At 45.2% G+C, this 68,909-nt stretch overlaps 1 long non-coding RNA gene across 1 annotated transcript; it reads left to right on the top strand.

Annotated features, from left to right (window-relative positions):
* The first annotated feature begins 49,534 nt into the window (after positions 1–49,534).
* On the top strand, positions 49,535–59,002 carry LOC146064921 (uncharacterized). Its single transcript, XR_014471869.1, has 3 exons — positions 49,535–49,995; positions 54,214–54,472; positions 57,004–59,002. It is a non-coding gene; the product is annotated as an uncharacterized LOC146064921 (long non-coding RNA).
* The last annotated feature ends 9,907 nt before the right edge of the window (positions 59,003–68,909 follow it).

Consider the following 68,909-nt stretch of genomic DNA (forward strand, 5'->3'; position numbering starts at 1 on the left):
GCTCGTCCCTGGTATACCCAGAACCAGATTAAGGGCCTAATGGGCCTGGAGCTGAAAATATTCCATGAGCTATTATGAAAAGTGGAGAAGATGATGCCAGTGCCATGTAGGCATGTAACACCCATACACTCTGAGGGCAATATTCAATCTGTAATTTTGACTGTCACAACATCCTTGAGCCATTTCGCTCAGCTCTCTAGAAACTTGACATCCAGAATTCAATATTCCGTCTGTCGAGTGTCAGTAAATGGGTGTGAAAACATCCGTGAATTGTAAAAATATGGAATGAATTTGACAATCCGCTGCCGTTTATGACAAAACTGAACCAAATTGTTTTAAAGTCGGATCTGTTTTTCAGTGTTTTATCAGAATCTGCCTTCTGTCGCATAGAATAGGTGGCGGCCACTATTTCCCCTGTTGAAAATAGAGTCCGTCATTGAATATCCCCCTTAGCCTGTAAATATATAAAAGTACAAAAATTGCAGAAATGTATAAAATAGGATTGAAGTATTATATGATTTATGGGCAACCATGTGGCCAGCTGGTGTCTGTATGGTGATCATGGAGCCATAATGATGGGCCTTTTTATTTGGAGGCCTGGAGCTGAAGATCCATCCGCCCCATTGTTAATCTGGCCCTGGGTATACCACAAATTTATCAGACCACAAAAGTGGGTATTTAATGGTATAAACGTTGCCTGATAATGTGCAAATTTATCTCCTCAAACCAAGAAATTGCAGGTAATGCAACTCATGCATCTATTACATCCACTTTTTCTTCTTCAAAATGTTCTTATTATGCATCTCATTACCTACTGGGTCTCTTATGTTAGGACCACACGTAAATCTAGGCGCATATTACACATTTGTAGTCGATTTCTGAAGGTCAGATTTTGTCACTCATAAGCAGAACAGCATTTGTGGGAACATTTTGCAACTTGAAGGCTATTCTAAAAACATGCTATTTGCTGCTTCCATCTGCATTCATTAAGATCCTGAACAACTATAATTTTGTACGATGGAACCATATCACGAAAAAATGCCACGATATGGATGATATATATTAAAAACCAATTGAAAATAAAATGTATTCCCGGAACATTTAGATGATGTATTAAAACGTTTTATAGCATTTACCATGCCATTCATGTTAACCTTTAAATTCTGGATGCTTTTTTGGACTCACCCCGCACCTTACATTGTTAATACGGAACTTATTATTTGTTGAAATACTCCGTCAGCATACTGTAGTTCAACACTGGATTTACGAAGACTCGGGTTTCTGAAGTCGATAAAAATCACACCTTAATCACAGCACAATAAAGCAAATAAATAGAACTGCCTGTGAGTGGTAGGTTTACCCAAATAACTGCACAGGTCAGTATTTATATGTATTTTGTGTATTTTTAATAAAAAAAAAATGCTGCATTTTTAGAAACAAAATCGCATACTGCTAATTGTTACTTGTGCTCTGTTTTAGTTCTGTTGCTGTTATGTTTATTTGTGTACCCTGTACTGTTCTAATGTGTGCTATATGTACGACGCTGCGAACCACTTGTGGCACCTTATAAATAAAACATTTAATTATAATTATAATAATAATGCTCTCCTCCCCTCCACCCCAAGAAAAAAAAATGCATAACATGCCCGGATCCACTAAGCCCAGTCTGGTACTTGAAAAAAGGGGGAAAACTGATTTTTTTTTCAGTAATCTGTGGATTGTGTAATGCAGTGGTTTCTAACTTTTTTGAATTACGGCACCCTTTGTTAAAAATAGAGGTACAGTAAAGGAGGCACCACTAAATCTGCCAAATTTGTGCCCTGTAAGAAAACTCAACTATGGAGTAAATTTACTAAAGCTTCTAAAAATGAAGAGGTGATGTTGCCCATAAAACCAATCAGATTCTGATTATCATTTTCTGGGATGCATTATAAAATTATAGAGAGAATCTGATTGGTTGATATGGGCAACATAACCTCTTCATTTTTAGAACAAACTGTGTGCTCACATTTCCCTGAGGAGAGTCTATTAGTCCATGGTAGATATGTGTTATTCTGACATTGCTGATGCTGTTCTAGAAGAAAAGCCTCCTTCCACCATTTGTACATCCTCTCCAAATGTAGGGATGAGCAGTACAATTAAAGATGGTGATTATGAAGTGTGTGGGGCATGACCACAGCGGTGTGGGTGTGCGGTGGTAGGAGTGCAAGCTCCCCAGCAGACATCCATGATACCTGTGACCATGGCTGTTCCATCTTCTGACACCCAGAACTGAACTGAGTGCTTCGGGGAGCAGACTAGCATGCTGGGAACACCAGCCGCAAGCATGAGGGGGAAGCCACAAGGCTTAGCTGCCTACAGGAGGCAGGGCAGCCACACAGAGACTCCAGCCAAATATAGTGAGCGATTGCTGGTGGATGCGGCAGCTGGAAGCTAAAGGAGGCCAGAGCATCAAGCAACATATGAAGGTGCAGTGACGTGCTGGACAAATCAGCTATAAGAAAGGAAGCTGGAGGGGGTTTGAACCATACTTCCAGAAACTGGTGCAGTATATTCAATGTTTATTCATTCTATTGAAGTAAATGTACGTGCGGTGCTAATGAGCTATTGTTATATAGCTGGAAGTCTGTAACCAGTGTTTTACATCGTACATAAGTCCTGTTGGTATATAATCTCTGTTATATCGGTCCATGTACCAGATAAAATGTACCCCACATTAAGGATAAGGGGAAAGAAAGTTAAAAAGGAGAAGGATCTGGTCATTGTACAATACTTGTCTGCTAAAAGGTATGTCTGTGATCATTTTCTATTGACTGTGTGAACTCTTCATATCAAGGGTTGACCGGCTATAGACTATAGCCTATGGGACTTAAAAACTGATATGTGCTTTAAATGGCTGTTATACAAGGCCCTCTCCACCTTAAACCGGCCCTGAAAACAACATATACCTGGTCCAAAAAGGATCAGAGATTTTCACTGCCTTTAGGCTTCAACAGAGATATATGATACCCACTTGTCGGTACTTGATTCGATTGTGTTTTCCTGTAGCGAACTCTATATAAGCAGAGTGGGAAAAGACCAGTTTTTCCCCTGTGAGGTTCAGGCTTAACATAATTCTACAGGCAGAAGATAATAGTTCTCCTAAATATATATAATACAGCAGTCCACATTTTATCTCTTTAAAATCACTCTTTAGGAAAATCAATAGTATCCTATCTTCCTTTATCTGGAATAATGCACGGGCAAAGATTCAGCTTAATGTTTTTATGTGGGAAAGGGGAGAAGGAGGCCTAGGTCTGCCGGATTTCAGAGGATATTATATTTCAACTCAACTGGCTCAAATAAGGACCTGGGTGGTTGAGGACCAGGACAGTGAAATAATTGCAGCCATTGTGGGTTTAACCACTCCAGATATCAATCTACTACATAGAATTTTACAGGGACATACATCAGCTCGAGATCCCCCCTTGGTTATGCAGGCTATAAAATATGGCAAGAAGCCAATAAAATCATGAAATATAAGCTTATAGATCTGGACCATCCAATCGAGGACCAATAAATGTTAGGGGAGCTAAGGGAAATACAGTTGAGGGTGTTCGGGAGGCCATATTATGTTACCAATTTCAGCCAGCTATATACTATAGGAGGGCTCAAGACATTCTCACAATTGAAAGAGGAGTTCATCCTGCCTTATATATTTTCCACTTTTTGCAGTCAAGAAGTGCTCTTGAGGTACAATTTTCTAGCTTCACCCCATTGTTTGGCGAGTCCCCGATTAAAGCGATATTAAAAATGGGAGATAAGTGAAAACTAGTTTCCAGGATATATAAAAGTATTAGAAAGGTTAAATTCAGAGAGATAATCTCTTGAAATTGAAGGGGAAGTGGGAGGAAGATGATGGGACACTTTGGATAGAGGAATGGCAGGCAACTATGTGTCAGTCTCAAAGGCCACCAATATGTTTTGAATATAGCAAGTGCAATTATTTATCTTCCATAGAGCATATCTATCAATGACTAGGATGTTTCTTTTTGCTGGAATGACCTCTGCTATATGTCCCACGTGTAGAAACAATCCCGGTACTTTTTTGCACTTGCTTTGGGGTTAAGAGTAGTGGCTGAATTCTGGGGAAAAAATTAGATAATAGTAGAAACAGGGATACATAGAGAAATACTCACCTTAAAATGCTGCATTCTGAGCATAGTGGGAGATAGAAGAATAGAAACAGATTCAAAATTATATATTTTTAGTTTGTGTTCATTGGCGAAGGTTATAGTGGCAAGAACATGGAAGTCAAAAACAGGACCTGATGTCCATTGCTGGAAATCCCTAGTTAACTACACAGTTGAACAAGAAAAATATGTTCACATATGTAGAAACACTATAATTAAATATGAAAAAATTTGGCACTGCTGGAAAGCTTCTATAAATTAAAATGATTAGCACAATATAGTATAGATGCACTTCACATTTTTGCGTTCTATATTTTATTATGCGTACTGTTTCTTCTTTTTTTTTTTCTCTTTAATTTTTTTTCTTTTATTCTCTTTATTTTTTCAAGGGATAAGCAATAAATTGAAACAAATTACTTAACCTTTGTTTAGTAATTAAACTTCTAAATTGTATACTCAACACAATCCAATGGCCCAATGGCTAAATATATGCATTTTATGCATAACAAGAGGACACGGGGGAACCGTCACAGTGAACTTGCTCTATGTGTATAATTGTATTGTATACCGGCTGAGATGTCATAAATCCGCAGACCTGTTTACACCATACTATGCAGAAAAGTTGATCCCAGATCGGATCTGTCTTGTTTTGTACTGTTTAAAAGAAAAACACAACAAAGACTAATAACTGAAGAAAGTGAAAGCTGTGTATGTGTAAAAAGTGACATGGGATAAAAACAACACAAAACAAAACAGAATGCATAAAAGGTGATGAGTGAGAAGAAAGAAGAGAACTATATGGGAATTATCAATCTGACCAGGTCCTAATTATATCATAATTATAAATTATTAAATAATATTAAATATATGAATTATGAGGTTTCTAGTGCACCCTTATATCACATTATAAGTCAGTGAATTTCACTATCCTATAGAAACATGTAGTTAAATTATTCTAACTCATTCAAGATCATTAGTGTCACATGTTATTATTTGTGTACAAATATTGTTATATTACAGTAATTGATGTTATTATTTATATACAGTACATAGCCAAGAATGGTCAGGTGAAGTCAACCAATAAAAAATAGAAGGTTATTATGATATAATAGATATTGAGGATGTATGTTTAGAAGTGCAACAGGATGAGTGGGATTTTTGTTTGCTGATAAGGATATTAATGACAAGGATAATGAGGATGTTGTTTGTGTCAGTCAGCCATCAGTGGCAGCAGTACTTGTCTATCATAACAAATGATAATAATTTCTAAAATAACATCAAGCAGTCCAGTATCAGCTACCAGCATTTTGGACAAGCCCCTACAATCTCCACCACCAATATGCTCATCAATGACCTTATGGTCTTTTTCTCATCTAATTTCCTGTGGAACAGGTACAACCTTTCATCTAGGTCTCATACATTTTTATTTCAAATAATCAATCAATCAACAGTCATTTTTGTATCCTGACTTTTTTTCTCCTAAATTGATGCTAAATAGATGTCAATATAGTTCAAGTCTCAATTATAAATTCTTTCAATAATCTATTCAATCAATCTATCATTATTTTACGTGCCTTTCACTATACAGTATACTCCACCTCTCCATTTCAATGTATTTTCTTCAGGTCTCTAAGCTAGTTCTTGAATAATGAAAACCTTTTTGTTTGTTTTTCTATGGGGGTCACATTGTTTATAAAACTGCACTATAAACTGCCATGCCTTTGGGCATCCTACTTTGATCTAAATGTTATTATTTACATGGATTATAGCCCAAAACACTAACAATATAATATATAATAATACAATATAAATATATTTATGGGGCACCCTAGTCTTTAAATTACAATAATGGAAAATACTATTTTCAGTGCCTATCTAAACTCATTTGGGGGGTCTATTACGTTTGGCAGTTGATGAAACTACCAAATAAAGTTCTTGTAGATCCTATTGGTACTGGACAGATACCTCAAATTACAACTAAACATGGGAAGACAGGTAGAGCTAGATGATGAAAAGAAAATGTTAAACACACAATATACTAAATTTTTGTATCATTTTAGCATAATTGTAGAAAAAATCAATGATAACTTAAAGATAATGAAAATAACTAGGTAAATATGTAAAGTGAGTATTGTAATGTGAGTAATAATGGATGGAGGAGGGAGTTTTTTTGTTGGGGGACAAATTCAATTAAAAGGTCATTATATCAAGGGGGCAATCCAGTAGGGACAAGAATGAGTTGAAAATAATAGGTCATCTTAAGTACTCCATCTCCTTCTAGTCCACATACGTATGGAGTCTAGAGAATGCAAAGTTCTAAAGCAGGTGGTTAGACCAGGAGTAATGGGAATGATTATGATACAGTAGCTCTGAAGTTCAGAGAGAGCTGATGAGTCCAAGATACAGTTGGGAGTTGGAAGTGGTTGAGAGCTGGCGAAGTTTATACAGATTCTGAAAGTGTATTTTACCCATAGTTGATTTATGGGGTATTTATAGAAGAAAGCATGGACAAGTAACAGAGCATGGACATCAGATTAGTTTAACAACACCTGTTGTGGTACAAACCTTTCCAGTGTACTAGAAACTGAAGATGTTCTCTGGAATGAAGATGGATACTCTTCAGCCCCGTAAGCACTATGCAATAAAGTCAGACAATAATATCATAACAATTTCCCTTGAACTCCATGGAGCTTTGGAATTAATGATTTGGTGCATTAACACAACAATTTAAAACAATAAAAAAAAATTTGCTCTACCACTTTTTAAAAAAAATTATCTTTTACACACTGAAGGACATCGCTATCATTCATATCGTCTGCCTTTATCACATGGGAATTTAGAATGCTGAGCTGAAGCCAGTAAGCAGGATACACTTGGTATGCTGATCTAAATCCAGTGAGCAGTATATGCTTGGAATGCAGATATGCTTGGATATTGCTGCAGAGAGAAAGAGAGCAGAAATACTGGAACTTGGAAAGTACACAAGAGTCTATAGCCAATATGAAGCTGAGACAGCAATGTTGTTGATGGCAGCTTGCAGACTTTGCCAGCAGCCCTATTTCCCCCTTTGCCATTCAGTGATTGAATTATAGTATCAGGTGACCAAACCCAAGGTTACTGTCGGTGGAACATTAGTCAATTGACTGGTTGCAACATAGTGGCCCATTACCCGGAGAAGGCATGTGATAGCGGATAGTCCAAGCATAATTTTAAGGGTGCTGGAGTTAATACAGTGTAGAGCAGAATGGCAGCTGGAGGAATGGTACCAGCAGAACACCTGGAGCCGGACCAAGTTGCGGACAAAGGATGAAGAACAGTTTTTATTACTCTATACCTGTTATTTTATATAAACTAGCTGTTAAAGTGCAAATCTGTATGAATGAATCTAAAGCAATGATTTAAAAAAAAAAAAAAAAGAACCTTAAATACTGTGCGTGGAGATCAGCGAATCAGGTCCTACTGTGTATTGGTATTGTATTTGCTATCTATGTAAGCATGATCATTGGTGTTTCATTTAGGATTTTCTGGAATTATAACTGACAGTAACTAGCAACATTTATACTTTTGTATCAGGAACTTAGTACAGTAGAATTTACATTGTACAGTATCTTGTCAGCATAAGTAATAATTAGTCAGAAATGTAGTAGGTGTAAGGGGAAAATATTGGGAAGACTTTTACACACCTGGCCGAGTTGCTGTGATGGTGGCCTGCTCCAGCATCATAGCCTGAGTTAGAAGGAAAGTGCAACATCTGGTACTGTGAAACAGCTGCTGATGGTTTAGGAATAGGAAATGTGGAGCTGATAGCAGCAGGAGAATTAGGATGGATCCCAGAGCATGTGTTCTGGGTACTTGATGATTTAATAAAAAGGCAGAGTGTAAATACCAGAAAATGTCTGAGGAGATTTCTATTTTAAATTAAACACATGTTATTACTGTAAAAGGAGAGTTGTTGAATATAACACATAAGAGATGAGAAATGTTGTACTTTTCAAAACTTAAAAAAGCAACACTAGTCATAGGCAATGACCTTTTACAACAATAATGATTTATTTCCAAAATGCCTTTTCATAGCTGATTATTATCAGTGTTTTTCCCCCCACAGAGTTTAAAACAGCATTAGTATTCCGTACAAAACCAGTTCTAGCATCTAGTCAGGTTCAACAGCCCTAGCGCTAGTAGCAGATCATATGATGAAATAAGAACATTAACATCTTTCAACATTCAATGTAGACCATTTGTTAAATTAAAAAAAATACAATTAATTTAAACATTTAAACCAGAATGTTAGAATTGCAAAAAAAAAAAATGGACTGCAAAGGGCTAGATGTTGTATGAGACGGAATTACCATTGGTGCAGCAGGTGCATTGCACCGGTGCCTGTGAGGACTAAGGGGCCCACTGCTGCCACCCACTGCTGTGTGGTATATTGTGAATTTGGGTTGTAGTGGAGAAGCGGGCCGAAATTATATTTTTGCACCTGGGCGAACCACTTCCAAGTTCTACCACTGCGATGCATGCAAACTTGCTGAAAAGTAATGGATATGAAAAGCTGACCTTTAAAAATCAACCCCATAATAATCTAAAATGTATAAGAAGGGGCGTGGCTTGGCAAGAGAAGAGAGCAGCTGTGTTTTTGCTGAGCTCTGGCTGTCTCTTTGTAAAAAAAAACTTTTTCCTATCCACCTGGAAGAGTACAAACCCCACTTGACGTGCCACACCTAACCTCTTCCCCCCAGTGCGACCAGGTGAGTGCCACGGAATCGGGGAGCAGCCCCTGTAGCTCCTGCGGATTGCTACCTCCCCAACTTCTAAGGGCCGGGACCTGGAGCTGCCACCTGGATCCCCTCACTCGTCACATCACTCGCCTGCACACTGCTGAGACCCGGGCGCTACATCATGGACGCCCGCATCCGTCCTCTCCTGTCACCTCCTGCCGAGATCAGGGCTGCAGGGACTTGGCCATCCTCACTGAGTGGACGCCCGGCGGCCATCTTGCTGAGATCGTGCAGGATGCTGGCGCTGACCTGCCTCATTTGACTGGTGCCCGCTGAGCTGCCTTCGTTGAGGGGTGATCGAGGCTGTGCCTTCTGCCGGGAGGTTAGGTGAGAGGAGCTGCGGACTCTGTCCCTGCCCTCCTGTGGGCTGCTGTGGTGACCATCTTTGGGGACTGTGGCCTCCCACAGTGCTGGGGGCTGTAGCCTGAACCTCCAAAACCCAGACTATTGGACTACCCCTGAGGTCACCCTGACTGACCAACACTGTGGGGAGACCAGTATACATTTCACCTGGCAGGGGCTGGGTTCCCTGCCCAGGGATCCACAGCTGTGTACCAGGCACTCCAGTCTCCCATAGGCAACAGGGGGAAGAATTATTAATCTGTCCAGCCCAAACTATATGGCCTGGACCTGACACGTAGATTAGCTTGCCATATGATAGAGGGTCCTCCAGACTGGTGTCCCTCTTTAAGCCCTGCAGGATAATTGCAGCATTATCTGCATTGGGTCTGTGTGGTGCCTGTTTGTGTGCCAGTTTCAAATCTATGTTGTTCTCCTGCAAGATCCTGCCCTCTTCAGTTAAATTATGTAGCTGCTCGCTCTTATGGGCTCCTAACAGTCACTACCCCGCAACTTCCAATTCTATGCTGTGCTGATTACTTGTAGTTGCTTTGGAGTTTTTTCCCAATGATCCTTCTTTTTGATACAACATACTGTGCCCTCATGGGATGTATTCATTTGTTATTGCTTTTTGTCTCTGTGGCTTCCCCCGAGCTCTGTTCCTTCCCATCATGCCTATGAAAATGAATAAGGTATCCAAATCTGTTTCATAAGTGGCATTTTTAAAAACATTGCCACCCCATACTGATACTCAGGGATCCTCTGTATCTGATATGGGCTCTGACCACCCCCCTAACACGAAAGATATAGATGACAATGTGGCCTTAATGGTTGGCACCTTAAAACAACTATTTACCCAATTTAAAGAAGACATGGCAGCGGATTTCTGCAGCTTATTTCAAGCATGCCAGTGCTCTATAGATGATTTGGGAAATCATACAAACACCCTGGAGGCCAAAATGGAAGAGGTGGTTGGCTCCCACAATGGTTGACTTACATGCTACTCTGGAGGAGGAGGTGGCTGTGCTTTGGGATAAGGTAGGAGAGCTGGAGGACAGATCTCGCAGAAACAATTTTAAACTAAGAGGTGTCCCTGAGAGTGTTTCCTACAGCAGTCTCCATGACTTTGCACTGGACATTTTTAGGAAGCTCCTGCCGTCAACTTCAACTTCTGATCTTCTGCTAGACCGGATACACAGACTACCCAAACCCAGAGGAGCCCCAGAGGGAGCACCAAGAGATGTCCTAATGTGGGTACACTTCTTTCATATAAAAGAGGCTCTACTGAAAGCTGCTAGACCTGCTTCTGAGATGGCTGTGGCATTGGGCTCCTACCAGCTTTTCAGAGACTTGTCTCAGTTAACTTTACCCAAACGGCACTCCTTTTAGCCCATTACGGCCACACTCCAGAAAGCTAACATTCTGTATAGATGGGGTTTCCTACAAGGTTATTTATATCCTGTGAGGGTTCTACTATCTCTGTTTCTATGTTGGAAGAGGGCATAAAGCTGGAACTTATCCGACACTCCCTCAACTTCTTCTCCGGACCGTCGACTTCAGCGGGACTGGTCGACGGTGGAGAAATAACTCAGGCCTTGGGTCTCACCTAAAACAAAAATGGAAATGTTTTCTATTGCACAAATTAAATTGCAGCCTACCTACCTACAGGGGTTATTGTCCTGTCAACAGAATATCAATACAAAACACTAATATGGTAGGTCAGCGCTATACTGAGGGTTTGAACTGGATATGAATGGATATGTTGATCTCCTGTTCGAAGTTCCACCCGCTATTCTTCCTTCCAGATTCTCCCAAAAACATGCAAACATAAAATTAAAAGTACATATAGTGAAGTATGTCCAAACAATCGGGATAAACAAGGGTGGGATTTTCTACAGTTCTTTCTTGTAACCCGTGTATGGGTATCTTCTTTATAGGATCACTGAGTGTGCCAATATAGCAAGGTGCTTACAATGTATCTTACATTAAGGAGTTGCTACCCCCACATATAAAGGTTTATTTTGCTCTTCTGCAGGACTGTCAAAGAATCGACAATTCAGATAAATTATGCTCACTTGTATGCTTACATATATAGGCGTCTTTCCACTCTCATCAAGGTTTCTTTAAAACGGCTTCTCAGATGTGTTGAGTTAAAATCCAAAAAGTAATTTATTGACATTTAATAAAAAAACATACCATATGGTAACTGGGGCCAGATGTGACAAACAACGCCAACCAACCGAGGATAAGATGGAATACCTCAGGTAAGTGGTTGTTAAGGCTCCCAGTATCTCAAATGGATAAACAAATAACGGACACCGCACCAACACGTTTCGACCTTAGAAGTGTTTCACGTGTTTGCCTTACTGCCACTGGGCTTCATAGCTCATTGTTTCTACTATATTTCTTTCTAGTTGGGAGATATCTCCTTTCCACTATACACTTAGTTTACAGAGTGAAATATCAGTTTTTCAAAAGAGTTTATTGATCATCGCACCAATACTTTAAACATTTTTTTTCTTCTCATTCCTAGCATTTATAGTTCTTCTATTTGATATGTTATTTTATTTGCACTGTGTTTTATGCTTAGTTTCGGGGTGGGTAGCCAATACCCCCCCTTAGAATGTTGAGTGGGGTGCTTTCTTTCTGGCATCTTATTTCGGCTCTGGCTGGAGTCGCTGTTTATGTGTTTTATTGTAATCCCTTCTGTTTCTTGCCCCCCCTCCTCCATGCCTCAGCTTTGCACTTTCATAGTTTAAGGTTATGCTGTATCATTGTATCGTATTACTTCCTGGTTTAAGTAATGGTGAAAATTATATCCTTGAATGCTTGAATGTTAAAGGGTTAAATTCCCCACAGAAGCATAAATTGGCTCTAAACTCATTCCACAAGTTGAAGGCTGACATTCGCGGTTCAAGAAACTCATTTTATGAAGTTCTCCCAAGTTTTTACATAATAGATTTCCCCCAATTGATTTCCCTATTGCTATACGGCTAATGGCCCAGTAAATAAAGCAGGGGTTGCTAGATAGGTCTCGGCCCATTGCTCTCTTTCTGTTGATTCCCAACATGTAGACCCAGATGGTAGATATCTAATATTAGTTGGTAAAATGGAGGGATTTGAGTTAACGCTTGTTTCATGCTATGCCCCTATTTCTAAACAGATGCCATTTTGCAGGAAGCTCTGTGCATTGATTAGGAGACATGCCAAAGGTGCTATTATGATTCTGGGGGATTTTAATATGGTACTTGACCTGTTGGTAGACAAATCTGGGCCCATTGGGATGAGTAATACCCCTCTCCCGAACCAGTCCCGTAGCTTTCGTCACCTACCCAGTGAATATAATTTATATGATGCCTGGCAGGTTAAAAACCCATCCTTTCATCCTTCTTCTCCCATGCACACCAGTCATACTCCAGGATAGACCTTGTGCTGACTGACAAATGGACTCTAGCTTCCATTCTCAGAGTGTGTATATTGCATATGTCCTGGTCAGATCATTCTCCTATATTGGTCAAGTGGGATTTGACCTGGTTGGGGGTTATACTTTATCTCACCCTGAGGCCTATCAGGCCATACATGACTCCCTATTGGCTTATAATTCTTCTAATAATCCTGATGATACCAAGGTATTTAACTACTGGTGCTCTTTCAAAGCTGTGATTCGCAGGTCAGCTATTCAAGATTAAAAAGAGCAAGTTTGCTGGAGGCTCGCCTGGCAGAAGCAGAGGCCACGAGATTGGAAGCTGCCCATAAGGCAGGCCCATATAATAAACCTCTCTTTAGTCTCCTTCTAAAATCCTGGGAGAGGGTACATACTCTCTCCCTTAGGGAAGTTTAGAGGAATCTTTTTCCTTTAAATCAAAAAAATCAGAAAATTGAGAGGCCATCAGGCAAGAGCAAGAATTCATCATTTATACAACTCTAGTGGCACTAAAGTTTCTGACTCTTTTGCAGTTGCAAACACCTTTTTATTATTACTCTCAGCTATATAATATTAGTTTGGATGCTAACACCCCCCAGCCTCTTCCTTCTGATACTGAGCATTTTTGGAGAAGAATCTCTCTACCGTGGTACTAATTGAGCACTCATTTTTATCCAATGTCCCCCTCACTGAGTTATTTTGGTTCCCCCCACAGGCAATGCTGATTTGGGCAGGCCCAGGTGTCACTATTAGAGCCACCCTCAGAATATGGCCTTTGGTTTCTAACCTTTGTTGGAGAGGATGCGGATGTATTGGCTCTATCCTCCATATATTTTGGCAATGCCCAATGTTGCGTTCGCTGTGGGCTGGAGTATTTTCCCTCATAGGCGATGTCTTAGGGATAAGCGTGCCTGCTGATCCTGTCATAGCGTTGTTCCACCACAGTACAGGACTCCTTCAAAATGACAATTATATTCTGGGACATATTCTAGTCTCTACTAAGGCTGCTATCAGACAGCTCTGGAAATCACCCTCTATACCTGACATTCATATTGTGAATAAAGTCCATAAACATTTTCTTTTTGAAATGGCTGACTGTAAATACTCCTCCTCTGCTACTTTAATCCATATCAAATTGTTTAAATGGAGTGAGTACAGGGAAAGGCGGGGTCTTACCCTCATAGGCCATAAACAGATAGACATGTCTGTATTGCTTTCCCCTACTCGAGACGGTTCTCCGTGAATTGTTCACTCCTTTTATTTTTTTCTATTATGTGTCACAATTCTGAGGCATGCCCCATATCTTTGTGTACCTGTTCCCTCATGTTTCTGTCTGGTCGAGTTTGTCTCTTCTTGGATATCGTATTCTGTTTTCTTGATTTAATTGTAACTGTTTGTTACTGTATATTGTATTACTGTGAATTTACAAAGTAATTGTGGTATGATTTGCTGCTTGACTTTAGAGATATTTAAAAAGTATAAGAAATCATTTTGGAAATCTACATTCAGTATTGTAGGCAAAACAAAAAGTGCTACATTTTATCCTCAGGGAAGGTTGCAATGATAGGGCAGTGTAATGATTACTGAATGCACAACCAGAAAGTATGTCATACTTGGAGATATTTTTTTGTGGTGCACATAAGAAAGGTAACTAACCTAGCACCATCGTATTGCCACATTTCAAATAGGTTCAGTAAATTATTTAAAAATTCAGCACATTAAGTGTCAACACCGCCGGAATGTTGACATTGTGTTAGTTGTATGCAGGTCTGTTAGTGAAAGAAATGTTGGAGCACCCCCCCCCCCCCTCCCCCTCCTATCCCATTGTATCTATAACTAATACTTTTTTAAATCAAATACATATTGGGGCAGATGTATTAAGCCTAAACAAGAGATAAATGCAAGGGTGATAATGAGAGATAAACATCCAGCCAATCAGCTCCTTACTGACTTTTTTCAGACACAGCCTGTAACATGGCAGTTAGCAGGTGATTGGTGATTGGCTGGATGTTTATCTCTCTTTATCACCCATGCATTTATCTCTTGTTAGGGCTTAATACATCTGCCCCCATGTAATTTATGGGGATAGATACTACTTTTCCAAGCTTCATACATTTACCACAATGTACTGTATGGCTAGCTAGGCTAGAGTGTTTTTTACAGATGCAAATTTTGCAACTCTAAATCAGCTAAAAAAATATTTGAGTACAAGGAGCAGCATTTATGTGCTTTTCTGTTTTCTGAACTTCCCGGATGATGAATTTTTACCTACAACTCTAAAACATTTTTTTTAAATACCAAATACAATGCATCTGCTGTTTTCAGCAATCGCAAAACAAAAACAATAAAGATCGCTGCAAAATCTTAAAATTGATGTCTAAACTACGTAAAACAAACAAACAAACAAAAAAAATCCCAACAATGCGAATCATTTTCAATCAGGTACAGGAAACAAACCCTATCTGACAACATGACAATATGTCATGCAATCTTTGCCATAGAGACCATAAGTCAGTGTTCTTCCCTCCCCCTCCCCTGACCTCTCTTCTCTCTAGAAACTAGTGCAGACCACTTCCCAAGCCTCTCCATGACAACAGTGCTTTTTCCATTCTGTGTGTGCTCTCATTTAACTCTTACAAAAAGAACTCTGGCTGTGCCCTTGAGGAAGCTCTGAATGAAGAAGCTGCAGTTCTAACAGGGTGGGCATGCTACCGTAGGCATATGAAGTGTGTGTGTGTTTGTGTGTACAAAGGGGGAGATCACCTGCACGTTTCTGAAGTCTCAAAAGGGAAGCAATATCCATATAGATTTTTTGCTTTTGTTTAAAAACTACCCATGATATACAGTAGGGTAGTCTCTGGGGTGTATGTTTCCATATCTAAAAGATGTATATTGTATTGGAAAATACGGTCTGCTTTTTTATTAATGGAATCCGTAAACAACAATTCCTTGGCTGCCAGATATCTTTTGCTTAGAGCTCCACATTAATAAAATAGTATAAAATACCCCACACAACTAATCTTCAGAAATCTTCAGTTTAGTAGCAACAAGGACAACCGTGTCAGTGTAATGCTGTCTACACACGGTACAATCCAGCATGAGATTTTGACTACATAGTCAAAATCGCATGCAGATCGTATGCAGATCGCACAGGTTTTTTACCTTGCGATCCCGATGCGCGCTCCCATGGCAGCACAAATCGAAACCAAGATAAGACAGGGCAGCAATGACTATATAGTGCAAATCTAATGTAGATAGCATGAATTGTATGTAAAAAGTACAGAGATAGCAAAGATTGTATAGCACTGGAATCTTAAGTCGAATAGCAAGGGAATCTCACCGTGTGTACACACCATTAGTTTATGGATGTTCATGTAGAAATATTTACTGTACATTTATATAATTGTGCACTTATCTGCATATCTGCATATTTCGGTTTATAACAATTTTTAATACATATGTAACATACCATAAAGGGACCCAGCAGTTTTTGGGTTATACATTGGTTTTCATCAAACCAATCTCCAGATGGTTTGTGCCATGAGTAATATATTCTTTTAAACTACCATATATTTGCCACTTTGATTAAGAAGATATTAGACTGGATGCCCAGCATTGTGAATTCAATGTAATACTTATTACTTATGTAGCAATATTTCACCAAAGGACAGCTCTCCCAAGCTGCTCTTTGCCATGTGGGGACTTCAGATTGGATCCCTCTAAGGGGAAAGACATTAAGAAGCCCATAGGCCGATATAGTATAATGCATCCAATGCAATATATTGCACACCTCGATGAACATGCGGTAAGTGGCTGAACCTTTACAAAACTGATTTCTCTGAGATTTGGCCAAATTTTGAGCATTTCGTCATCTCGCCCATTATATCCACTCGAGTTCTTCTTTGTTTATTCTCTTGTTATAACCCCCCCCCCCTCTCCAGTTGTGTGGGACTTGTGTTATTGCTGTGAATGTCATCCCGGTGGGGTCTTCGTTGTGCATCTCCAAAAAGTGTTGTGACAGGCTGTGCTGTTCTAGTCCTATTTTTATATTCCGGATGTGTTCCTATATCCTTGTTTTTAGGGGTCTGATTGTTCTTCCAATGTATTGTTTGCCACATTGGCATGCTATCAAGTATACCACCGCCTTGGTGTGGCATGTTATTTCTTGCTTAATTTTGTATGTCTGGCCTGTGTCTGTCACTTTCTTTTCCCCTTTTCTGTCTGCTTTTCTACATGCTGTCCATGTCCCACAGTAATGAAATCCTGGTGTTCTAGTTGTTCCGTAAATTTTGCTCTGAATGATGTTTACGGGTGGTATGTGATTGTGTACCAATTGTTTTCTGAGGTTGGGTGCTTTTCGGTAGACTATTTTCGGTTTTTGTCGTCCTGTTTAAGAATGTGCCCGTGTTTATTTATTATTTGTTTAATCTGTTTGGCTGAGTCGTTGTATTGGGTTATGAAAAATGGGCCTTCGTCAGCTGTCCTGGTGTTTGCTTTTTTGTGGTTGCTGTTTATGAGTGTCGATCTATCCACTGTGAGTATTGGAAAGTCGGCTCCTGATTGGCCACTAGGCGGCCAATAGAATTATTCGGATGAGAGGCACGGAAGATGAAACATCTCTGCGCCTCTCATTCCAATAGGGTACCGGCGGCTGATGCGGTGGACTACGGCGGAGACGGAGAAGATGACGGGATCTTCGCCAGAGGACCTGGTGAGTAGGATTTCCTTCCACAGGTCCCCCGTGGATTTCTTTGGATCCAGGACCCCGGACTCTTCAGCCCTGGAGCCCCAGACCCCGGACCAGCCCCGGAACCAAGGCACCGGAACCAAGGCACCAGAACCGGACCCTGGGACCCACCGACGGGCTCAAGATAGGTAAGTATCAGTATGTATGGGCTTTGGATGTATTAAATTTTTATTTTTATTGTGTGTCTGTGTGTTTATTTGACTATTTTTATTACTGTGGAACTACAAGTGCCAGCGGGCCCTTTAATGCCCCACATGCTGGGACTTGTGGTTCTCCAAGTCCCTGCATGTGGTGCAGGCTTGCTGGGACTCATAGTTCCACAGCAATACACACTAGTTTTTCTATTTTTTACACAAGTACTGTATCAGCTCGATGCCCACCGCCCAGGGGCATCGAGGACAGCCCGGGCTTTAGCTTGGGCAGGTAAGTTCTGGAGGGGGGCGACAACTTCTTTGGGGGGGGGGGCATTCCCCCAGGTCCCCTGCCCATGCTGACCGGTCAGGGGGATGAATGCTTTGGCCAGGGGTACTTGTATAAAAAGTCTCCCCTCGGCTGTGACATTACCCTGCTGGCTGGTTGGGCCCGGTGCTGGTTCTTGAAATACGGGGGACCCCTAGTCATTTTGTCCCCCATATTTTGGGAACAAGGTCCGGCTCTTGAGCCTGGTGCTGGTTTTATAAAATCCACGGAACCCCGACTTGTTTGTTCCTGTGATTTTATGAAACCAGGACCGGCTCTTTCAGCCTGGGGCTGGTTATGCTCAGGAGGGGGGACTCCACACAGTTTTTTTCCCTTTTTTTTTTTTACACAAAATCGCATGTTTTAAAATGTGCACATTTTCATGACTAAAAATCGTCCGAAATCACACCATATCGCACTTTTTTGCCGCAAATTTGCATCTCATTACATATGTGAATTTGCAGCAAAAAATGCCTGCTTTAGTGCGATTTTTTTTGCTTACAAAAAAGTCGCACCCTATTACATTTCGCCCTCAGTTTCTCTTACCGGTATATATTTAATACGGAATTCACATGCCCCATGTGTACATACAGTAGCAGCAGGAGTGACAGACCCTTTATTTATATACAGTATTAGTTAACCTGCTCAAAGCTAATGCTTTGAAAGATAGTAGATTCAGTTTGACTTGCTGCCAAAAGATGGCAATGTAAGCCCGCTTGAAGCAAATGCTTCCAGAGCTATATATATATGAGGGGGGGGGGGGGGGGTACTGTATACTGTGAAGCGCTTCAACCCAAGGGGTTCTGCAAATAAATATCCAGACAGGTTCCTTTAGATGGAATATCTTCTTCCAACCACACACCCTACGTACAGGTGGCCACTATGTTTCTCCGCTGAGGTGTTGTTGCACCGTCTGGAGTGAATGTGTACTAAAAAAGATGAGAAGACAGCGCTCTCTAGTGTGGTAAGTGGGTTTCCACAATTTAATTCAATATATAATGTGCGTACCGTTTGAAAACTTTTGTGCTCATCAAAATAAGTGATGTTTAGATATCCTGTCCTTGTGGATTACCAGGATGCTGCCTGGATGTATCGATTTGGCCTCTCAGGGCAGGGTTTTCCCACAGGTTTTAGGAAGTGTCCAAACATCAGTGTCACGTAGTGATATAAAAGGAAAGACTCCAATTACAATTTTTAGTGGAGTTTAATAAAGTGCATAAGGTGAAAATAAAATAAATATAGCATACATAAAAAGGTAGTAGATAACAGATAGCTCTCAACGTGTATATATATATATATATATATATATATATATATATATATATATATATATATATCATATTTGATTAATTTCTTCTACAACTCATTTTAAGGCTGTATCAGCATCACCAGAGGATGTAGTTGCTGCAAAAGGGACTTGCTTGCAACTCGGCCTTACAGTAGCTGCAATGTGATTGTGAGTTTGTGGTAATGATGTCTGCTATCTTATGGTTATAGGTGCCTTAAGTCCAACTTCTACATACTGTAGCATTGAAGATAACAGTTATTTCCAGTTGCTGATACACTGTAACATGAGTGACACATTTTACGGTGATGTAGGACAAATGTTTGTTAATAATCAATCCATAAACTGTGACATATGGATAAGCAACTGTAATGAATTTATTTTCTTCCTTCCATCCTTCTTACCCTCCCTCCCTTCTTTACACAACATTATCTCCTAGTATTGAACCATGAAGCATTCCCTGGAAATTCACCTCTTCTGGATAGCTAATCAATTCCCAAAATGACCTTCTTAACCTCCCTACGCTAGTCTATGTTATTACCACAATCATCAGCGTTCACTCAAATGTATTCTCTTTCTATCCTCAAAATATCTACTGGAACCGAAACAAACATTGCTGGTTAATTGGTGCTAAGCATATTTTTCAGTTGCAATCTGGATGGACCAATCTGAAATATGTGGTACATTCCCAAATGTATTTGAATTTTACAGTAATGATCATGGTTATTTTTGACACTGTGGATTACCCCATCTGCAAATCCTCCATTCCATTGTCCTCAATTATACAAATGTTTCACTTTTCATGTGTCAAAATACTTATTCTCTGTCACTGCCTCTGCCTCTACCTCCCCTCCTTACCCGCTTCCTGTCGGTGTTCCGCAAAGACCTGTCATTGGTTCTCTTCTCCCACTGTAGTGTACATCTTATCTCAAAGTTCTAAATAGTTTTTGCCTTATTATGCTAACTGTATGCTGATGATACTTAACTTTATCTATTACCCCTGATGTCTTCCCCTGTATCACCTACCGTCTTTTGGACATCTACTCTTGAATGACAAACTCCTCATGAAACACAAGTAAAACTACACTCATTGCCTTTCTGCCTTCAGTGTCCTCTTTCCAACATTTTCTCTCCTCAATATCCCAAATCCACTCTCCAGGTGCCATGTTTTACACTCCCCTCTAAAATTCCCCTCACACTCAGTTTCATTCTCAATCCTACTGTTATCACCATCATAATATTATCAGAAGCAGTTTTTCTCACTGTGGGAAACCACTAAAACTATATCCACAGCTACAACTTTGACTACTATACCTTACTCCTATGTGGTCTACACCATCTTCATCTTCCTCTTCTTCAATCAATCCTAAAATCCACCACACCTCATTTTCCTCTGTTGCCATTCCATTCCTGCTTCTACTTGCTACCAATCCCTCTTCTGCCTCCATAGTTGATTGACAGTGCCATCTCCTGCCTACAATTGTGATTGCAATAAACTGTGATGTGATCACAGTTTAAAAGGAACATTGCGAACATTGGTCACGGTGTCCCTCTACAACTGCAGCCTGGATAAGTCTAGTCCTTGGCCTAAAAAATGGGAGTGACAAGCCCCCATTTCCAGAAATACTGGACACCCTCATTCCTCCCCGCCAAAGCCTCTGTCTGTCAATCAGGCAGAGGCATTCTTTATTATGTGCTGCAATTGCAGGGCCCATTCTGCACATATGCAAAATGGGTCTGGGGCATGCATAGGACTGCACCATTGGTGATAATGCATTGTGGATCCCATATGTGATCGAACCTAAAAAAAAGCCCCTAAGTGCATTAGTCGCAGACTATGCTTGTATTTTCTTGTACAACTAGAAACAGAGTATGGATATGAGTTGGCAGTATGTGAACTACGTTGCAGGATCCATCTGGCCATGAGTTCTACCTCCAATAAGTTTGTGCTCAGTTATAATGTCATGATTATAAAGTAATTACAAAAACCCCCAATGAGCCCAAGGCTGGTAATTGCTGGACGGGGGACCACATGCTGTTTTTTAAATTATTTATTTATCTATCTATCTATCTATTATTTACACAGGGCACCATTGCATGGATCTGACAGATCCGTTTGATGCTGGTGGCACATATGTATTTGGCTGCCAGTAATACGGCAGCCAAATATGAATGCCTAAAGCATCGGCAAATACGAATCCTGAGAATACGACAGGTTTGTAAATTTGCCATATCTCCATTCATATTGTCAGGCCATCTGATCCCATTCATACACGTTCGTTCTGTGATCGGCCATTTACGGCCGACATTAGTAAATTTACCCCCTAGATTCACGCTATAGAAGTTGTCTGCCTATAACAGCTGCAGTACTTAGTTGCCACCAAGTCTTAATCTCAGGCTAGCAGTGGCTTATACAACAGGTGATAATGGGAGTATTGGCTGGAGTAGATAAATGACAGTGTATATACAGGAATACAAGAAATTAGCCTGCAGCTGCAATGAAATAGATACATAGACAAGGCAAGAGCAGAGTTAAAGGCAGGAATACATAGACAAGGGTGGACTAATAGATAGGTGTCAGTGAGCTAAACACCAGGGCATAAAACTATAACTAGCAAGGAGGTGAAGGCCTAACTGCCTTTTAAGTTAACACACATACAGCATACTCTGAAGCATTTCTGCAGTGTTTTGTGGGAATTCAGGGAGGGGGTGGGGTTAAAATTATGCTATTTGTGGCATTTTAGCTCCACACCCTCCAAGAAGAGCAGAGAATGCTCGTATTTGACCGGTGGAGGAGGGGGATGGGGATGGGAGGGTAGTTAAGTATGACATACAGACCAATCAACAAGTCTCCTGAGAGAAAAGCCCACTGATTACTAAACAAGCTGAACCTGCAAGGAGCTAATGACAAACCGACATAATTTAATGCAGCTGCTGCAGTTATCACTGTCTCCTAGTGATGGCTGGGACTAGCATGCCCTCTGGCTCCTAATGCTGCTTCTGAGTCCCAGTCTCCTAGCTATGGCCGGGACCCAGAATCAGGATTTGAACCACAGCTGCTCATAACACCAAGGAAGGGGTGAACACATCCTTGTTCAATCCGAACACTATGAAGAACCGTTCAAGTCAAAATTACAGCTTTTTTGAAAAAACATATAGCTATTATTTGGGGGGGGGGGGGGGGGGGTTGGATATGGCATTTGCTGAAATGGAAAATGACAAACAGTATGTTGAGACGGATGTGACATATGCTGGAATGGATATGACATGTGCTGGATTGCACAGTACATATCCTCAGGTGCAATGATGGATTTGACATGTGCTGAGATGATGGATATGTCATATGTTGGGATGGATATGACGTGCGGGGATGGATATGATGTCTGCTGGGATTGATATGATGTATGCAGCAATGGATATGACATATGCTGCGATGGATATGGCATATGCTGGGATGTATATGATGTGTGCTGGGATGAATATGATGTATGCAGTGATGTATATGACCTATGCTAGATGGACATATGCTGAGATGCTATGAAGGATATGATGTGTGCTGGAATGGATATGATGTGTACTGAGATAGATATGACGTGTTCAGGATTGGACATACTGTATTGTATGCTGAGAAGTGATGATGAATATGACATATGCTGGGATGTACATAATATGACTTATGCTGGGATGTATATGACAGGGGAGGGTTGGAGGCTGCGGTGGGAGTTGGAGCCTGAGGATGACGGGGGTAGAGAGGCCACTGTGGGGGAGAGCCAGAAGAGGGGGGTGAAGCCTCTGCGGGAGTGAGAGAGGGGGTATACAGGTTGTAGGAGGGCTGATGGTGATGATGCTACAGTAATGATCAGTATCTGCTAGGTCCTCCAGCAGCTCTGTCCACATCATAGCTGCATCCTTACTTGGAGCCCCTGAGTCTCTCTGTCCATCTGTGCCCAAGGGAAAATGCAGGTTTTCTAAAGGGGGTTTCCAGATCGGATGCGGTCTGGAAGCCAGCATTCACTTTACAGACTCCAGCATCCCAGCTGCCATAAAAACACTGGCACTGGAAGAGATCATGATGCTGAAGCAGGAATATCGACAGCCCTCATCCTGAGCAGAAGAACAGATGCAGCCATTCTTATCAGCTGTGTCAGCGATATATTTGTGGTGGCTGGTGCTCCGTGTGTCCATTGATAAGATTGGGGCCCCTGAGACATTTGTGCGCCACATTCACTTGCAAGCCTCTGCGAATGGCGTGCTAAGTCCCAGCTAGATGAGTCAGACTCCATCTGTATACGAGGTGGGTTAGGGTCAGGTTAAGGTGGAAGGTAAGTTAGGTTTAGGCACTAGTGTGGGGGGGGTGGCTTTTGCTTAGACTGTGTGCTCTGGTCCTTTGGAGCCATGGCACAGGCAGGTGAAAGGCTGTTTTTCCATGTCCCGTCTGTCTGTCCATCTATGCCCCCTCTCATCTGTCCAACTATGCCCCCATATGGTACTCTGTCCATCTAACTATGTCCCCACTCCACCCATGTCCCCTGTCAATCTGTCGATCTATGCCTCTCAATCTGTCCTGTGCTGTAATCAAGTAGTGTCTCTTGCTTTCTCCTTCTGCCTCTCTTGTTCCTCTCATTCTCTCTCCATGACAGTGTCAGACACTCTCTTTTTCTCTCATTCCCTCTATTTCCTTGACAACTCTGCTTTTCTCTTCATTTCATTTACTCGATCCTCTCTTTTTCTCTCTATCTCCCTCTCCCCCCCTCTCTCTCTCCTGCTCCTAAGGTGCATTGTAGTGGTACCCCCACCTGTTTATGCCCCCACTTCTCTGTCCATCTTTCTATGCCACCTCCAATCTGTCCGTCTATGCTCCTTCTATCAGTACGTCTGTCTATGCCCAGTCCTGTCTTCCTGTCTGTCTATACCCCCTCATGTCCATCTGTCTATGCTCCCTCCACACATTTCTGCCTCCTCCCATCTTTCTGTATTTGCTCCTTCCATCCATCTATGCTCCCTCCTTTCTGTCCATCTATGCCCCCTTTCATATGTCAGTCTGTGCTCCTTCCATCAGTCCATGGTTGCCGCCTCCTATCCACCTGGCTATGTTCTTTTTGTCAGTCTGTCTCCTGTTCGACTGTCTGTCTATGCCTTCTCATGTCCATCTAATTATGCTTCTTTCATACATCTATGCCACCTATGGTTCATCCATCTATTCATCCATCTATTCCCCCTCCAGTCTGTCAATCTATGCTCCTTCCACCCATCTATGCCCCACCGGTCCATCCGTCTATGTGCTCCTTCCATCAGTCAGTCTGTCTATGCCCCCCCATCTGCCCATCTGGCTATGCGCCCACATGTCCATCAGTCTATGATCCTTCTGTCTATGCCCCTTCCCACCTGTCTGTCTATGCTGATCCATCCATGCTCTCTCCTGTCCATCCATCTATGCCCCTCATATTCATCCGTCTATGCTCCTTCTGTCAGTGTGTTTTACTATTCCCCCTCCTATCTGTCTGTCTATACTCCTTTCCGTACATCTTTGCCCCATACCATCTGTCTGTCTATGCTCCTTTCATCTATGTGTCTATGCCCACTCCTCTCTGTTCGTCTTTGCTCCCTTCCATCCATTCATCTATGCTCCTTCCATCCGCCCATGCCCCCTCTCATCTGTCATATGGTACTCTGTCCATCTATCTGTCCGCCCATGCCCCCCATCCATCTGTCTGTATAATTCTCCACCCCTTGTTCTATGCTGTAATCAAGTAGTGTATCCTGCTCTCTCCTTCTGACACTCTTTCTTGTTCCTGTATTTCATTTATCTCTCCTTGAGACTCTATCTTTCCCTTATTCCAGCTGTTTCCTTGAAAACACTCTGTATTTCTCTCTATCTCTCTTAATCGCTACTCTCTCTTTCTCTTCTGCGCCAAGGAGCATTGTAGCTATAAAGATGGGGGGGTTTAAAATGTTGCTATGGGGCAAGCAAAGTTCTAGCTACAGTATGCCCCTGTGTGCTGGAATAGATGCGATGTACGCAGCAATGTATATAATATATTCTGGGATGGGTGGGGGGAGAGGGGGTAGAGTTACCGCCTCGTGTAGGGGGCGCAAGAGATACGGGGTGCTTCGCCAAGATGCAGTGTGGGTAGGGGGTAGTCAACCTCATATAGAATACAGAGAAAAACAGGGGGGTACACTGCGCTATAAAATGGGGGGTAATAAACAATGTGTGCCAATGGAATGTAAAAGTGATGTATTTATTTAAAAAACATATATAAGAACATGGGGTTTGACATAAGGATAAAAATACAAATATAAATTCACCAGGTAGAATTAATGGAGGGGTATTGAAAATTGTCCAGTAGATACGGTACCGTATTTATGTAGCCACTGATAGGTAGGTCCGTTCCTATAGTGTCTTCTTGTAAGTAGCTGGGTCATATGGTAACCAAGTGTCCAGAGTCACCCGCGGTAGGAATAGATGTGGAGTGTTAATCTCCTCTTAGAATAGATTTCCTCCGTTCGGGTTTAATCCTGGATGAGTCCTTTGTTAGGTTCCCAATGGATATCCGTGATGTTTTAGGATAATAGACAAGGAGACTGGTCCGGATCAAGGCAATTGTAAATGGCAAAGGTCCAAAACTGGATAAGAGCACCCTCTTAGTTCACCAACGCGTTTCGCCAAGAATTGGCTTTATCAAGGTGTACATGGTGTTGTCACTGAGGGGTTTATATACCCACTGGCTTATCACAATTCCTATTGGCACATGTGCATGTAATCAATTAACTAAACATTCAAAACATATTAGTATCTATCTGAGGGGCATGAGCAGAAGAGGCTGACAGTAAATATAACACATAAATATAAAAACGAGTCTTGTAAAAGCATAAAAAGCCTAAAAAACTATCTAGTATAAACCGGATGTAGATACTGGCGTCCTATGGAACGCATGGGGTTTCCGGAAGATGCCGTGTTTCCTGTATATGGAACGCACGGCACTTCCGGATGGTTTATCATGATGCGTCATCACTACTATTGTGTATGACGCGGCGGCTTCTGGGCACGTCAGAGGGCGGAGCATCTCCTAGCTGTGGAGCGCATGGTGTTCTTGATTGCGCTCCACAGTAGCCGCAAAGATTTGTTACAGTATTCTGACCAACGATTAACCCAGGAAGTTATGCGGACGCCATCTTTGGTAAGGGAAGACGGCGTCTGTGATTGTGTAAAAGGGGTTACAATCTATCAGCTGGACAGCGCCGCTGCCATTTCATACAAATAAATAAAACAGTGCATAACAATAAACACCTTAACAGAAAGATTTTTCAAAGATATAAATAATAAATGCAAAGAGTATATTGGTAGGAGATAAATGAACTGAAAGAGGTACATATAATATAGAGAAAAGGGATGATATATGCATATAAGTGTTCATATCACAGTTTTTAAAGAATAATAACCAATTTATGTACATTTGTCAGACATATGATATTAGACAATAAAAAGTTGTGCAAGTGACTAGTGATCCTTTTTGATTTTTGACCTGTCTTATGAGAAAGGATATTCTAAAAAATGAGTTATCTTAAAAAATGATTTATCTTTAAACGGAAAGGGGGGAAGGGGGGAACCTTCCCATTTATAAAAAAGAGAGAGAGAAAAATAAATATATATAGGAATAGATATTTAGATATATACCACTGTAGTATAAGTTCTATATAGTGGCATACGTTTTCTCAAATGTTGTGTGTTGAATCATACTGAGAATATCATCATGTAGGGAACGTTTTTGGCATACTGTATGATATTTATTACATTCTAGTATACACTTGTATACATTGACCTCTAGTTCAGGGTAAGAAATCCAAACCTGTTGAGGGGGTGGGGGGGTGGGGGGGGGAGGGGAGAGGTGGGGGAGGGGGGTGGTAGGGGAAGGGTGAAAAAAAATGGAAAGAGATTGTTAAAAAAAGATGTTAATCAAGAGAAAACTTTAGTTTATGATGGTGTTAAGTTCTACTGCCTCATTGAGGCCATCTGGATATATAGTGCGAAGTCTGTACATCCAGTAGACCTCTTGTCTACAGAGTCTGCTGTAGCGATCTCCACCTCTAGGTGTTCTTGTAATGTGTTCTAGACCTATGAGGGTGAGGCCTTCTGGATTCCCAGCATGTGTCTCGAGAAAGTGTCTCGGTATGCTGTGGTTAGTGAGATGTTTGGAGATGTTACGTCGATGTTCTAGGAAGCGGATTTTAATTCACCTGGTGGTTCTCCCTACGTATCAGAGATGACAAGGGCAGGTCAGCAAATAGATGAGATAGTCTGTATTGCAATTCATGAACCCAATGGGTTGTACCGTATTGCCCTCCCCGTCTAGAAGGGTATCTGGTGACCGGACTTTTATATGTTTACAGGTTATACACCTGTTTCCCCCACAGCGGAAAAGACCATTAGGTTTGGGGCCCAGCCATGTAGGGTTGAGAGTGGTTGGGTTGGTTTTGATTTATTTTAGCATACTGGGAGCTAGTTGGTTCTTTAGAGTCTTGTTCTTTCTAAAAATAAATACTGGATCGGGGGGAAGAACATCTTTCAACAGGTAATCGGATTTTAATATGTTATAATTTTTTTAAATGATCTTTTTAATCTGGGTTGATTGTTGGTTAAATTGTGAGATATACATAGCTTGGGTATCCCAACCTGTTTTCTGAGTTTGTCCTTTTGAATAGGGGGTTAAGAGTTTGTCTCGATCTATATTCTGGGATGGAGATGACATTTGCTGAGATAGATACATTATGAACGGAATGAATATGACTTATTTAAATCTATGAATATTTTAACATACTGAAAAGCACATGATGGTACCAGCCAGTCACAGTTCTCCTAATTAAGCAGTGCGGCTGTCGAGGAGGAGGAGTATAAAATCACATTCAATTTAAATTTTAACAATGATAAATATATTGGAGCAACTAGGGCCTTAGATTTCAGAAAAGCAAACTGGAATGTTTGAGAGTGATTAAGGGATAGGAACTGGAAGGAATTGTTTAGAGGTACTGCATGGACACTACTAAAAGGTGGCACTGATACATATATTCCTAAGGTAATTAAGTGAATGAATGTCAAAAGGAATCCAATTATTATTATTATTATTATTAATAACAGTTTCTAATATAGCACACATATTCTGCAGCACTCTACAGAAAATATTTGAACATTCACTTCAGTCCCTACAAATTTGCATAGAGGTTGGGCTAAAAGGACGAGATTAGAAAATAATTATGTCATTAGCCCCCACCCCCTCTGTCGGACTTCTGGGAAGCCCCTCATTCTGCCCACTTTACTAGGAAGTGGGCAGAATGCAAGAGGGGTGCCCAATCTTCCGGGGGTGTGGGGGACTACCCCAAAAATCAGGAGTCCCCTGCAGGATCTGGGACATTAGGTAATTGTGCTTCTAACAAGTCATTTTCTGACTGTTTTTTTTGGAAAAAAATTGTTAACAATAATAAATATTGATCTCATGTCTATCTATAATCGTTGGTTTCAAGAATGCATGTTATATGTAGCACAGGAAAGCAACACAGTTTTTTTATGTATAGTTTACACAGGGAAGACACCTTCAGCTGCTAGACGACATGCATGTATTTGTTGGAGAATTAATAAGGTTCTAAGACTCATAAAAACACGGAATAAATAAAATGTAAAACTGCACTTTAAAAAAATACAAAAATATGCATAAGGTCAAAACTTGTTCCTGCTTTAAACACTATATCATGATGATTCATTAAAACAGCATGGTCTGCCAATTATTTCCCCACAGCTTGTCTGACTGCTGCTTTACAACCCAGCACTGCCTAGGCAACACCAGTCAGAGAGGATGTCAGACCAAAGCAGGATGAAATAGATGTTCAATCCTCTAGGAAGCTAGCTGAGAGACCTTTAAGACAAAGAAAAACATGTAAACATTGCCCTGCGTGAATTAAGAGAGAGGTTTATTAAATTTGAACTTCTAAAAGGTGCTTGCAAGTATTTTGTTGGTAGCAACACTGATGCTATTTCTGTGATAACTGGAGATATGCATCGGACACTTTTCGTGTTTTGTGTTTTGCTTTTGGATCTAGATCTCCCTTTGTGTTTTGGATCTGTATTGATTTTGAATTTGAATCTGTATTTTTTTTTAAAGAAATCATAACAAAAGCTGAAATCACAATTTTTTTTCTTACAGTAATATTAACCTCAATAAAATTAATTTCCGCTTATCTCTAGTCTATTCTGAACACCCCACAGTTCACTGTGTTGTTTTTAGGCCAAAAGGTTACACTGAGGTACATAAATGACTAAGCTAAGAGACATGAGTGGGTGGCATAAACCCGTGGCACATCTAGGAGTGGCACTGCAGTGGCAGACAGGATGGCAATTTTAAAAACTAAGACCCAAAGAGCACCATGCAAGGAAATGAGGTGCAAGACCCAAAGAGCACAATGCAAAAAAATGAGGTGCAAGATGGAATTGTACTTGGGCCATACACCCTTATGTTGATTAAATAGGACATACACCAGTGGTTCCCAAACTGTGTGCCGCGGCACCCTGGGGTGCCTTGGGGAACTTGCAGGGGTGCCCTGGGTTGATGGTCCAGGGCCAATTCAAGTTATTTATATCTAATATAATAGTCAAATTTTGGACAAACAGAAGTACATTTTGTCCATTACCACATAACTGATCCTAAAGATGAGATATAAACACAATTTATTTAATTTAATATTTGTTTCTGACTTTATCAATGAGAAACCTTTAGCCTAGGGGTGGCGCGAAAAAAATTCTGATGCTTTGGGGTGCCGTGAGTCAAAAAAGTTTGGGAACCCCTGACATACACACTTTAACAAACCAACCATTTCAGTGACACACCATCTAGATACAGGTTACTTTTTTCTTTGCTCTACACTGTTTTTATTATATGTGTGACAACAACTACCTTTATTCAGTTAATATTAATCCAGTGTGGATACATGTAATGTCCATGAGTGACCATTGATTTAAAATCCTACATACCATTACCTATCCCTTGGTATATGAAGCTTACTGTATGGTATAGATTGTAAGCTTGCGAGCAGGGCCCTCCTACATTTTGACTGTCTGTAAATACCCTGTTTTGTTGTATCACTGTCTGCTATTGTAAAGCGCAACGGAATATGCTGCGCTATATAAGAAACTGTTAGTAAATAAAATAAATAAATGAATATTATGAATAAATGAGGGTCACTACACAGACGAAAGACTTGGTGTCGCGATTGACCTGTAGTACAAGCATATATAGCTATAACATTATCTAAATATCTTTGCAGCGTTTTTTATTGTTCGTGACAAGGAAACTATCAGAATTAATGTAAGGTATATCTAATGAATATTATGTTTTAAAACTGTATCTGTACAATATTTTTTCACTGTAATTTAATGGTGCCCCCAAAAGACCTCCCTTGGAGGTCTTTTGAACTCAGGGGTGCACCACTGGCAGTCAGGGGTGCACCACTGGCAGTCATTTAAGCTAGCACAACATGAACAATTTTTTCTCTAATGTACGTCTATATCAGTGTCAACCAATAGTGGTGTTACATCACTAACCAGTGCGGTATGGCTCTCAAAATTCCCATTTCCCTTTTTCCCCTTTATTGTTGTAAAGAAAAGTGGTGCAAGATGGAATTGTCCTCCCACCCACCCTTATGTTGTATAAATAGGACATGCACACTTTAAGAAACCAATCATTTCAGTGACAGGGTTTGCCACATGACCGTGGCTGAAATTATTGGTTTGTTTGGGTCCCCACCAGGAAAGAAGCAATTGATCTCTCCTTGCACAAACTGGCTCTCCAGAGGCAAGATGTCCTCCTCATTCCCTGATTCCTCACCCATTTCAGTGTGTACATCCTCATCCTCACAGAGTATTAATCCGTCCCCACAGAATCCACCATTACAGATCCCTCTGTACTTTCTGGAGGCAATTGCTTGTTTTCCTGGAGGAATTTATAATTCATTTTGATGAACATCATCTACTCCACATTTTGTTGAAGTAACCTTATACACTGATCCTACACCGCTCGCTGACCAGGTTCCCCGCTGCACTGAAAACTGTTTCGAAGTACACACTGGAGGGGGGGACAACTTAGGTAATATAAAGTCAGGCCAAGGGCCGGCAAATTGCCTCTTTTTCCTGCCAGTATAGATATGGACTGTCTGACATGCCTACTTGGATGCTGTTACCGATTATAATACTCCACTATTCTTTCAATGGTGCCAGCATGCAGTGACAGTACACATGACAGTAATTGTAGGCAGCTTCTTCAGCTGGACCAAATGTCCAAACTTACTCCTGACTGCCCTGCATCACTGTCAGTGGTTCTGCTGTGAAAAATGCTGTTTTTTGCTCTAGGGACCGTTGCAGGAGTGAATGAAAGAGGAGCTGTTGCTGTGTCACATTCTGTTTAAGATGACAATTTTCTCCCCAGCAGAAAGAGAGATACAACGTAGGCTTTTATCCTAGGATCGAGCAAAAATAGGATACTAGCCAAAATGTAGTTTTCTGATTTCAACAGATTTACCACCCTTGAATCTTGGCAAAGAGAATGAATGGCTCCATCCACAAGTCCCACATACTTAGCGGATCACTCAGTTTTTTAGCTCCACCTTCACTTTCTCCAGCTGCTTCTACAAAAGCATGATGAGTGGAATGTCCTGAATCAAGCTGGCAGTGTCTGAACTGACTTTACGTGTGGCAAGTTCGAAGGGTTGGAGAACTTTGCACAACATGGTAATCATTCTCCTCTGTGCTCGAGTCAGGGGCATTCCCCCACCATTGTCATAGGTGGATGTATAGGTTCGTCCATACTCTTAAGCATATAGTGTTATCCACAGCTCTGTGCTGACTCACCCTGCTTGCAGCGCTCTCTGGTGAGCAACATGGCAGGTTCCCGTTGCCTATGCAACAGAGTATAGTTGAACATTCACATCAGTCCCTGCCCCAGTGGAGCTTACAATCTATATTCCCTTCCACATGTACATGCACACACAGGCATTTTAGGTTTAATATGTTGGGTGCCAATTAACCTACAAGTATACATTTGGGAGGAAACTGGAGTACCCAGAGGAAACAAGTACGGGGATAATATACAAACTCCACACAGTTAGGGCCATGGTGGGAATCGAACCTCTGACCTCAGTGCTATGAGGCGGTAATGCTAACCATTACACCAGCCGTACTTAATCAAGTAAAGTGGATCTGCTACCTGTCACTATTTGCACAACTATATCAGCTCCTGCAGTCTCCTGCTCCTGCAAACAAAAAGGGTGAATATACAATATCTCATCCCCTGCATCCTTCACTATGGGCAGTATTCAGTGTAGGGTCTGAGATTTTGCAGGTGGGATTCAATGTCCCATCAGCCGAGCGCCGTGATGGCCCGGTGTTGATGAGCTGCGACCTGGAGCTCAACAAATTCTGGCTGTTCCTGAAAGAACATGCCCAGCTGCTTGTAAATTTGGGCACGTTCTGCCGATATCCCTGTTCAATGCTGTCAAGGAAGACAGCATTGAATATGGCCACACTGCCATTTCCCTCGTCGGCAATGGCGGCAGGGAATGAATATCCCCCTATATATTTGCAAAGCCCTCTGCTCCAGAAAGCCTGTGAAGTGGATCAAAAATCTATTTTCACCTGCTCAGTAAATATTTCTCTATAGTCCTGTGTGTCTGCAAATAGGGAGACTTGGCCTGTAAATTATGTAGTTCCGAACACTGCCATTGTCATAATGTTTCTTTAAGACGGCTGCCAGGAACTTCCCAGCATATTCATTAAGTGTACCTTTAGTACTTCAGCTTTCCTATACCCACAGGTCAGTCTAGTCTTCTTGTTTACTGTGGGGCTGTTTGCTATTGTTATCTTTATCAGTAGTGGATGACTTGGGCAGAGGGCTGCGACCTACATGTTGGGTGCCTCAAAGTCTATATTTGGCCTCTGGTGAATACTCCCAGCATGTTAGACTCCATCCCTCTGCCTTGGGTTCAGCCAACTATCCACTACCGATTCTGACACACTTGAACTATAGTAATCTTAACATATAGAAGGGAGAAGAACACCTCGTTAGTACCTCTTGCTTCAGGTGTTGGCCGGGCAGGTTCAAGAGAGTTTTCTGGTGCTCCAGTCTTTGACATGCAGTCGTTGACGTAGAAAGTGGCCTGGAATTTTTTAAACCACTGACAGCATCTCCTGCATGCCCCTGTCATTTAAAAAAAAATTCTGCATCACCAAATTAATTTTGTGAGCAAAACATGGGACGTGCTGGAATTTGTCCAGTTGTAATGCTCAAACAATATTGATGGCATTGTCAGATATCACAAATCCCCAGAAGAGTCTAAGCAGGATAATTCATTGTGTGATGATATCCCTGAGTTTCTCTAAGAGGTTCTCAGTAGTGTGCCTGTTCTGGAAATCGATGATACAGAGGGCGGTATTCAATAAGTATACCTGCGAGGTGCAGCGAATCCTTTTTAGGATTCGCTGCACATTCGCCACGTTCCGGAGCCGGCGGGCTCCGGTATTCAACGTGTCAGGGGCTCGCTGCCCCTGACTGGCGAATATGAGCTCCTGCGGCGATTGCGGCAGGGAGCCTGAGGATGGTGCCAGGCAGAGAGATGGTAGTCTCTCTGCCTGCCCCAGAACTTTGTGGGGGGTAGGTGGGCTCCCCGGGTGCCAGGCAGCACAGGCTGCCCCCCGGGGGTGCCAGCAGGGGAGCGTATATTCACTATACCAGATCGTAACGATCGGGTGCAGTGAATATATGAATATGTAATGAGCGGCTCGGCTCCGGCGCCCCCTGCTGGCTGCTGTGTAAAAAAAAAAAATTTTTTTTTTTATTAAATATATATTCATGTGCTTACAGCACATGAATAAAAATAGCATGCCCCTCCTCAGAATAAAATTCCTGATTTTTTGACACCAAATGTAAAAAACAAAACACTTTATTTTAAAAGTTCACATTCCACTTCACCATAAAAAGATAGCGATTGCTACTCGGTGAATCATGGTGAAAAAAACCTTGAAATGTATTCGCCATGTGGTCATTGAATAGGGTGATTCACCGTTTTAGTCAGAAATTCGCCAAACAGCACAAATTCGCCATAAAAACTTGGCGAATCAGGCTCATTGAATACCGCCCAGAGTGTAGCCTGCCTAGGAATGAGTTGGCATTTGTGAGATGCTGCTACTGGTGTAGTTGTTGCTGCATAAGGCAATACATCTACCCAGCAGGCTGTCACAGTAGTGTAGTTGTCACAAGTCCATGGTTAAGAGGACAGTGGGTACAATGGCATTTTTGAGGACACTAAGGACACTTTTCTTAGTGTTCCTGTACAGTCTGGGAATCGATTGCCTAGTCAAGTAGAATCTAGATGGGTGTCATGAGCCACCGCTGTGGCTCATTATTTTGATGTCAGTTTCTGTGAGCTTTCCGTGATTCTTTTTCTGGTATGGGACTCTATGGTGGCATCCTGTGGTGAGTCTGTGTTATTGCAGCTCAATTCTGTGTGATTGTTCTGCATACTAGGCTGATTGAGCTCATTATCTGGTCTGGCAGCTCATCTAGAGGTATTATGTGCTTGAGGAGGCTTGTGCCTCTTCAGCAGTACTGATTGGTACTTGCACCTGTTATATTCAGTGCTGTCCCAGACCCTGACGCCGGTTATAGCTTTAGCTTCCAGATTCTAGTTCACAACATCCAGTAACTAGCTTCTTGCTTACTGCTTCAAGCAGTCTGGTTAGTTTGGTTCCATCTGCCGTCTTATGTTACAGGCTGGTTCCTGTTTGTTCCTGTTTCCTGCAGCAGCATTCTGGTTTCCATTGCTCCTGGATACTCCTGCCTGCTTCTGGTGTGCATTGCAGGCACTTGGATACAACAGAAAAAAGCAATGTAGATGTCACTGGATTGTTTACACTCTTATTTAAAGTTTCTGAACTTGACAATGACTTATGATGAATGCGCTGCAGATGACGTATAAGGAATAATGTTTCTAGGCTATTAACATCCTTACCCTTACTTATTATGCTCTACACAGACTACATGTGGTGAGACAGTTGTTGTCCGGATTTCGGTAGAAATAATTCCAGACTGAAGAGGTGGTATTTTTGGTCTTCTGACCATGCATGACAGTGGGCTTTTTCATCCCATGGCCAACATCTGTCTCCACCCGTGCCTTACTTAAACAAACCACATCACCATCTCAATCCTCCTAGTCAACTTTCTTGTCAGCAGCAGCTACATTAATATCCTCATCATGGTGTACCTCTACATTGACATCCTCAACGTCAATATCAGCAACTGCAGGTAAAAAAGCAGCGCCAAAAAAACGTTAAATAATGATTGGATTGTTTTCACAATAATTTTTAAGAATAAAAAACCTAAGCACTGATTAAAACAATAGTAGTATTGCACATATATTTGTCTGATATTACAGCAAGACAATGGTGGAGACAGTCTGTTCCTAGTATACCTGTGGGACCTCAAACATGGTTACTTAAATGCCTAATAAAAAATAAAGCAGTGTATTACCAGTTCTTTGTAGAGGCGTGGACCTGCTAACTGCAATTTTATGATATATGATAGATTTGTGACATCTTTGTTGAACACACAGTTGTTTCCTGTGCTTTTTAAATGTTTTGAGAGGAAGGAGGGCTTCCATCTGCAAGAGAAGCTGAATTTATTTTATTTGATTAACATATTCTGCAGCGCTTTACAGAGAATATTTGAACATTCAAATCAATCCCTGCCCCAGTGGAGCTTACAATCTATATTCAATAACACATATACACGCACACCGACATTATAAGGCTAATTTTGTTGGGAGTCAATTAGCCTACCAGTATATTTTTGGATTATGGGAGTACCAGGAGGAAACCCACGCAAGTACAGGGATAGTATACAAACTCTGCACAGTTAGAGCCATGGTGGGAATCGAACCCTTGACCTCAGTGCTGTGAGGCCGTGATGCTAACCGTTACACCATCCGTACTGCCCCTAAATCACTAGTCATAAACATAGGCCAAGGCCTTAGTAAGTAAGTAGGTACAGTAAGTATTATTTTTATAGTGCACTTTCTGCAACAGGACTCAAGGCACCTTAGCTTTTCCTTGCCACTTCATGGCACGAATGGCATATTTCTAATTTTACGTTTCTCATCAGATATTTGAAAAAAAAATTCACTATTAATTTTAGCTTCTTGGATTCTACATGGACTCTATGACATTGGGCATCGGCCTTAGCAGACGACGTGGATGGAATTGCATTGTCTATGTCATGACTAGTGAGAGCAGCTACAGCACTAGGAAGTGGTTCATGATCTTTAAATTGTGTCTCCTACTCCATTTCTATATCAACATGCATGACTGCTGCACTTATATGGCAGCACAGGGCAGCACCGCTGGGCTTATTTACAGCACCCCTAACAGCACAGGACAGCAGCACCCCTTTATTTTTTCAGGACAGGTCAGTGTCCCTTTATTTTTACAGAACACAGGGCAGAGCCCCTTTACAATAACAGCACACAGGACAGCAATTATGTATTATTATTTCTATGGTGAACACAGGACAGCGCCCCTTTATTTACGCAGCTCACCAGGCAGCGCTATTTAATTTTTTCAGGACAGGGCAGCTCCCCTTTATTTTTACAGCACACATGGCAGTGCCCCTTTACAGCAACAGCACATAGGACAGTAACCCTGTATGATTATTTCTACTGCACACACACAGGACAGCTTTATTATTACAGCACACAGGACAGCTCCCCTTGATTTTTACAGCACACAGGACATGCCCCTTTATTTTTGCAGCACTCAGGACAGCACAGGAGAACAGCAGCATCCTGTACAGCACAGCACAACACCCCTACACACAGGAGGACACGAGCAAGCTGTACAGCACAGGACACCCCAATTAGGGAGGCCAATCCCAGGATTTGGCCTAAAATCTCGGGATTTTAATCCCGGGATTGAAACTTCCCATCCCGGGATTCCGGGACTAGTACATGCAAAAATTGACTTTTTGTTTAAAGCCGGGCAGCGCTGAGCACCTTAGAATATGGCTCAGACACTGCCCGGCTGACTGCTCCTAACCTCCGGTGCTGCTGTCTGGGAGTCGACTCGGGACAGTGTGCTGAGTCTGACAGGCATGGCGGCGCCTAGGCTGCGCAGCATGACCCTTACATCTCGTAATGCTGCGCAGCCTAGCCGCTGCTATGCCTGTCAAAACAGCACACACTGTCCCAAACCAGCACAGATGCCCGCTGTTCCACCCCCAGCCTCCCGCCCACCCACTGGAGATAGACAGACCAGCTGCTGCCTGTGAGCTGTCACCACCAATGCCGCCGTAAGTGACAGGGCAGAGAGGATGGGCACGGGGACGATGTGTGGGGATGGGTGCAGGCTTAGAAGTCCTTTATAGTGACTTCTGGGGGAGGGGCACACACTGTCCCAAACCAGCACAGATGCCCGCTGTTCCACCCCCAGCCTCCCGCCCACCCACTGGAGATAGACAGACCAGCTGCTGCCTGTGAGCTGTCACCACCAATGCCGCCGTAAGTGACAGGGCAGAGAGGATGGGCACGGGGACAATGTGTGGGGATGGGTGCAGGCTTAGAAGTCCTTTATAGTGACTTCTGGGGGAAGTCACTATAAAGATCTGTGCAGGATTCTCAGTCAGATCTGTGCAGGATTCTCAGTGTTAATAAAAAAAGAAAATAAATAAATCTAAAAAAATGGAACCAGTCCTGGTCCCAGTCATAGAAATTCATGGGGACAAAAATCAGCACCAGGCCCATAGGACGGTTCTAGTTCCCAAAATACTAAATAAATAGGGGTCCCCTTTTTTTGACAACCAGCACTGGGCTCAAACAGCCAGCAGGGTAATGCCACAGCCGGGGGGGGGGGGTTTACAAGTTCCCCCAGTTAAGCATTAACCCCCTAAAGTGCCCCCATCCAGGATAACCCCCACCTGGGCTGAAGCCAGGGGCTGTCCCCAATGCCCAAGGGCAGTGGGCATCGGGGACAACCCAGGGCTTCAGCCTTGTTGGGGGTTACCCAGGAAGGGGGACCCCCAATAAAGGGGTCCCCCCACCAGGATAATCCCACCAAGTCATGTAGGATGTATGTCACTTTTGCTTGACCATTGAACTGTGGGGTAATGTCCTTTATTTTTTTATTCTGTATTAACATCTCTCTATGGGCCTTATTTTGGTTCACTCTTTCTGACAAAATACTTCTTAGATGGACAAAACCATGTGCACTGCAGGGGGCAGATGTAACATGTGCAGAGAGAATTAGATTTGGGTGAGTAATTTTGTTTCTGTGCAGGGAAAATACTGGCTGCTTTATTTTTACACTTCAATATAGATCTCACTTTGAAATAAAATCCCACCCAAATCTAACTCTCTCTGCACATTTTGCATATGCTCCCCTGCAGTGCACATGGTTTTGTCCATCTAAGAAGGATTGTGTCAGAAAGAGTGAACCAAAATAAGGCCCTATATGCCCCTGTAAGGGACCGAACAATTGGGTATAGGAACTACTATTTTGTGATTGGCTACCAGGGTTAGACTTGCCCACAGGGGTACAGGGGACATCCTGGTGAGTGCTGGAGCTGACTGAGAGGGGCTCCATCTGTATTATTACTGAATTTTCCTCACCTTAGCCTTATAGTACTATACTACTGATTTGCCTTCTGGATATGAGACCCACCTGCCTCTGACCATTGCTTATTCTATTGAATCTATTTTGGTCCTCCCTTCTTTTTAAGTAATGGAATCTAATATTTATTGCATTCCACTACAGAATAATCTGTCTTAAATATGGAGTCTACAGGAAGAAATCTGTTACATTGAAACAACAAATAAATACATTAGGAAGTTTGGGACTGGACAACACAATGTGTTAACTCTTTAGCCCTAAAGCATTTAATGTGTAGACGATGGAATAGGGAGGGGAGCACCCTGGTCCACCCTCCCAAACATTTCAGAGGCACCAGTGAATATACTGGGTTGCATAGCACCGTTCAAGGGTCCTAAAGGGTTACCACAGCAGTGTCATTGCAGAGATTTTAAGCTGCTCCCCCACCCGCTACCGACAGCTCATATTCGCCCTCCTTCAGAGTCCTTTGCTCTCAGGTCTAGTTCCTACAGCATGAGACTAATTACAGTGTCACCTCTAAATTCATATGTTCCTCCTACCCCCTTCCCTCTCAGTCCCCACTTCGGACATTTTTTCTTTTCTTTGGACCCAAATCTCCCCAACCCACCATGTCACTCTACTCATGGCACCCTCCAGTCCTCCCCTCCACCCCTGGCACATGTTACTGTTATTTTAAGGGCATATTTATCACACACATTTTGTCAGTTTACTCTTAAAATGTAAGTAACTACTGCACTGTCCCTGCTTCCAACAGCAATAGCAATGGTGACAACCATAGTAGCCTATGGTCTACTAAATGCATAATTTAAACGGAGCATGCCCTATTTAATCCCTGCAATACAAAGTAAAAGAATTGCTGATACAAACACTTTCATTTAAATTTTAAAGCCCCACTATTACAGGTCTAGTGCCTCACCTGAACCCATGCAAACTCTTAGCATTAATGAAAAACAGTTATAATGTTTTAGTTTTGTATTTTGTTGCCCAATAAAGACCAATCAGATAATGTATTCATGACTTATTTATTTCTTTTTTTCCAAGGAGCCTAGTAAATTAAATTCCATCTTACAATCACTAACTCATCTGGCTTATGGGAAAAAAAGCCCTCTGCTTCAGCAATCCCAAATTTTGTCTCCCAATTCCACTTTCGTCACCCTCTCCATGCTTTACACGGGTGTTACAAGAGTCAAATATCATGGAAATTACCTTTGGACAGGATAAGCACATTCATTTAAAATTTTCCAGGCTCCTGCATATACGGAGAAAATAGATGGCTTTCCTTTGTGTTCTGGGCTAGTAATCCCAATTTTTACTGTGACTGCTGTCACAAAACCATCAAGACACATGCGCAGTATGACTGAGATGACTGTACAACAATAATCGTTAAATTGTACAAACATGGGCATTGCAAATGCAAAAAGGGGTTTTATGTGACAAATGCAAAAATAAATATCTTTTCCAATAAATGCAAACAAAAATGACAATTAATATACTTTCAGCATAATTCTGTCTGCCTTGAATTCAAACACATTTGTACAGATATCATCATTGCTGCAGTGCATTTCCACATGCGCATGATTCGCAGTCACTTGCATACAGTTACACCCACGATTGCACAATGCCTTCTCTATAGAGGTCGGAGGCTGCTATTTACACATGTCTGCAAATGAACACACAACTGGGGCCAAAATATTGTAGTTGCAGATGTGGATAGCCACAGCCAAGATGAGGCAGGACATATCTGTATATTATATATATATATATATATATATATATATATATATATATATTAAAAAAAATACTGTGTGTATATATATATATATATATATATATATATATATATATATATAGGACTGGGCGGCGGCGGCACTCGTAGTTAAGAAACGGAAAAAATCACCAGAAGACTGGATGCATTACCAACGTTTCGAGGCCGTGTGCCTCTTTATCAAGGTGCAAATAGACAGGGGTACAATGATAAAAGACATACCTTTATCCCCTTCCGTTGAGCCTGGCGTCCACGCCGACGTCTCCTCCCGGCGCCAAGACATGACATCATGGGTCCGTTGTGGAGGGGCGGGCGTCTGGCCGGCGTCACACAGTGGGCGTGCTAAAAAATACATAGTATTCAGGTGAATGGGTTATAAGAGCATGTAGTTAAACATGCAAGTGTGACAATATTATATGTCAAAAAGTGCTTCATATGCTTACACATATACATCATGTTAGTGCAACTCATAAAGTGAAAAAAATATCATCAAAAGCGTGCAGACGTGAAAATCATTCAAAAAAGATATATAACGTGACGGCTAGGTGAACCAAAGCAAAGCTACATATACTATACATGAACAAACTGAAATACATTAAACACATAAACACGGACAAAATCACAGAACAATGGAACTGTATAAAATACTTATAAAAAAGGTATGTTGTGAGCTGCTTGAGTTTACATTGGTCGACATACCATGTCGACTCGCCTTAAACTCATGAGCCACTGTCTATCTTAATGAGACTTCTTGCTCTATTTGTTATTTCTACATGAGTCAACTTAATGGATAATGGAAGTGCTGATTTGGGGTTATGTAGAGGACACTGAATCTCAACTATGTAACCCGATATACAACTGGGTCACTAAGCACCCTAGATCAGATGATGTGCAAACTTAATTTTAATTTTTGCTCATAAAAAGTAAGAAAGGCCAGCATGTTCATTAAGCCCTTTTGGGGCCAAGGTTTCCAACCTAAAAATCCATCTGCTCTCAGCCTGACATAGCCGGAGCCCTCTGTCACCTCCTCTTTTGGATTTGGGAATTTGCTCAATGATGCGATATTTTAATGAGGTTAGTGGATGCTTGGCCTCAAAGAAGTGGCGAGCAACAGGCTGCTCGCTCACTCCAGTGGCCAAAGCACTCTTTATAGCGGACCTGTGTGCCGCTGCTCTCTCTCGGAATGTGCGTACTGTCTTGCCGACATAGTGTCGGCCACATTGACAGCTAATGAGGTACACTACAAAATCAGAAGTACAGGTCACTCTTTGTCGAATTTTTATTGGACGTCCAGTGAATGGGTGATAAAAGGTATCACCCGGGGTCATAAATTTGCATGTAGTGCACCCACTACATTTAAAGCACCCATTTTTTGGGGTGCCTAGGAAGGTGGGTCGTTGGATGGAAGGTGTGGTAATGTCATTTTTAACCAAAAAGTTTTTAATGTTCTTACCCCGTGTGTAAGCACACATGAGTTTTTTATTTTGCAGGGAATGTAGGGCAGGGTCAGTATTTACTAAAGGCCAGTTTTTTCTGGTGATTTTACTGATTTCAGTACTGGCTGGATGGAATGAGTTGACCCAAATGAGACTGTTGTCTCCCTTGTTTTTAGGGGATGCCTGTAATGCTTGATGTCTAGTCATATTGATAACTTTAGTTTTTGTTTTTAAGAGAGCCTCTTTGGAATACCCCCTGGCTAGAAATTTATGCACCATTTGGTTTAGGGCTTGCTCGATCTCAGTGGGATCACTGACGATTCTGCGCACCCTTAGCATTTGGGATAGGGGCAGTCCCCTTTTTAGGGGGGGAGGATGATGGCTAGTTGCTAACAATAAATTGTTGCGGTCTGTGTCTTTGCAGTGCAACGATGTAATCAATTTGTTGTTTACTATGGTGATTTTGACATCAAGGAACACAATGCTTTGTTGGTCAATGACATAGGTAAATTTTACCGCAGAGTTAGATGCATTATGATTAACAATGACCTCCTCGAACCTCTCTTTAGAGCCTGTCCAGAAGATCAGCAGATCATCTATGTACCTAGTATATAGCAACAGATGTCTGCTGATCTCCTGGTCGGCAAAAAGTGCCTGTTGTTCAACCTGGAACATGTAACTGTTGGCCAGCGATGGGGCCACTGAGGACCCCATCGCACAGCCGCACAGCTGCAGGTAGTATTGATTGTCTGCCATAAAATAATTCCGTTGAAGGGTTAGTTGGAGTAATTGCATGTACAAATCAATGTTGGGTCCCTTATAGCAAGGATTGTCGGTAATTAGTGCACGGACCGCCGCAAGCCCCCCCTCATGTGGGATACATGTGTAGAGGCTTTAGACGTCCACAGTGCACAGCCAGCAATCCCTGGGTATTTCCTTGAGGGCAGCCAATTTTAATAACAAAGCGTTAGTGTCTTTAAGGTAAGACGGTCTCTCCTGTACACAGGGCTGTAAGAACGAGTCCAGGAAGATCGATATTGTCTGGTACAGAGAGCCCCGGGCAGAGATAATGGGTCTCCCCGGAGGCTCCCTGCTGTTTTTATGTATTTTTGGCAACAAATACATCAATGGAACAATCGGAAAGGGAGTAGTCAGAGCGTCTCTGATAGTGTGGTCAATGCTGCCATCATTGAGTGCACCTTCCAAGATGCGATCAAGTTCTTGTTTATACTCAAAGGTAGGATCTTTCGGCAAAAGACGGTAGGTGGAATGGTCAGCCAGTTGTCTGGATAATTCTTTTAAGTAATCCTTCGAATCTTGTATCACCAATCCGCCACCTTTGTCCGCTGCACGGAACGTGATGGAGGTGTCATCACTAAGTGATTTCAACGCTTTCCATTCCTCAGCCGAGAAATTGGAACGGATATTGGCTTTTTGTGTCAATGCTTGCGAGGTTTCTTGTTCAATGCGTCGACAGAACGTTTTAATCGACGCATTGTTGGAAAGTGGGTCAAATTTGGATTTTTTGGCAATTTTTCGGGGGATGCATACAGCTGGGGGTTGGACAGGTTTATCTTGGAAAAACTCTTTGAGTTTTAATTGTCTGTTGAGTCTGAATTGCTCAACTTTAATTTGGAAAGGGTCTGTCCTGGTGGTTGGCACGAAGCTCAACCCTTTTGAAAGAACTTGAGTCTCAGTGACAGTCAATGTTCTAGAGGACAGATTGAAGATGGTGTTGGCACCTATTTGGTTTTCTTCCCCTTTCGCCCCTTCTGGGTGTGGCCTTTTGTTTTGCCCCCCGCGTCGGGTGAAGGGTCTTGCCCGCGTGCTAGTTGGTTTCTGGTCTTTACACATAAAGGGATGCGGGTCCTAGAGGTTGATGCAATGTCAGTTTCACTAGCTGATGAGGCATCCTCGCGAGATGATTCAGTTTCTCTGACATTGCGATTGAACCGCTGGAAGGTTCTACGTCTGAAGGGTTTCGTCGACCCGTCGCCGCCCGTCAACCAGGGGTAGACCAAATGTCGGTCGTAATCAATGTTGACACGATCTTTTTTGTTTTTTTTGTAGGCAATAAGGTCTTTTTTATATTTTTCAACTTGGCCCGACAATTTTTCCATCCATTTTGCCCCTGTGTCGAAATTCAGGGTGGGAATGTGCGTTGATTCACAGGTGATAATCTTGGAACGGATCTCTGTTAGTTCTCTCGTGACTTCTTCGATCACGGCTAACATTAAGTCAAACGAACATTTATTCAAAATAGATGTCCATTTTCTGCAAAAGGGGATGTTGTATCTCCCCAGCGTGGGTACGTTTTTGATACGGAACCCCCGGGGGATTTTTTTCTCCCTTTTAATATAATATAAAATTTATGACCCCGGGTGATACCTTTTATCACCCATTCTCTGGACGTCCAATAAAAATTCGACAAAGAGTGACCTGTACTTCTGATTTTGTAGTGTACCTCATTAGCTGTCAATGTGGCCGACACTATGTCGGCAAGACAGTACGCACATTCCGAGAGAGAGCAGCGGCACACAGGTCCGCTATAAAGAGTGCTTTGGCCACTGGAGTGAGCGAGCAGCCTGTTGCTCGCCACTTCTTTGAGGCCAAGCATCCACTAACCTCATTAAAATATCGCATCATTGAGCAAATTCCCAAATCCAAAAGAGGAGGTGACAGAGGGCTCCGGCTATGTCAGGCTGAGAGCAGATGTATTTTTAGGTTGGAAACCTTGGCCCCAAAAGGGCTTAATGAACATGCTGGCCTTTCTTACTTTTTATGAGCAAAAATTAAAATTATGTTTGCACATCATCTGATCTAGGGTGCTTAGTGACCCAGTTGTATATCGGGTTACATAGTTGAGATTCAGTGTCCTCTACATAACCCCAAATCAGCACTTCCATTATCCATTAAGTTGACTCATGTAGAAATAACAAATAGAGCAAGAAGTCTCATTAAGATAGACAGTGGCTCATGAGTTTAAGGCGAGTCGACATGGTATGTCGACCAATGTAAACTCAAGCAACTCACAACATACCTTTTTTATAAGTATTTTATACAGTTCCATTGTTCTGTGATTTTGTCCGTGTTTATGTGTTTAATGTATTTCAGTTTGTTCATGTATAGTATATGTAGCTTTGCTTTGGTTCACCTAGCCGTCACGTTATATATCTTTTTTGAATGATTTTCACGTCTGCACGCTTTTGATGATATTTTTTTCACTTTATGAGTTGCACTAACATGATGTATATGTGTAAGCATATGAAGCACTTTTTGACATATAATATTGTCACACTTTCATGTTTAACTACATGCTCTTATAACCCATTCACCTGAATACTATGTATTTTTTAGCACGCCCACTGTGTGACGCCGGCCAGACGCCCGCCCCTCCACAACGGACCCATGATGTCATGTCTTGGCGCCGGGAGGAGACGTCGGCGTGGACGCCAGGCTCAACGGAAGGGGATAAAGGTATGTCTTTTATCATTGTACCCCTGTCTATTTGCACCTTGATAAAGAGGCACACGGCCTCGAAACGTTGGTAATGCATCCAGTCTTCTGGTGATTTTTTCCGTTTCTTAACTACGAGTGCCGCCGCCGCCCAGTCCTGTGTACCCCAAGGTCCTCTTGGGTTCTTTCCCACGGAAGGCACCGTACATCATTGCTCTGATTCTCAAGCAGCCATTGTTGGAGTGCCGCCTCACCATATCGATATATATATATATATATATATATATATATATATATATATATATATATATATAAACTAGCACTGTATATCAAATAAAGGCACTAAAAACAATAACTTATCATTTGGATAAAAATAGTACATTTAATATAATCTCTGTCAAAAAATATAATAAAAATATTGAATGTGCCATGAATGTCCTGGGCGCCAGCTCTACCATTAGGCAGCTGCCTTGCGGAAGCAGAATTTGGGGGCACCCCTGAGCCTGACTATCACAAAATTAAGGATGACTCTGACAGAAGGGCATCCTTGTTCAACTATTTGCAAGCAGAAGGTGTTGAAAAGTACACCTCCACACTTTCACCTGAAACTCAATATTTGTGTGTGGGTGGTTTGTGGGAGTTTTTCTTAGAGTGCTCAAAAAATTGTTTCTGGCCACAGGCTACATGTGAATTCATTAATTGGATGACATGTATTCAAATATTTCCCAAAGTTTAGTTTTCTGTCAAAATGAAGTGTGTTGTCTTTCGAGATTCGGGATTAAACTTTGCTCAAACCTGGGATTTCTGGAATCTCGGGATTGGCCTGCCTAATTAAAAAAAAAACTGCCTATGAGCAGTTGAAACAGTTGTCAAGTAATACAGTTGTTACTGTCTACATGTTGCTGATACATTAAATCACCTATTCTTGAACTCCGTGTGCCGGCTCCAATTCCTCACGTCGTGGGGGGGGTAAGTGCTTTTATATATATATATATATATATATATATATAGAGAGAGAGAGAGACGTGGGGTAAGAGCCGGCACTCTCCTCTTGGGTACTGCTGCCCTGGGTGCCTTCGATGTGAATGCAAAGAAAACAGAAGAATTCGCGACACTCCAAGGGACTTTTCAAATAGGTATAATTGAAGAAATAGGTGCAATAAATTTACATCACACAGGTCAGCGCATATGTCGACGTTTCAACACACTGCGGTGTTTTTGTCAAGACTGCATAACCTGACATAGGCTTGCACGGCGGCAAGCTCCAAAATACACAATAAACATCACATCACTCGGCGGTGATATATATAGAGAAGTACTCACCAGTCTCCAATCTCACCGGCGACCGTGTTTGGCTGGCGCTACCACCTACGTGGGAGACGCTCACCTCTGATGTCAGCCCAAAGCCGTTGCTAGGAGACGCATTGGCTCTGGACGCCGTCCACGGCCGTCCGGATCATTAACCCTTAGCTGGATCATAATACGGCAAGAGGGGGTCAATAAGACATATATTACATGTCTGCACATTAAGTAACCAATAATAATAATCAGCATCTTATTTAATGCTGTCTCACGTCCGATAATGTCACAGAAACACTTGCCAACTGAACCGTTCGTTCAGACCTGAGGGATTGATCGTCTGTAACTTAAAAATCCATTTGGATTCCATCCTCAGCAACATCCCATAACGATCACCACCACGCTTCAAAGGTGGGATGTGGTCAATGATAATAAAACGAATATATATATGATGTGGGTAACATGATAGCACTCCTTAAATAATCAGCTTGCCTGGTGCCTTTACTAGGAATCTCCTAGCAGGAGGGCCTCTCAAATAGTATGGGTCGGATGGCACTCAAAATAAAGCGGTTCAAAGTGTAACTGCCAATGTTTCTAAGCTTTTATTTTTGCGTTGTCTTCAGGACAAAAAAAATAACATGTGCAAGAATATAAAGTGAAGCGTTTGGGAAGCCGGCTAATCATCACTGGAGGACGGGCAGACAGTGATGATTAGCCGGCTTCCTGAACGATTGCAAGGTTGTCATGGTAAATATATATATATATATATATATATATATGTGCGCTGCGCGGCGGCACTCAGAAATAAACACAGGACAGCAGGCAAATAGGGTGCCGACGTTTCAAAGCCCGCAGGCTTTTTTATCAAGGTGCTGGTGAACCTTGATAAAAAAGCCTGCGGGCTTTGAAACGTCGGCACCCTATTTGCCTGCTGTCCTGTGTTTATTTCTGAGTGCCGCCGCGCAGCGCACATATCCTGAGGGGACCCTGCTTCCCTTATCTTGGAAGGCACCGGATACTTGACTATTTACCCTGACAAATTGGAGTGCCATCCCTATGGTTTCTATATATATATATATATATATATATATATATACAGATGGGGCCGGGCTCATCTTTGCAGGGGATGGCGATGGCGTCGCCATCGCCATTCCCTGCTCCCGCGCCATCTGTGTGTCGGAAGGGGACGCGCGCGCACGAGGTGCGCGCGCGTCCCCTTCCGACGGTGCTGCCCTCGGTCGCCCGGTGCCCACACCGGGCGCCCGCACCCCCCCACAGCCTCCTCGGGTCCCCCCAGCCCCCCTCGAGCGGGAGGCGGACAGTATTGTGTCCGCCTCGCCGCCCGGCCGCCCGGATACTGAGACGCGCGTGCGTGGGGGACGCACGCGCGTCTCAGTCAGATGGCGCGCCGTGTTGCTGGCGGATCGCCAGCAGCATGCTGCTGGCGATTCGCCAGCAAGCATAAGGCCTGCGCTATCTGTATATATATATATATTATAAGGGCACGGTAGTGCCCTTATATTAAGGCTGAATCCAACGAACGGATTTTTCCCATAGGGAACTTTTCGGATGGGGGCATGGTGTTTGAGGGACTGTACCTCAAAAGTGACTGGGCGTACTGAGCTGAAATTTGGCATGTACGCGTAGAATCGTCAACCGGTGCTGCGTGCCAAATTTCAGGGAGAAATATTAAAAAATGAGCAATTGGGAGCGATCTAAACTTCCAACTGCCAGTTTTTTTCTGACACTCGCGAAATGACACTTTGTCACCCATGTTAGTCTATGAGGGTTTTTTTGGGAAGGCATAACTCGGGGTAGGGGAACAATTGAGACTTGGGGTTTGTTTTATTAGGTAGATATTGTCCCAGTGGAGTGCCTTTTGGGGTTGAGGATTTTCAGATAGGTACAGTTTTTTTATAATTTAGTGAAACGTCCCCCATTATAAAGATAGGAGCTCCAACTTGTTGCGCAGCCGCAGATTCAATCAGCTGGGGGAGTACACAGAGAGGCTTCACTTGGGTGTACCAAGATGGCCGACTCCTGCTCGCAAACAGAAATTCTTTTGTGTAAGTGGAATTTGCAGTGTTTATGTTATACATGGGAGTGTGGGTGGGTGTAAGGATGGGTGCTGGGTGATCATTAGCCCTGACATGGCTGTAATTATATAGTTTTGTAAGGTCCGTGCTGTGCCAGTGACGGCTGTAAACTGAGTGAGTGACGTCATTAATTTATTCACTGCACTGCCGGGAAATTCAAATCTTACAGTCAGTGCTGCTCTATCAGTGGGAGCAGCAGACACTGCTGTGACTCTGTCAGTGTCAGTCAGCCAGCCAGCAATAGTGACCTGCATGTCTGACTTTCCCTCTCTGTAGTGGATAGTTAAGGGAGCAGCCAGTGAGAGTGGGTTCATGATGCTGACGTTGCAGAGCATAACCCAAGATGCAGAGAGACTCCCCTGCTGCCGCCGCTGCTGCCTCCCACGCTTCACAGATTAGGGTTACACGCTCGTAGTTACATGCCTTCCTCCGTCCCTTCACAGGAGGAGGCAGATCATAGTGAGGCCGCCCGCCGCCGAAATACAGTCTACTTCACATGTACAGTAGGTATTTTATCATTCAGCAGCTGCTCCGCTGCTGAATGCGTCTCAGCCTCCTCCCGCCACTGCCCCGCCTCCTCCTCTAGTAGTAGCGCAGCTCCATGAGCCAGCAGTGGCGGTTATCAACATCAGTGGCGGGCTGGGCAGGGGCGGCATGCTGGGCAGGGTGCCAGCTGCCCCCCCAGGCCACTGCAATAGAACTGTTTGTGGCTGCAGATGTGCCGTGCACATGTAGACATGTGGCCGGTATGCAGTGCAGCGTGTGCTCCTGACTGCTCTGACAGGCATCCGTGGGGAGACAAAGTGCTGCTGCACTGTGACTGTATTGTACACAGTCACGACAGGACCTGTCACTGTGCAGTCCCTCTTTGCCTGGGACAGCCACCAATGAGCTAACTGAGCTCACGCAGGCTAGCCCCTCCCATCCTGTGTCCACTGTCCTGACCTCAGGCTCCTCCTCTTCTCTCCTCCCGGGTAGCTTCAACTGCTTCCTCCCTTCTCCACGGTCCACAGTCACAAATCACAGCACAGGAGCTGCTGGCCTGGGTGAGTGCTTTTGTGAGGGGACATGGTTGGGGCTATCCCAAAATAGTTGTTATGTTAGAAACATGTGTCAGTGCTTATGTGTGTGGAATGGACTAAGTATGTCTCTGTGTGTGTAAAACTATGTGTAACATATGTTGGTGGGCCCTGTTGCTTTCATTAAATGTGTGTGTGTGTGTCTGCATGTGATTGTGTGGAAAAATACATGTCAGTGGTTTGTTTGTGTGTGTGTGTGTGTGTGTGTGTGTGTGTGTGGGGGGGGGTTGGCTGTTGTTACAGTATCTGGTACTTGTATATAGATATTAGCATCTGTAACTATATATAAACTGGAATAGTTATGTGTGTATATGTGCCATTTGTATATGTGTTTCTGGTAATTGTATATGTGTATACAATCTGTATATTCCAAGGTTTATATGTATATATGAGTGTTTGTGTTTATATACAAGCCTATATATATTGATATACAATATGTGTACCTATGGACAGTGTATATATGAGTGTTTGTGTTTATATACAATATGTGTAACTATGGACAGTATATTAGTTCAGTAGCATAGGGTTTAGAAGGGTATGTAATGTAGTGGGTTTAGAAGGGTCATTGATGTACAAGGGTGTACAGAGTTCATTAGTGTAGCTTATAGAGGGGTCTGTGATGTAGTGGCGGGTACAGAGGGGTCTGTGATGTAGTGGCGGGTACAGAGGGATCTGTGATGTAGTGGCGGGTACAGAGGGGTCAGTGATGTAGTGGCGGGTACAGAGGGGTCAGTGATGTAGTGGCGGGTATAGAGGGGTCAATGATGTAGTGGCGGGAATAGAGGGGTCAGTGATGTAGTGGTGGATATAGAGGGGTCAGTGATGTAGTGGCGGGTACAGAGGGGTCAGTGATGTAGTGGTGGGTACAGAGGGGTCAGTGATGTAGTGGTGGATATAGAGGGGTCAGTGATGTAGTGGCGGGTACAGAGGGGTCAGTGATGTAGTGGCGGGTACAGAGGGGTCAGTGATGTAGTGGTGGGTATAGAGGGGTCTGTGATGTAGTGGTGGGTATAGAGGGGTCTGTGATGTAGTGGTGGTTATAGAGGGGTCTGTGATGTAGTGGTGGGGATAGAGGGGTCAGTGATGTAGTGGCGGGTAGAGAGTGGTCAGTGATGGTCAGTGATGTAGTGTAGGGTATAGGAGGGTCAGTGATGTAGTGGCGGGGATAGAGGGGTCAGTGATGTAGTGGCGGGAATAGAGGGGTCAGTGATGTAGTGGCGGGAATAGAGGGGTCAGTGATGTAGTGGCGGAGAATAGAGGGGTCAGTGATGTAGTGGCGGGAATAGAGGGGTCAGTGATGTAGTGGCGGGAATAGAGGGGTCAGTGATGTAGTGGCGGGTATAGAGGGGGCAGTGATGTAGTGCAGGGTCTAAGAAGTCAGTACAAATACTAATCCTTCATACACTAAAATTTAATTCAGCATCAAAATACAGGAAAAGGTATGCAATGTGGGTTAAAATAAAAAGGAGGGGTAGCAAACTCAGAGGTCAGATATGCGTGAACTGTGTAATGCCGCGCACCACATACCGCAATGTTTAAACTGAGGTATGCTATTTTTTTCTGTCAGCAAAGGAAATTTTTGCCCTGTGCTCCATCATTTGGTCTTCAGGTCCATACACACTGGTTCACTTTGAGCTGAAAGCAGCTCAGTTTGTCTATAGCTGCTTTCATCTCAAAAGCCACCCTATGCGTATGGGGCAGTGATCAGTGGTGAGCGCTGCTGCACGTTCTCACATCATCGCTGGCCACCACTGCTCATCTGCTGGTATTATCAGCAGATGAGTGATGGAGTGGACAGCCTTCCATAGTGTCCGGCTATGGGAAGTCGACCACCCCCGGGGAAAATCGCTAGAATGGACGAAAGACGCTCAGTTGTGTATGAACTGAGCATTTTTCAGCCGAGCGATTTTCTCCATCATTTCTCACCATACAAGCTGGGCAAAAATGCCCATTGTGTATGAAGATTTAGAACCGAGGCCCAGGTGCATGCATGTGTGTTTGTATCCAAACTTCTGAAATGCCACATCAACCCACCCAGCGGTAAGATTGCCTCGTTGGTAGGAGTTGGTGCCCCCAGTAGTGGCTGCCTGGAGTTACTTCCTGGGGGAAGGAGGTAGTAGTCTGTGTGCCATGGCGCGGGGGTGTATGGCAGCAGTGTATGTATGAATGAGACTGTCAGTGCACGTATGTATGTTTGTATGTATGTATGTATGTATGTATGATTGAGGCAGTCAGTGCGTGTATATATATTTGAATGAGAGTGACAGTGCATGTATGAACGAGGCTGTCTGTGCATGTATTTATGTCTGTATCAGAGCAGCAGTACATGTATGCATGAATGAGAGTGATGGTGTAAGTATGTATGAATCAGAGCGGCAGTACATGTATGAATGGAAGTGACAGTGCATGTATATATGAATGAGAGCGGCAGTGCATGCATGTATGAATGAGAGTGTCAGTGCATGCATGAATGATAGAGGCAGTGTATGCATGTATAAGAGCGACAGTGCATGTATGTATGAATGATAGGGGCAGTGTATGTATGTACAGTATGAATGATAGGGGCAGTGTATGTATGTACAGTATGAATGATAGGGGCAGTGTATATATGTACAGTATGAATGATAGGGGCAGTGCATGTATGTACAGTATGAATGATAGAGGCAGCGTATGTATGTATGAATCATAGAGGCAGTGTATGTATGTATAAGAGCGACAGTGCATGCATGTATGAATAAATGAGAGCGCTATTAAGTGTAAGGGGGGGCCCCTTAAAAAATTTGCTATGGGGCCCAAAAAGTTATAGTTACACCCCTGATGACAGGGAATCGGGACATCTGTCAGAATGAACTTAGGTCTACAGTCATTAGGTCTACCCCACTAGGTCGACTGGCAGGAAGGTCGACATGACTTAAGGTCGAATTTGCATAAATGTCGACATGAGGAAGGTCGACTGGTCATAAGTTCGACATGGGTTTTTCACTGTTTTTTGATCCGAATGTCGACACAGTCGACATGGACACAGTTGGCAATGAGAACCGGACCCTCGCATCACTCGCTTCGCTCGCGATGCTTCGGGCACGGTGCCTCGCTACGCTCGGCACACTATTTTATTCTCCCACCACGCCCTAGTGGATGGTAGGGCATGAAATACCGCCTGTCGGCACATGTCGGCTCAAAAAACAGTGAAAAACCCATGTCGACCTTATGACCAGTCGACCTTCCTCATGTCGACCTTTATGGAGTCGACCTAGTGGGGTAGACCTAATGACTGTAGACCTAAGTTCATTCTAATAGATGACCGCATCCCGATGACAGGTACCCCCACTGCCGCTAATGACTGGTACCTGCTGGTGCAGTGGTAAAGATAATACACACTGCCGCCTGCATTAATAACGGGACCCGCTGCCATCTGCGCTTGTGACAGGGACCCATTGTCATCGCTGCACTGGGAGCCACTGCCGTCGATGCTAATTACAGATACTCCAGCTGCCGAAAGCATTAGTGACAGGGGTACCCCGCGTGTATTGTGAGGGGAGGTAGAGAGGTTTGGTTCAGCACATGAATACCTCTGCTGGGGGTGTGGAGAGATACAGTGATGCTTGTTGCAGCCCCCCTCTCATTGGCTCTCAGGGTCTGTGCATTCTCACACCTGCACATGTACAGACTCCGACCATCAGGGATAGGGACGAATTTGGATCAAAAATAATGTGTCTGAATCGACCCCTTTTTTCACTCGTAAGGATTAGGAGGTGCAAAGTAATTTATGTAACAACTGCCTGCTCTCCCTTCTCTACCACCCCCTCTCCTCCTCTACCCCCCTCTCTCCCCCTATACCACCCCTCTTCTTCTCTACCACCCCCTTCTCCTCCATCCTTTACCATCCCCTTCTCCTCCTCCTTTACCACCCCCTTCCCTCCTATAACATCCCCTCTCCCCCTATACCATCCTCTCTCCCCCTATACCATCCTCTCTCCCCCTATACCACCCCTCTCCTCCTCTACCACCCCCATCTCCTCCTCTTCTAAACCCCCTCTCCTCCTCTACCACCTCACGTCTTCTCCTCTAACCCCTGTTTCCTCCCCTACACCCCCCTCTGCTATACAACCCCTCTCCTCCTCTACCACCTCCTCTCTTTTACCACCCCTGTCTCCTCCTCTAACCCCTGTCTCCTCTACAACCCAGTCTCATGCTCCAACAAGGAGATGCAGCCCTCTGCTGCCAGCACCGCGGATCAGGAGGAGGCCCACTGCTGTGGATAGCGGGGAGGAAGCCTGTCACCGTGGATTGGAAGGAGGAGGCCCAGCGCCAGGGATCACGAGAAAAAGTCTTGCACCGCAGATAGGAGGTTGAGGCTCTGCACCAGGGGAAAACAGACAAGAGGCCCGGCACGCCGGTGTGGGAGGAGGAGGCCCGTCGCCGAAGAGAGGGAGAGCTGCCCGAGGTACACTCTCCACTTTGATTGAGGGGGAGGAAGGATTAGGAGGCGCAAAGTAATTTCTGTAACTTTCAAACACCTGCCTGCTTCTGCTCTCCCTTCTCTACCACCCCCCTCTCCTCCTCTACCACCCCCTTCTCCGCCTCTACCACCCCTACTCCTCCTATACCATCCCCTCTCCCCCTTTACCACCCCTCTCCTCCTCTACACCCCCCTTTCCTCCTATTCCATCCCCTCTCCCCCTATACCAACCCTCTCCTCCTCTACAACCCCCCATTCTCCTCCTCTACCACCCTCCATCTCCTCCTCTACCACCCTCCATCTCCTCCTCTACCACTCCTCCTCTACAACCCCCTTCTCCTCCTCTACCACCACCCTTCTCCCCCCTCTCCTCCTCCACCACCCCCTCTCCTCCTCTACACCCCCCCCCCTCTACTCCTATACCACTCCTTCTCTTCATCTACATCCCATCTCCCCCTCTACCACCCACGTCTCTTCCTCTACCACCTACATCTCCTCCTCCTACCACCCCTGTCCCCTCCTCTACCACCCCCTCTCCTCCTCTACCACCCCCTCTCCTCCTCTACCCCCCTCTCTCCCCCTATACCACCCCTCTTCTCCTCTACCACCCCCTTCTCCTCCATCCTCTACCACCCCCTTCTCCTCCTCCTCCTTTACCACCCCCTTCCCTCCTATAACATCCCCTCTCCCCCTATACCATCCTCTCTCCCCCTATACCACCCCTCTCCTCCTCTACCACCCCCATCTCCTCCTCTTCTAAACCCCCTCTCCTCCTCTACCACCTCACGTCTTCTCCTCTAACCCCTGTTTCCTCCCCTACACAGGGCCGTCTTAACGCATGGGCTTTATGGGCAGTTGCCCTAGGGCCCCACAGCGTTAAGGGCCCAAAGCCTTCCAACACACCCCCCCCCCCCTCCGGATTCCGGCCGCAACAACAAGACAGTTTCACAGTATGTGTGGTGCGTGTGCGGTGCTGCCCGGGTGCCGCCGATACCCAACAGCTACCGCACCGCACAGCATTACTGGGACTTGGAGTATGGGAGGAGACGCTGTTACGCAGTGGCCGCCTCCCCGCCATTGGATAGCGCGCCGCCGCGTGACCGCGACCCCTCCCACTCTCCCAGTAATCCTGTGCAGGGCGGGCGCAGTCCAGGCTGTCGGCAACGTGGGTGACCAAGGTGGTGTGGTGTCAGAAGACAGGCTGCTTCGTTCTACTGCCCAGTGCCCTTCTCCTCATGTGAGTAAGTGAGAGTGTGGCTTCTGGCGCTAGGGATGGGACATCGAACGAAAACATCGGTCAAATGATGTTTTTCAACATTGGTTGCAAAACATCATTTAGACCTAAACATTGGTACTGTGAACCCGATGTTAACCGATGTCAACCGATGTTTCGATATTTTTTAAAATAAACTGGTTACCAAAGCATAGAATACACTAATAAGCTTCTGAAATGATAAATATTCCCTCTATTAAGTTTATCTTGTTGGGCTGGGTGCAGTTGCACTCTCAAATCCACCACTTAAGTATAAAAGATGCAACATTGCCAACATCAAACATATGAGCAACCCTATTGTTGCTTAGAATAACCATCAGAACAAAGATGCTGGAGCCAGTGCAACTGCAAATTAATGTTTGAAACACATCTGCGTTTGACAAACCAGCCCCCATCCCCTCCCTCAAATAGAAACTACTGTACCTGTATCTGCGTCCGCTGTTACTAATAAATCACTGCACAGAAATAAACTGTGCAAATGTCTGCATCCACAACTGAATCAGGCCCTTTGTAAGGTGCTGTGATATGCTTGCTGCATAATAATAAATCAATTGATAGATTGTAAGCTTGTGAGCAGGGCCCTCATACCTTTGTCTGACTGTAAATACCCAGTTTGTTGTATCACTGTCTCCTATTGTAAAGCGCAAGTCAATATGCTGTGCTATATAAGCAGGGCCGGCGCCACCACTAGGCAAATCTAGGCATTTGCCTAGGGCGCCGGCCACTGGAGGGCGGCATTTTGTGCCGCCCGGGTACCTGTCCTACGGCGCTGTCTATTTAAATCTGGCGGCGGAGGCAGCGGGGGTCCCTGCAGTCCATTAAAAATCACGAGCGCTATCCGCCGGGCTATGCGGAAGCGCTTCTAGTGTGAAAACTCTGGCAGCACGGCGCACGCTGATCTCAGCCAATCAGCGTGCTGCCAGTGTTTTCACACTAGAAGCGCTTCCGCATAGCCCGGCGGATAGCGCTCGTGATTTTTAATGGACTGCAGGGACCCCCGCTGCCTCCGCCGCCAGATTTAAATAGACAGCGCCGAACGACAGGTACCCCCCCCCCGGCACCGGGGCGCTAGTTGTTTAGGTAGGGGCCCCACTGCACCTCTTTGCCCGGGGGCCCATAATGCTGTTAAGATGGCCCTGCCCCTACACCCCCCTCTGCTATACAACCCCTCTCCTCCTCTACCACCTCCTCTTTTTTACCACCCCTGTCTCCTCCTCTAACCCCTGTCTCCTCTACAACCCAGTCTCATGCTCCAACAAGGAGATGCAGCCCTCTGCTGCCAGCACCGCGGATCAGGAGGAGGCCCACTGCTGTGGATAGCGGGGAGGAAGCCTGTCACCGTGGATTGGAAGGAGGAGGCCCAGCGCCAGGGATCACGAGAAAAAGTCTTGCACCGCAGATAGGAGGTTGAGGCTCTGCACCAGGGGAAAACAGACAAGAGGCCCGGCACGCCGGTGTGGGAGGAGGAGGCCCGTCGCCGAAGAGAGGGAGAGCTGCCCGAGGTACACTCTCCACTTTGATTGAGGGGGAGGAAGGATTAGGAGGCGCAAAGTAATTTCTGTAACTTTCAAACACCTGCCTGCTTCTGCTCTCCCTTCTCTACCACCCCCCTCTCCTCCTCTACCACCCCCTTCTCCGCCTCTACCACCCCTACTCCTCCTATACCATCCCCTCTCCCCCTTTACCACCCCTCTCCTCCTCTACACCCCCCTTTCCTCCTATTCCATCCCCTCTCCCCCTATAAGAACCCTCTCCTCCTCTGCCATCCCTTCTCCTCCTCTACAACCCTCCATCTCCTCCTCTACCACTCCCCCTCTACCACCCCCCTTCTCCTCCTCTACCACCACCCTTCTCCCCCCTCTCCTCCTCCACCACCCCCTCTCCTCCTCTACACCCCCCCTCTACTCCTATACCACTCCTTCTCTTCATCTACATCGCATCTCCCCCTCTACCACCCACGTCTCTTCCTCTACCACCCACATCTCCTCCTCCTACCACCCCTGTCCCCTCCTCTACCACCCCCTCTCCTCCTCTAAAACCCCCTCTCCTCCTCTACCACCCCCTGTACCTCTCCCCACTCTGACTCCAATCCCTTTGTCCACCTTCCCTAGCTCCCTATGTCTCTCCCTGTAGCCACCTTTGTCTCTCTGTCTCTCCCCATCACCCACTGCATCACCATCTACCTCTCCCCTGTGGTACTATCTCCCCATTTCCTCTCTCTCCTGTCACTCTGCCTTTCCAAGACATCACCCTCTGCTTCTCTCAATCATCTGTTTACTGTTACCCACTGTCTCTCTTGTCATTCCCTTTGAGGCCATGCCCTTGTTTTGAGGCAACGCCAACTGTTTTGGGAATATGCGCAAATAACCCCCCTCCCTTCCCTGTTATGGTGTCCTCCTGTAATTGTGTTCTGGAGCCACACCTGACGGGCAATGTATCAGTGGAGGCAACGCCGCACAGGGCCCTGCTGCTGGATGCGTCCCCACCTCCTCCCACCCCACCTCCTTCTCCATACACCGCAGTAAATATAAGGCCCGGTGCTGCTGGTTGTGGCGCCGCCTATTGTTATGCTGGCTCTGCCCACATGAGGCCACTTCCAGATATTTTCCAGGGCCACTTTTAGGCCCCAATCCGCCCCTGGCTATCGACATATTGCATCAAGCTTTAATGAGGCAGTTCACATTATGCTGACTAACCCCATGCAGGACCTTCCACCCTGGGATCCAAAAGACTGGGTGCCGGGGGATCGAGGATTAATTATTGGACTCATCTGGAGCAGGAGAGCGGGTCAGCAGCACAGCGGCAGCCTGTCACTGTGTGCAGACAGTGGCAGAGGCGTCCACCGCTGCGGAGCTTCTGCAGAGACACTCTCACGAGATGATGATTTCATCATCACTCGAGTCTTACTGTGTGTCTGCAGACTGCAGTAGCCTGGGGCCGGATGCTGTCTGCACATGAGAGGGGGGAAGTGCTGTGGAGCCGGAGGAGCTCAGCAAGCCTGAGCTCACTGGTCACTGTCTGCAAACAAACTAACAGTAAAAACGCATATCATGTGAACCCCTGGCAGAGCAAGTAACTCCATGACAACAAGCATGTATCCCCTGGCAGAGCATGTTAACCCTAGCAGAGTAAGTACCTCTCTTTTGTATCACATCCGAGGGCTACATGCACTATGGTCATCTATAGTTATGCTGACCGATACAAAGATAAATGCTACAGAAGTTAGGGGCATATCTGGCACTGTGGGGGGCATATCTGGCACTGGGGGGGGTGGCATATTGCACACTGGGGTCATATCTGGAACTGTGGGGGGAATATCTGGCACTGTGGAGGACATACCTGGCACTGTCGGCGGCATATCGCACACTGGGGTCATATCTGGCACTGTGGGGGGAATATCTGGCACTGTGGGGCGCATATCTGGCACTGTGGGGGGCATATCTGGCACTGTAGGGGGCATATCGCACACTGGGGTCATATCTGGCACTGTGGGGGGCATATCGCACACTGGGGTCATACCTGGCACTGTGGGGGGCATACCTGGCACTGTGGGGGGCATATCGCACACTGGGGTCATATATGGCACTGTGGGGGGAATATCTGGCACTGGGGAGGGCATATGGCACACTGGGGGCATATCTGGCACCGTGGGGGGCATGGCACTGTGGGGGGCATATCGCACACCTGGGGCAAACCTGGCACTGTGGGGGGCATACCTAGCACTGTTGAGGGCATATCTGGCACTGGGGGCATATCTGGTACTGTCTGGCACTGTGGGGGCATATCTGGTACTGTCTGGCACTGTGGGGGCATATCTGGCACTGTGGGGGCATATCTGGTACTGTCTGGCACTGTGTGGGCATATGGCTGGCACTGGGGGCATATCTGGCACTGTGGGGGCATATCTGGTACTGTCTGGGCATATGTGTGGCACTGTGGGGGCATACCAAGCACTGTGGGGGCATATCTGGCATATCTTCATTGTCTCTACTCCTGCACAGGACACGTGTCACCCTGATCTGTGCCGTTCTAGTCCCGGTGCTGGCAGCTGGAGGGGAGCAGAAGAGGAGAACCACGCGGTGCCAGCAGCAGAAGGTTAGGAAGCTCAGGAGAGTGCACTGAGGAGTGGAGGAGGGGGAAGACGGCTGCGGGGAACCTGGAACCAGAGGTCCGGACAGGATGAAGGAAGAGTTGCAGAGAGGTGAATCATTCAGAGTGTCCCCCAAAAAAGCAGCCTCCTTTGAAACACAGTGGGCCAGGTTAGTAGCTACTACATACACCCTGAAGTCTAACACCATACCTCCCCAAACCTGCCATTAAGAGGGACACATCGCGTCCCGGCCGTCTCCCAACTGCTACCCCCCCCCCCCCCCCCCCACCACCACCACCACGGGACACTGTGGGACAGTTGGAAGGTATGCTAACACTATCCCCCCACCCCCCAGCCTAACTCTAACTATATACCCCCCTCCCCCACAGGGTAACTATAACTATTCATCCCACTGCCCACCAGCCTAACACTAACTATACACCCCGCTCCCCGCAGTCTAAAGGTGCCCACAGACGCTACAATTGTACTGTGCTATGCGTTTTTGTCTGTACAATGGTTCTATGCAATTTTTCTTCCAGCTTGCGATGCGATGTGCACTTGGATGCATGCGATGCGATGTGATGAACCCATGTTTGTAATGTTAAATTTCAGGTGTAGTCTAAAAAGTACGTGCAGCACGTCCTTTTGTAGACATACAATATCGGGCTCCCGGGAACGCGCATCACATCGCACAAGCCCATAAACACCATCCAATCATTGTACATAAGATGCAATTTGTGCTTAAAAAGTACAAAACGCATTCGATTATTGTAGCGTCTGTGGGCACCTTAACACTCACTATACATCCCACTCCCCACAACCCAACCATTCTCCTCCCACCTGCAGCCTAACCCCACCCATCCCCACAGCCTAAACCTAACATACACTCCCCTCCGCAGCCTAACCATACATCCCGCTTCAGCCTATAACACTAATCACACAGACACACACCCCACAGCCTATAACCCTAACCATACACACACCCCACAGCATATAACCCTAACCATACACACACCCCACAGCATATATCCATAACCATACACACCCCGCAGCATATAACCCTAACCATATACACCCCCCTCAGCCTATAACCCTAACCATATACACACCCTGCAGCCTATAACCCTAACCATATACACACCCTGCAGCATATAACCCTAACCATACACACCCCGCAGCATATAACCCTAACCATATACACCCCCCTCAGCCTATAACCCTAACCATATACACACCCTGCAGCCTATAACCCTAACCATATACACACCCTGCAGCCTATAACCCTAACCATGCACACACCCTGCAGCATATAACCCTAACCATACACACCCCGCAGCATATAACCCTAACCATATACACCCCCCTCAGCCTATAACCCTAACCATATACACACCCCTCAGCCTATAACCCTAACCATATACACACCCTGCAGCCTATAACCCTAACCATATACACACCCTGCAGCATATAACCCTAACCATACACACCCCGCAGCATATAACCCTAACCATATACACCCCCCTCAGCCTATAACCCTAACCATATACACACCCTGCAGCCTATAACCCTAACCATATACACACCCTGCAGCCTATAACCCTAACCATGCACACACCCTGCAGCATATAACCCTAACCATACACACCCCGCAGCATATAACCCTAACCATATACACCCCCCTCAGCCTATAACCCTAACCATATACACACCCTGCAGCCTATAACCCTAACTATATACACACCCTGCAGCATATAACCCTAACCATACACACCCCGCAGCATATAACCCTAACCATATACACCCCCCTCAGCCTATAACCCTAACCATATACACACCCTGCAGCCTATAACCCTAACCATATACACACCCTGCAGCCTATAACCCTAACCATGCACACACCCTGCAGCCTATAACCCTAACCATACACGCACACACCGCAGCCGATAGCCCTAACCATGCACACACCCTGCAGCCTATAACCCTAACCATACACACCCCGCAGCATATAACCCTAACCATATACACCCCCCTCAGCCTATAACCCTAACCATATACACACCCTGCAGCCTATAACCCTAACCATATACACACCCTGCAGCCTATAACCCTAACCATACACACACCCCGCAGCATATAACCCTAACCATACACGCACACACCGCAGCCGATAGCCCTAACCATATACACACACACCCCGCAGCATATAACCCTAACCATACACGCACACACCGCAGCCGATAGCCCTAACCATATACACACACACCCTGCAGCCTATAACCCTAACCATACACACACACACCCCGCAGCATATAACCCTAACCATACACACACCCCACAGCATATAACCCTAACCATACACACCCCGCAGCATATAACCCTAACCATATACACCCCCCTCAGCCTATAACCCTAACCATATACACACCCGCATCCTATAACCCTAACCATACAGATGGAGCGGAACTTATCTATCCAGGGGATGGCGACGCCAGCTGCCATCCCCTGCCCCGCGCCATCTGTATGCCGGAAGGGGACGCGCGCGCACGAGTCCCCTTCCGACGGTGCTGCCGGCGGTCACCCGGTGTCTACACCGGGTCCCCGCAGCCCCCTGAAGCGGGTGGCGGACAGGATTGCGTCCGCCTCGACGCACGGATACTGAGACGCGCGTGCGTGGGGGACGCATGCGCGTCTCAGTCAGATGGAGCGCCGTGTTGCTGGCGGATCGCCAGCAACGTGCTGCTGGCGATTCGCCAGCAGCAATAAGACCCGCTCCATCTGTACACACACCCCACAGCCTATAACACTAACCACACACACACCCTGCAGCCTATAACCCTAACCATACACACACCCCACAGCCTATAACACTAACCACAGACACCCCGCAGCCTATAACCCTAACCATACACCCCGCAGCCTATAACCCTAACCATACACCCCGCATCCTATAACCCTAACCATACACCCCGCATCCTATAACCCTAACCATACATACACCCCGCATCCTATAACCCTAACCATACACACACACCCTGCAGCCTATAACCCTAACCATACACACACCCCACAGCCTATAACACTAACCACAGACACCCCGCAGCCTATAACCCTAACCATACATACACCCCGCATCCTATAACCCTAACCATACACACACACACTGCAGGCTATAACCCTAACCATACACACACCCCACAGCCTATAACACTAACCACAGACACCCCGCAGCCTATAACCCTAACCATACACCCCGCATCCTATAACCCTAACCATACACACACACACCGCAGCCTATAACCCTAACCATACACACACACCCCAGCCTATGACCCTAACCATACACACACACACCCCAGCCTATAACACTAACCACACACACACACCCCAGCCTCTGACCCTAACCATACACACACCCTGCAGCCTATAACCCTAACCATACACACACACCCCAGCCTCTGACCCTAACCATACACACACCCTGCAGCCTATAACCCTAACCATATACACCCCCCTCAGCCTATAACCCTAATATACACACAAACCCCGCAGCCTATAACCCTAACCATACACACACACACACCCCGCAGCCTATAATCCTTTACCATACACACACCCCACAGCCTATAACCCTAACCATACACCCCCCCCCCAGCCTATAACCCTAACCATACACACACACACTGCAGCCTATAACCCTAACCATATACACCCCCCGCAGCCTATAACCTTAACCATATACACCCCCGCAGTCTATAACCTTAACCATGCACACACCCTGCAGCCTATAACCCTAACCATACACACACCCTGCAGGATATAACCCTAACCATACACACACCCTGCAGCCTATAACCCTAACCATACACACACCCTGCAGCCTATAACCCTAACCATACACACACCCTGCAGCCTATAACCCTAACCATACACACAACGCAGCCTATCACCCTAACCATACACACACACCCTGCAGCCTATAACCCTAACCATACACACACCCTGCAGCCTATAACCCTAACCGTACACACACCCTGCAGCCTATAACCCTAACCATACACACACCCTGCAGCCTATAACCCTAACCATACACACACACACACACCGCAGCCTATAACCCTAACCATACACACACCCCACAGCCTATAACCCTAACCATACACACACCCCCCCAGCCTATAACCCTAACCATACACACACACACACACACTGCAGCCTATAACCCTAACCATACACACACACTGCAGCCTATAACCCTAACCATACACACACCCTGCAGCCTATAACCCTAACCATACACACCCCCCTCAGCCTATAACCCTAACCATACACACACACACACTGCAGCCTATAACCCTAACCATACACACACACCCTGCAGCCTATAACCCTAACCATACACACCCCCCTCAGCCTATAACCCTAACCATACACACACCGCACAGCCTATAACCCTAACCATACACACACCCTGCAGCCTATAACCCTAACCATACACACCCCCCTCAGCCTATAACCCTAACCATACACACACACCCTGCAGCCTATAACCCTAACCATACACACACACCCTGCAGCCTATAACCCTAACCATACACACCCCCCTCAGCCTATAACCCTAACCATACACACACCCTGCAGCCTATAACCCTAACCATACACACCCCCCTCAGCCTATAACCCTAACCATACACACACCCTGCAGCCTATAACCCTAACCATACACACACCCTGCAGCCTATAACCCTAACCATACACACACCCGCATCCTATAACCCTAACTATACACACACACCGCAGCCTATAACACTAACCATACAGATGGAGCGGGACTTATCTATCCAGGGGATGGCGACGCTAGCTGCCATCCCCTTCCCCGCGCCATCTGTATGCCGGAAGGGGACGCGTGCGCATGAGGTGCGCGCGCGTCCTCTTCCGACGGTGCTGCCGGCGGTTACCCGGTATCTACACCCTGAAGCGTGTGGCGGACAGGATTGCGTCTGCCTCGCCGCCCGAATACTGAGACGCGCGTGCGTGGGGGGACGCACGCACGTCTCAGTCAGATGGAGCGCCGTGTTGCTGGCGGATCACCAGCAACGTGCTGCTGGCGATTCGCCAGCAACAATAAGACCCGCTCCATCTGTACACACACCCCACAGCCTATAACACTAACCACACACACACCCTGCAGCCTATAACCCTAACCATACACACACCCCACAGCCTATAACACTAACCACAGACACCCCGCAGCCTATAACCCTAACCATACACCCCGCATCCTATAACCCTAACCATACACACACACACCGCAGCCTATAACCCTAACCATACACACACACCCTGCAGCCTATAACCCTTACCATACACACACCCTGCAGCCTATAACCCTAACCATACACACACCCTGCAGCCTATAGCCCTAACCATACACACACCCTGCAGCCTATAACCCTAACCATACACACACACCCTGCAGCCTATAACCCTAACCATACACACACACCCTGCAGCCTTTAACTCTAACCATACACACCACCCGCAGCCTATAACCCTAACCATACACACACCCTGCAGCCTATAACCCTAACCATACACACACCCTGCAGCCTTTAACCCTAACCATACACACCCCCGGCAGCCTATAACCCTAACCATACACACACACACCGCAGCCTATAACCCTAACCATACACACACACACCGCAGCCTATATCCCTAACCATACACACACCCCACCGCCTATAACCCTAACCATATACACCCCCCTCAGCCTATAACCCTAACCATACACACACACCCCGTAGCCTATAACCCTAACCATACACGCACACACACCCCGCAGCCTATAACCCTAACCATACACACACACTCCCCGCAGCCTATAACCCTTTACCATACACACACCCCACAGCCTATAACCCTAACCATACACACACCCCGCAGCATATAACCCTAACCATACACGCACACACCGCAGCCGATAGCCCTAACCATATACACACACACCCCGCAGCATATAACCCTAACCATACACGCACACACCGCAGCCGATAGCCCTAACCATATACACACACACCATGCAGCCTATAACCCTAACCATACACACACACACCCCGCAGCATATAACCCTAACCATACACACACCCCACAGCATATAACCCTAACCATACACACCCCGCAGCATATAACCCTAACCATATACACCCCCCTCAGCCTATAACCCTAACCATATACACACCCGCATCCTATAACCCTAACCATACAGATGGAGCGGGACTTATCTATCCAGGGGATGGCGACGCCAGCTGCCATCCCCTGCCCCGCGCCATCTGTATGCCGGAAGGGGACGCGCGCGCACGAGTCCCCTTCCGACGGTGCTGCCGGCGGTCACCCGGTGTCTACACCGGGTCCCCGCAGCCCCCTGAAGCGGGTGGCGGACAGGATTGCGTCCGCCTCGACGCACGGATACTGAGACGCGCGTGCGTGGGGGACGCATGCGCGTCTCAGTCAGATGGAGCGCCGTGTTGCTGGCGGATCGCCAGCAACGTGCTGCTGGCGATTCGCCAGCAGCAATAAGACCCGCTCCATCTGTACACACACCCCACAGCCTATAACACTAACCACACACACACCCTGCAGCCTATAACCCTAACCATACACACACCCCACAGCCTATAACACTAACCACAGACACCCCGCAGCCTATAACCCTAACCATACACCCCGCATCCTATAACCCTAACCATACACCCCGCATCCTATAACCCTAACCATACATACACCCCGCATCCTATAACCCTAACCATACACACACACCCTGCAGCCTATAACCCTAACCATACACACACCCCACAGCCTATAACACTAACCACAGACACCCCGCAGCCTATAACCCTAACCATACATACACCCCGCATCCTATAACCCTAACCATACACACACACACTGCAGGCTATAACCCTAACCATACACACACCCCACAGCCTATAACACTAACCACAGACACCCCGCAGCCTATAACCCTAACCATACACCCCGCATCCTATAACCCTAACCATACACACACACACCGCAGCCTATAACCCTAACCATACACACACACCCCAGCCTATGACCCTAACCATACACACACACACCCCAGCCTATAACACTAACCACACACACACACCCCAGCCTCTGACCCTAACCATACACACACCCTGCAGCCTATAACCCTAACCATACACACACACCCCAGCCTCTGACCCTAACCATACACACACCCTGCAGCCTATAACCCTAACCATATACACCCCCCTCAGCCTATAACCCTAATATACACACAAACCCCGCAGCCTATAACCCTAACCATACACACACACACACCCCGCAGCCTATAATCCTTTACCATACACACACCCCACAGCCTATAACCCTAACCATACACCCCCCCCCCAGCCTATAACCCTAACCATACACACACACACTGCAGCCTATAACCCTAACCATATACACCCCCCGCAGCCTATAACCTTAACCATATACACCCCCCGCAGTCTATAACCTTAACCATGCACACACCCTGCAGCCTATAACCCTAACCATACACACACCCTGCAGGATATAACCCTAACCATACACACACCCTGCAGCCTATAACCCTAACCATACACACACCCTGCAGCCTATAACCCTAACCATACACACACCCTGCAGCCTATAACCCTAACCATACACACAACGCAGCCTATCACCCTAACCATACACACACACCCTGCAGCCTATAGCCCTAACCATACACACACCCTGCAGCCTATAACCCTAACCGTACACACACCCTGCAGCCTATAACCCTAACCATACACACACCCTGCAGCCTATAACCCTAACCATACACACACACACACCGCAGCCTATAACCCTAACCATACACACACCCCACAGCCTATAACCCTAACCATACACACACCCCCCCAGCCTATAACCCTAACCATACACACACACACACACTGCAGCCTATAACCCTAACCATACACACACACTGCAGCCTATAACCCTAACCATACACACACCCTGCAGCCTATAACCCTAACCATACACACCCCCCTCAGCCTATAACCCTAACCATACACACACACACACTGCAGCCTATAACCCTAACCATACACACACACCCTGCAGCCTATAACCCTAACCATACACACCCCCCTCAGCCTATAACCCTAACCATACACACACCGCACAGCCTATAACCCTAACCATACACACACCCTGCAGCCTATAACCCTAACCATACACACCCCCCTCAGCCTATAACCCTAACCATACACACACACCCTGCAGCCTATAACCCTAACCATACACACACACCCTGCAGCCTATAACCCTAACCATACACACCCCCCTCAGCCTATAACCCTAACCATACACACACCCTGCAGCCTATAACCCTAACCATACACACCCCCCTCAGCCTATAACCCTAACCATACACACACCCTGCAGCCTATAACCCTAACCATACACACACCCTGCAGCCTATAACCCTAACCATACACACACCCGCATCCTATAACCCTAACTATACACACACACCGCAGCCTATAACACTAACCATACAGATGGAGCGGGACTTATCTATCCAGGGGATGGCGACGCCAGCTGCCATCCCCTTCCCCGCGCCATCTGTATGCCGGAAGGGGACGCGTGCGCATGAGGTGCGCGCGCGTCCTCTTCCGACGGTGCTGCCGGCGGTTACCCGGTATCTACACCCTGAAGCGTGTGGCGGACAGGATTGCGTCTGCCTCGCCGCCCGAATACTGAGACGCGCGTGCGTGGGGGGACGCACGCACGTCTCAGTCAGATGGAGCGCCGTGTTGCTGGCGGATCACCAGCAACGTGCTGCTGGCGATTCGCCAGCAACAATAAGACCCGCTCCATCTGTACACACACCCCACAGCCTATAACACTAACCACACACACACCCTGCAGCCTATAACCCTAACCATACACACACCCCACAGCCTATAACACTAACCACAGACACCCCGCAGCCTATAACCCTAACCATACACCCCGCA

Source organism: Crinia signifera, chromosome 1 (assembly GCF_055691185.1).
Source record: "Crinia signifera chromosome 1, ASM5569118v1, whole genome shotgun sequence".
Classification (NCBI taxonomy): Eukaryota; Metazoa; Chordata; class Amphibia; order Anura; family Myobatrachidae; genus Crinia; species Crinia signifera.